Raw genomic sequence first — 56,188 nt, 5'->3', positions numbered from 1 at the left:
GACCAGGGAGGCAAATATATCAGTATTAAAACAATACTATTAAAATTTCTAAAAACAGCCTTTTCAAAACAATTAAAAACTGTTATGGAAATATGCAGAGATCCTCAGCGTTTGAGCTGCGTGTGTGCCAGTATGTGTATTTACCTAAGTAGCAGGCTTTTACCCTGCATTTAGATCACTGAGACTTAAGACTTAGTAAAATAAGAAAAGCTACTTTATTTATAGAAATACATAGTAGATAGGAAAGGCATACTTAGTTCTAACTAACTATCTAAGTTGGAGGCACAATGCCCAGACGTGGGTATTGCCCTCGTGGCTCAGGAGAGAGAACAAAGACAAAGGAGGGAGGGGCAGGTCAGCTTCCCTGGGCATATCAGTTTACAACAGAAGGAAGTTAGGTAGAGAAGAGCACAGGTAAAGGTAGGCAAGCCTAGCCAGCTGGAGGACCCTAACTCTATCTTCCTTCTGGAATACAAACAAAAGAACCCAAAGAGGACTTGCTCTTGCCCCATTTTCAACAAAAAACAACCTTCTAAAAACAGTAAAAAAAAAACCTCATAAAACTATGCAGCATTAAAGCTTTTTTTGCACAGTATCAGTGGTGCAGTGGATTGTGTAAGCAAGTAATGAGTAGGGTTGCCCACTTTTGTTACAGCAGGGCTCCTGTGCCACTGAAAACTGCAAGCAGGTGCAACTTTCACTATCCTTGAGTCCCCAGGTAACTGTCTGAGGTGGCATGCAGGCAAACAGATTTGCCCTTAGCTATAACAGACTGTTTTACCCTAGTCAGACAAAGAGTTAAAGTCAACCTGATTAATAATATAACAATCTTAACCTATATCATAGCTAATATAGTACATTGTGTCTGTTATCAGAATCACCTCTGTCATTTCTCTTCCCTCCAGGCATCCTCTACAATTTTCTTTCTCACTGCAGATGCTGACTGTGTACGTGCGTGCATGTGCGCGCGTGCATGTATAAAAGTAATGAAAATGATTAAAATGATGGAGCTGATTGTCAAGAAGCTTAAGGATGGCAGTGCAACAGCATATAAAGTTAAGATACTATTAATAGATCTCCAGTCCACATCACTATGCAGAAACTGTCATGGTGTCTGTAATATTTGTGCGATAATCACTGAACAATTTGTGTTTTCTAACAGCCAAATCCATAATCCAGTTAAGCCAAAACACTTGGACTGAAATGGCTTTTAGTCACCAGATGAAATTAATGCCAGCAGGCTGGGCTGAGGAGGCCTATGAGATGGGAAGCCAGATCCACACCTCAAATCATATCAGTGCAGGTTCATGTTGCTAATACCTTTTCAATGATGTCACATGGTCTTACATCTCTAATTTAGCATTTTACAATAATTCTGAGCATCAAATCCTGTATTGTGTTTACAATCTGACAGGGCCATTTGTTATCTTATGTCAGCCCAAGCTTCTTGTCTCATCTATCACATTTCCTCCCCATTGACATGATCTGTTAGAGGATGTAATATATATTCAGAAAGGTTGGAGTAAGTCATAGGCAAGTGCATCACAATTACACTTTGTGGTGCTGGATTTGTTCCCGTTTCCTATGGATCCAATGGTGCACAACTCCCATAATTCCTTGCTTCTCCCACAAACAATTCTGCAATGGATAGATACACACAGGCCAGCAACTGAGGGGAGCAACTAACAGGAGTGATGGGTCTCAGATTTAGTGGTATAGTGGCAAATTCAGAAGTAATGATAGCAATGCCACACCTCTCCTCAGCCATGCCTCCACACAGCCATGCATCCTTCTAAGATCAGACAACCTTCTAAGATTATGCAATAAAATGAGCTTTCCATCTCTTACTTTGTTTGGAGAACTTTTCCTTACTGCTGCATTGCAACAACTAATGCAGATCTTCATGTGTTACCTTTCAGCTAGATCTGCTATTTTCTGTGCACATACATGGGCAAATGTACTAAGATGTTGTAAAGTAAGGAACTTCCTTTGCTGAGTTTTCCTTCTGGGTGGTTGTCATACCAAGACTCAGAGTAACTGCATTTGGGCAGAGCTTATGAGTTTTGGGGGGAAATTTCATCATGGAAATTCCTGATCCTAACCCCTGGGGTTGGCTGCACCACTCTATCTCACTCTCTCTCTTAGGCATAATCATTTGCATTTCACTGTACCTTACATGGCGCAAACACACACACACACAGACGTTTATGCATGCACACATACATACGCACACACTTTCTCCCCCCAAACATATTTTTCTCTCTTTCCCTCCCCCTCCCCCACTACTCCTGGCTTTGGACTGGAACAGAACCACACATCTTTCCTCTCCCCCCCCCTTTTTTTTGCTGCTGGGTTGAGAATAAGAACTTCGTTACTAAACAAACAAACTGGAGGCTGTATAGAAGACAGAGAGAGAGAGCTCCCCTTCAGTCCAAGTCCTCCCATCCCCTCCCACCTTCTCCACTTTCCTGCTTGCTTCCTCTCCATCATCATCTCCACACTCCTCAGTCCTTCCCGGGTGTGCCCTTTCCCACAACAACAGATGTCCCTAGGAGCCAATCAGCATGAAAGGGGTGTGTGTGTGCTACAGAGAAGAGTCTTCTCAGTGGCTGACTCGCCTCCTTTCACTTTGATTGGCTTCAGTCAGCAGGAAGGATGCTGGGACCTTGCTCCCAAAAGATTAAGGCGTCTAAGACCCCTCAAGACCTTGGATGACTACACCCCTGCTCAGACAAGTCCCACCCCTCCCTTATTCTGTGGTCCAAAAAACTCTGAGGCAAAATGACCTCAGACCCTGCCAACCCCACCTAACATTTTCTATCTTCTTCATTGTAGAATCCACATCACCAAGGCATGCTTTGGACTGCAGAATATTTTTCCCCAGTGGATGGCACTGAACACCGCAGCATTAACTCTGAAGACCCTTGGAGAAAGGGATTAAAAAGACAGGAGCTAGAGCCCCCTAAAGTCCAGCACATCCTCCTGGCTAAGTTAGTAGGACTACACATGATTCCTTTGAGGCACCAGTCTGTGCTTTATTATTATGTTTTTCAACTAATGCCAAGTTACTGCAAGCAACACCATGTGTTATTTTATACAAACACACTTGGATGAACTACTGAATTGTGCTCCTTACCTTGCTATAGATGCAAACCACTGGTGGATATGGAGCTGCTCTGTTAGCCTGGTTGCCTACATACATAGGTAGCTGCATTATGCTCGGTCAGACTATTTGTTTGTCTACCTTAGATGCCAAGGACTTAGTAACTTCTAAATGAAAAGAATGTGCTCTATCATTGAAGGAGCTCTTTGTTAGCCTTACATAAAGCAAAAACTCAAGGAAGGCAGTTCTCTGATTCATGCTGCCAAGAGTCAGGGAAAGTCCTGTCTTTCTGGTAGACAGAACAGGGTGGTGCTTTGGTAGAAGTTGATGGAAAATAGGAAAATAAAGTACATATGGGAGATAGAAAAAATAAGATAATGGAAAATAAGGCAACAGCTTTCATTGAAGCAAAACTAGAGTATCCATTTCGCAGAGTCAAACACCCTTGACCTTTGTGACAACTCATTTGTGTGATCTTCAGACAGATGGAGGAGAATCATAAGGTGGATTTGCATTATCAAACATCATTTAATATTTCATCACTCACTGATATTACTTCATGGTTCACAGCTAAATGTGTGAACTGCTTTCCTTAAAAAATATTGGAGTGATGTTAGGTGGATTGAATGCTCTGTCTCTTGTGGCTGATCTGTGATGACTATTACATTCATTCAAATCATCACTTGGTATGTTCATCAAGGGATGAGCATGCCCATGTGAACTCATTAACAGAAGCACTTCAGGGTTCTTAATTCTAAGGAACACAACACATAATAGTTATCCATTCATACCTTTATGAACACAAACACACCCTGTCATAGTTTATAATTTTATATTATTTTACTGCATTTTCTCATTGGTTAATCCCAGTGTTGGTTGCTGTGTTGGTCCTACAGAAACCGAGGCATAGAATCAATAAGTGCATTTTATTGGGCCAGTGTCATGATGAATCACTGACTGGACAATAAAGGATATTGCCTTACCATATTCTATTCTGCCTTCTATTTGTTTGTATAAACATGGTTCAGCGTGGTGGAAAACAGCTTCATCTGTCAATTCATCATTCAAAAGTAGAAATCTATGGTTCAACATCATCATCATCATTAAAATAAATAAATAATAATAATGTGAAGTTTTCCATGAAGACAATCCATGGCTACTGCAAAGACTTAAATAAATAAATTTTAGTGCCAAAAATACTGAATACTGTAACCTATATCAATTGTGCAAATGTGTACCCTTCTCAGATTTTGCATAATTAATTCATCAATTATTTATATTTTGCATAATTTATTCTTCTTTTGACAGACATGGGAAGGGTAAAGAACACTGAAACCCTGCTCCCCTGCCACTGGGAATCTTATTCAGCTACCTCTCTGGCTACTGAGATTTTAGCAGATAAACATACCTTCACATACATGAGGGCTAGGGACTTGATTTTTCAAAATCCACAAAGGCTGGATTATCAGGAAGCCTTATCCTGGGTTCACTACAGCATTCTGTGTTTTACAGAATTGCAGCATACCCACGCCCTTGTTATGCTTCTTTCACCACCACTTGAGGGTGTTGTTATCCAAACATGAACCTCAGAATTATAAGGATTTACAAACTCATTGTTGGTAATATTTTATAAATAAATATGTATTTCAATTCACACATAGGTTGTGTCTGTATTGGTGCAATCTGTGTCATAACACTGGCCACATTCTCCATATCTCTGCAACCTACAGTTGGCTATGAATGAGCATTCCCATGTGCACATTCTCCATTGTCAATGCGAATAGTCATATTTTTGGGGTGGAGGCATAGGGAAAGGAAATTTTGAATTCAGTACTCCTACTCCCAAACAAGTAATCACTGGTGTCAAATCCCCTGCCCATGCTGACCATCTGTCAGGGGAAGTCTTGCACAGACCTTATCAGGCCAGGACCACCATGGAGCAGAGATGTTCATGAAGGTCTCCTGAGCCATACCAGGCTCAGAAATGAACTTCAGGGGCTCTTAAACCCACTTTAAAGGAGAGGTGAGCTTTAAAAGCCCCAAATTTCTTCTCTGGCTTAGTTCAAAATTAATGTATGTTCTTTTCTGATACTGTGCTGCTGTACATTCTGAATAATAAAGCTCTTGCTGTAGACACAGTGGCTGTGGCCTAGCACAGCAGAAGATCTACATCATTTCCCCCCAACCTGGGTGCCCTCCAGATGTTGTTGAACTACAGCTGCCATCATCCCTGACTATTGACTATGCTGGCTGGGGCTGATGGGCTTGATTCCAACAACAACTAATGGGGAAGGCTGGTCTGCACAAGTCTTGACACCAACAAATCCATGGGAAGCAACAAGCGAGGACAATATCAGGCCCATCTGCAGGTGAACTGCTGCTCCCAGACTACCTAATGCCAGCTACCATATGGGAAAGAATATAGGAAAGCAGAAGGCAGGTGGATGTTTCAGCTGCACAAGTTTTGTTTTCAAGTATATAAGGTTTAAGTATATAGGATTATATCCATTGCTGTCGGTGTCCATGCATGAGCAGAATGGACCTCCACTCAAGCCATGGGACTTCCTCTTTCTTTCCCCCTGCAGCTTCTACAAATCCTCAAAATCTGCCCTGGAGGGGTGCACAGGGGCTGCATGGGGGAGGAGAGGAAGGGGAAGTCCTGTTGCATTGGTAGAAGTCTACTTGTGCATCATTAGATTCCACCCACAGCTTTTAATGTGCCATTTGAATTTTATAAGGTTGTGGGCACACACACACACACACACACACAAAACGGTGGAGGGAAGCCTCCTTCTCATCTCCTCATGTGCCTCTCCTGCTGCTCCCACAGCCATCAGAACTTCAAGGAAACACAGGAACATTGGAAGATGTCTTATACAGAGTCAGACCATTGGTCCATCTAGCTCAGTACTGCCAGTACTGACTGGAAGCAGCTTTCCAGGTTTCAGATGGGGCCTACATTCCCAGTCCTACCTGAAGATGCTGGGGAATGAACCTGGGAGCTTCTACGTGCAAAGCTACTACTGAACCATGGTCCTTCCCTATCAAAGGAAAGGTAAGGGAGCTGAAGGGGGAGTGGATTTAGGGGGGTGGCAGATGATAAAGGGTAGTTTCTAGAGAGGGGCAGTGGAGATGAACAAATGATATTTTCTTACCCACTGCCAGGGGTGTAGTGGTCCAGGGTCTCCAGGGGCCTTAGACCCTTTACTTTTTTGGGAGCAGGGTCCCAATGTCCCAATCAGCATAAAGGAGATTATGTTGGCCACTGAGAAGAGTCTTCTGCTTCCTTGTCCTTTCCTGCTGATTGGAACCAATTAGAGTGAAAGGACGTGAGTCGGCCACTGAGAAGACACTCCCCTTTTATGCTGATTGGCTCCTAGGGACATCTGTTGTTGTGGAAGAAGTTGCACGTGGGAAGAACTGAAGGGTGTGGAGATGACAACAGAGAGCAAGCGAGGGGGCGTGGCTGTGAGGGGAGGTTGTGTGACTATCATGAAGGGAGCCTGCACTTCTGAATTTGTCACTACATTACTGCCCACTGTGTGAGGAAAAATTGCCCAAGGTCTTTTGATTGTTTACTTTTCATTTTATTTATTTATTTGCAGAAGATACCACATTCATTCAAACTGAACTGCAATTGACTGGCACATCTCTGCCATGGTTAAAGCTCTGGGTTAAAACTGGAGTGATGTATGGCTTTTTACCCACCCATTTATTTTTTCAGGTTGCTTAAGAAGACAATATGCATGTGAAAACCTATGCCTGCAGAAGAACCACCTTTGCTACCTTGGGGCAATTGCCTGCTTACCTACCTATGTATGAGCACCACCAACCTAGGCAGCAGGCAGTTGAACATCAGCTCCATTAAACTCAAATAACTGAATCTGCATACCATACCAGCACAAACTCTAGTGCAATCATAATTAAGGCATCTGTATCACTTGTTTCAAGAGCAGTGTTAGCACCAGGTAAATGTAAAAATGTATGTCTCAACCACACACCCAACTACTAATGGGTCTGAAAGTTAGATATGAATAAGGGTCCTATTAAAACAAAGCTGTATTCTAAAATTGTAGGCCCACTTACAAACCTACTGCATGATCATCCATGGAGTGCATGCTGTGCTTTTCTGGTACAATTCATGGGACCCATTACTTTTAATGGCTTATGCAGCCTTAAGACAACAAAACACATGATGCAGTGACTGTGAATTAAATGCATCTGTGGGAGCCAGATCTATTATCTTTGAAGAGAACAGACCAGAAGAAACCAACTTTGGTGGATTCTCACTTGCCATTTATTGTCGGAGGTTTCCATGTAGAGACAGAGGGATACAACCATGACCAGTCCCATGTGGCAGAAGTAATGTCAAGTATATGGCATAGGAAGCAGCTTCTCAAAGCATCTGAGCACAGGGGAAAACCCTCCCAGGTCCACACTGGCTTGATCTCTATGCATTTGTTATGCCCTCTGCTGCTCTCTCATCCCCCTGAAACACAAACAGGGTCTGGTCACTCTACCAACACATTCCTGCCATCAAAAGCAGGGAAACCCCATTCTGAAACCATGATATTTGGAGCACTAATGAAGTAGATGAGTAACAGCTGAGTTTGTCCAGACCAAGCATTCAGTTAACATTCCTTTTTTAATAATAGCATGGTGTCTACCATCCACAAGTCTTACCCTCCCCAGTTGAACACAAACAATTATCTTATTGAGGAACCTCCAGGAGGAAATCTACCTGTGTACAGGATGTGTGATGTGAGAGAAGTTGGAAGCATTTTCAGAGCTGCTGTCCTTTGCTGGAAATGGTGGCAGGGTTCACCTGTGAGTTAGACACCTGTTCACTGGGCAGCCTGGTATAAGTCTTTTCCCCTTGCCTTCCCACCTTGTTTGAGAGTGGCACTGGGGGACTCAGAGAAGCGGTACTGAAGCACCAGCATCGAGAGGATCTCAGACATACATATGTGGGGCCCAGGAAGCTATTTACAGGGGGAGAGAACATGCAGCAAGAAAACAACCTGTGCATGCAAGTGGTAAGATGCTGCTGCAGAACACCTGTGCACTGGGGAGGTGAGTCAAATATTGCAGAGTACAATGCCCACCTTGGAGTTTTCTCCTCCTTTCTCTTCCTGTTTGCTGAAAACAGTAGGGGAGGTGCAGCTTTAGTAGCTAGGACTATATTAAATATTTACACACATACTCCCAAAGATGCTTATTGGACCGTGCTGTGCTCTGCTGTAGAACTTAGGAACCAGAAGCCTCTCCTCCAAAAACTCCCATATTCTGATACTCTCCATGCTCCCAGATTGCTCTGGAAAACCTGTTGGAGTTGGTCAAAGATGGTGTGGGCCAATCTTTCAAGCATCGGAAGAATTTGCAGTCCCCAACAGGATCTGTGCTACTATCTCACAGGAGGGAGCAACTTCACCTCCCATTCTCCTCTAGCCCCATACGCTATCCCTGTCCTTCTATCGCCCTGAAAGGATCCAGAGCATGGGGCATGTTCCATGGTGCTCAAGTACAGAGACTATCCTGGTATCTGTAAGAGGGCACATCTTTGCCAATACAGGCACCCCACATCAGGAGAGGGTGTGCAAGCACCTGCAATGACACAGCACCACTATAGCACCGTGGACACTGTATGCTTTCAGCATATAACATGCCTAAAGTGCCAGGAGGAAAGTGACATGCAGCTAGAATGGTGTGTCAGTGAAAATGCAGGAAGGGACAGAACAGTGGTGCTCAAGGAAAGGACTGTAACAGAATCCCAAACCCACCAGTTCCCTCATCCCACCCCATCCTATCCCAGCTCACTATGCTGGATTGATCTTTGTTGGCCATTGGACCTTCAGCAAGAGGTTGCAGTCAGTCGGGATTATCATGTGCCTTCAGCTGGGAGGACAGAACTTAGGCAATGACATATGTGGGCATCTGGGGAGGAGGCAGCAGTGTCCCCAGAAGCCCATAGGAAGTATCAGTAGCTCATGGTATCAAGGTGTTGAGCCACAGAGACTGGGCTCCTCTGGGGGTAAGGTCCACTTGGGCCGAGGTCAAGCATCCCCTAAGAATGACTTTGCCCTCGCTGGTTGTCTCTCCCAAGGGTGTCACAACTTTCCTTGCTGGCAACCCATCCCCCCCCAGGGGGAGCTCAGAAGCGGGTGCTCTGATAGCGCAGTCTGCGGATCTCGGAGACACCATTGTCCCGGCAGTACAAATCTCTGCCGGGACTCTGTGCCAGTCACCGGCCCCCTGCTCCCCCACCTCCACCCCCAGTGCTGCCACTGCTGCTGCTGCTGGAACTGCCGGAGCTGGAGCTGCTGCAACGATCCTCATAGATGGAGATCTCAATCTGCAGGAAAAGGATAAGGAGAACAAAGAGAACAAGCAAGCGGGAGTAATCTCAACCTCGTCCCTATGCACCCACAAATGCACCTACTCCAACATAACTCAGCTATGCTGTAAGGCAGAGGTGGGGGACCTCAGACACAGGCCTCTCTGTCCGGCCTTCAGAAATCTCCCTAGACCATGCCCCACCCCAGGCCAATCCCCCCCCCATGCCCTCCTTGAGTGCTCTTGCCTAGCTGGCCTCTTGCTTGCTTGGATGAAGAGTTACATGTGTATAAACCTCTGACTTACACTGTACAAAGGTAAGACTCACACCCACTCCTTCACACACGTTCGCCCCCAGCCCCATCCACCACTGGCATGTGGCTCCCAGAGGGTTCCCCACAAGGGCATATGGCCCTCAGACTGAAAAAGGTTTGCCCACCCCTGCTGTAGGACATCAGCATCTCTGGTAAGAGCAAGTCCCTGACTGTGCTGGCCTTAGACATTTTGTTATGCACAGCTGAAATTTATTTATTTGATTTATATCTCGCCCTTCCTCCCAGCAGGAGGATTCCAAAATCTGAAATGACAGAGCACCTCTCAGGCAGCTGTTCTGTCTCAAACAAATAATGCCACCACATCTCTTCAGTGGAGCACACCCTGGAGCCACAACAGTTGGACATAATCCCAGATGAAGGAGCCTGCCTCCACAGAGACTGAAAACATCTGACTGCTGAGCAAATGCCTACTTCAGAGTTGGGGTAGTTTCCTGTGGTGCTGCTGTGAACATGGTGAGGCAGCAACTCCAGCCAAAGACTTGGGAGATGACTTTATGCATCACTGCATGCGCACACACCACATGTCCCCAACAGCCAAAGCCCCTGAGCATTCTGGAATCCATTGATCCCATCTACTAAGAGCAGCAGTAGCAGCAGCTGTGGGAAAAGGACTTTGAAAATTTTTTGCCACCTTATACCGTCCCCTTTTTGCCACCATCTTTCAAGGGAGCAGAGTCACATGATCCCATGGTTTGATATCATTGATAGCACCTGGTGCTCCAGATCGTTGTGTGGAGTAATACCATCTGCTTGTAACCCTGATTTTATTTTTGTGAACCACTTTGAGAACCACTAGGGTTCAAAAGTGGTATACAAATATTGTAAAATAAATAAGTAGACTATCCACCATGATTCCATAGCTTCTTCCTTAAGCATGAGTAGCTAATTTGGAACAGAGAATCTCAGCTGGGACACAAGAAGGGTCATGTATGTGATGAAGAACGTAAGAGCTACCTATGTGGAGCTGTGACTTTCCCTTTCACCTTTGATCTCAACCAGGAAGGATACAACCCGCATGCCCCGCTCCACTGGGTCTGTCAGCAGTAGCCCACGAGGAGCAAAGATTTTCTCATTCTGCTCCTGGATGTACTTGGAGATCTTCTTCAGAACCTGGGGAGATAATTGGACAACCATTCATCAACTACTGTAACCCCAGAAAATGAGAAATAAATGGTAGGAATATGATCCATTTACTGGGATCCTCTTAAGTTCTCTTGGATTCACCTGCTTCCAGAAGGAAAGAGTGCTTCATGAAACCTCAGCAATGCAACACCTCAATAACAAAGGCTTATGTTGATTTAGATATGCCATTCTCTGTTTCAGGTCAGCAATCTCTAACTGATAACCATCAAGCCAAGCCCTAAATGTTTCCCAGGACAAATCATCCTGTTGCCTAACTGCTCCTACACTGAGCATGTTGCCCTAATATCTGCCTGAGAACATTTTTAAAAGTGATACTTAAAGAACCCTTTTGGCCGCTCCCATATGCTATTTATGTGCGCATGTGAATGATTGCATTACATTTTGAATACACAGGAACCCAGTCTTTAAATCAATTGAAGGCTCTGCAGGAAGGATATAAAACCTGGAGGCAGGGATGTTAAGTGCACCAGAATTTTCTGTTATTTTGAATATTTTTCCAACCTTGGAAAATAGCAAGTTGTTACGTGAAACACTTCGAGCATAACCTGTGACAGAGAGAGCATTCCCTAAAGCTTGAAACAGATTGTCAGTTTATATCATATGCCTTTCCTTTTGAATCTTGTTCATTATTCCCATTGGGAATTGATATCTCCAGTCAGCACAAGGATTTCTTTACCCCCTCTTCTCTCCCCTTGTGCATCCCAGGCCCTCTCCAAATCTGATTCAGTGGTTTGGGGAAACCCCTAGAACAGATTTAGGGGGTGCATGGGGGAGAGGGGGAAGTCCCATTGTGCAAGAGGAAATCCTTGCACTGATGAGACAATACCTTAGCATGACTTGGCATACAACCCTCTATTTCTTATATTTAGGCATGAGTGTCAGTGCTTATGTAAACAAAATTCAAGATACTGCCAACCTGCTTTTGGATGGGGGTCATATCTCAAGAGAACAAAACCAAAGCATTAGCATGTGTTTGCACTAGGCTTCTTCCCCTACTTTGAAAGACACTTGAAGTGTTCTTTCAGTGCATCTAATCCCTTTGTCTACATGCATCATACAGCACATCAGACAAAGCTAAAAACTGCACCACTGCTGACCTTGTCTACATAACCCTGTGTTGTGTTATATTGGTGCAGGATTCACACAGTATATTGGTTATCAGAATTAAGGAAGGATCAATAGTGTACCTATTACAAGTGCAAAGACCTAGGTTTACCATTCAAATTTTAAGATACTTCAACATCATAATTCATTATACTGATGCCCCACCAGTTTTCTCAAGTTTGCTATAATAGTTAGGCTTTTCTCACCTCTGAGTGACAATACTTCATCTCTTGGGAGATATTGTATTCTATCTTGTTCAGTCTTAACCCAAACAATTATCAAATTGAGATTACTGACATGAGAAGAGGTTGGACAGATTATTATTAAATATGGGAGAGGCAAGGAATCCACATCTCACACTACATTAGTCAACACGCTACATCACACTACATCAGTCAATATGATGTAACAACAATACCATTGTTATATAGCAATATAACATCCATTGTTTTCCTTGTGCCCACAAACCTTCTCATAGCGGGTCTCCATGCAGAGGAAGATGAAGTAGGCTGTAGCACAGGCCAAACATCCCTCCAGATACGAGCTACCCCCAATTTTCTCAGCCTCAGCATAGAAGTTGTTGAGGGTCTTCACAGTTTCCTCAAAAAGTTGCCGCTCAATCTTTTGCAGGGACAGAAAAGAGAAAGTAAACCATAAGAGGTGTGCGCAGGAGACCTTTCTATGGTTCTTGGCATCCCCCTTTCACACATGGCAAAAAATAGATATTAGCATGGAGAATGAAGTCTTAAAACAAAAGCAGGTATGCTGTAGAATAGCACTGATGTGAGTGTGTGTGCATTCATGTATTTGAGAGGAGTGGTCTATCTGCTGTGTATTTTATAAGTGATTACAACAGCTAATAAATTAAAAGAAATCCCAAAAGGAAATGATGTATACCCAGGATCTCTAAGAAGATAACAAACTACTCTGTAAAATTTAAGATTTCCAGAACATCTGAAACATTAGTGCTGTGTACTAACACCCTTAGCCCATTGGCATCCAGACTATATTGCCCTAATCTGACATAAGGACTTATTATATAATTTGCCAGTCAGAGTGTGAGTTGTGACAATCCTGTGAGGTAACCAGGGGTATAGTTGTATAGGGTTTCAGGAGGTCTTAGACCCCTTATTTTGTAGGGAGACAGGTCCCAGCATGGTACCTATGTGTCCAGAATCCTATGAGCCAATCAGCAAGAAAGGGGAGTGGTTAGACAGTGAGAAGTGTCTTCTAACTTGCTCCCTTATCTTTTCCTGCTGATTGGAAAAAAACAGAGCGAAAGGAGTTCCTGTTAGTTCATATTTCAAAAAGGCAAGTAGTGGAGAGTGAGAATTCTGTAATTGCAGTAGAAGAGACAGTGAATCCTGATGACAGCATCCCATCTACATCATCAAGGGATCTGGTAGCATCAGGAGAAACATGTAGACAATGTAGTCAGCAATTCAAGCAATATATCCAACAGTGAGAAAGGAGAGTCAAATGGTGACAGTGACAGAGAAACAGAAAGCAGTATCAGGGGCGTCACTACCGGGGTGCGGAGGGTGCGGACTGCACCCGGGTGACACCATGAGGGGGGTGACACTCAGAGCTGCCCTGCCCCGTGCCGCCCCACTCCGCCCCGTGCCGTTGCCCGGCAAAGGAGCCGAGAACCGCTCCGGGTTGGTGTCAGAGCAGCCAACTCCTCCTCGGAGGCGGGCGGGCAGGCAAGACCGAAAGCAGGCACCTGCTCGCTGGCGGTGAAGCCTGGAGCATGTGGTGAGTGCACGCGCTCATGCACACAAGGTCAGCCACCCCCATCCATGTACCTGGGAGGGCGCGCGCTGGAGGTCCGCACCCTCCCGCACTCCCGCTAGTGACGCTGCTGAGCAATATTTAAGCCTGGCCAGATTGTTCTATAATTTTAGAAGGTTGTATAATCTTAGAAGGGGGCATGGCTGTGACTATTATGAAGAGACCTTGCAATTCTGAATTTGTCACTACACTATTGGAGATAAGTGACTGTACCCGGCTGTCCAGCTCAGGTGGAAATTTGGTCTGGAACTGGCAGATGGTCCCGTCACTGTAGTCCCGCTGAACAAAGACTTTGGTGGCCAATGAAGCACTCCGCCGTAGTTCTTGTAGATTGTGGACCTGGAAAATAAAGAGGCAGGTGGTTACAACAGGCAAAACACCTTCTACAACAGTGAAGAAAGCTCACACCATGTCCTGGCACTTCCTGATCAGATAGAAATGCATCTGCAAAGTATATCCTATGTGCTTCTCTGTGACCTCCAATTTTCATTGAGATAAAATTGTTGATTCTCCACATAATAATTTCATCTACTTACATTCTCCCTAGGACATTTTCCCCAGAGATATCTTTTTCATAAGAGGTAAAAAATATATCAGAGCAAGTGGACATGTCCAAGAAAGATGATCTGCTAAATAACATACAGTAGAAGGGGAGTGCTGTCCTGAGGAGAGCATCACTGAAGAGTAAGGCTCTCATCCAATGAAAAAAATCTTACTCCACGAGTTGGCCATCTTTTCAGGCCTGTGGGCACATTTGCAAACTAGAAAAACTGATGTGGGCACCACACATAGCAACCATGCCCACACTGCAACCTATTATACTGGCTACAACAGAATGCTTCTTTCAAGGCCATTTCAGTGGGGGGAGGATTCCCTGTGGGCACCAGGGAAGGCTCTGTGAGCACATGGGCACCATTTGGTGACCTCAGTCTCAGTCAATTAACCCTTTATATTTTAACCAATTTAATAATTTAAGGTGCCTTTTAGGTATTCTCAAAGCTACGTGGGAGACAGTTATCTGTCAGCAGTACCTGGAAGAATGTTTTAACAGCACAAGCCTATACATGTCTACTCAGAAGTAAGTCCTATTGAATTCAATGGGACTTGCTCCCAAGTAAATGTGTATAAGCTTTCAGCCTTACTTAATTAGGTGAGCAGGTGGTGATGACACGGGTGTTCCCCATAGAACTGGCATTGCTTAGGGGATGTTGATTCTGGGGAAAAGGTTCACATAATCAGCCCCCACCAAAGTGGTTTGGTGAGTCATTAAATGTTGTCCCAGCTGTACAGGCACTGGTCATATATAAGCAGCTCCCCATGCTACTGGGACAGTCTCTAAAGCAGGTGTAGGAAACCTGGATTACAACTTCCATCATCCATTGGCCGTGATGGAAGCTGGAGTCCAACAACACCAGGAAGGTGGAGAAAGAGAAAAGGAAGACAACATCCCATTGCACAAGTGGAACACTACTTGCTCAATGCTGGATACAGTCCATTTTTAGATGCTGTGTCACATGCCATAGCATAGACTATCTTAAAAGAGGCATTCCCTCCATTGTGTGAGCAGGGATGCCTCTTCTAAGATGACATCTGTCTCTTGAAGATTTTGTAAATATTCACACCAGTTCAGGTCAGTTTGTAAGGACATGTATTTAAAGAAAAGTTTTTTTTATCTACTCAATTAATTGGGGGTACCTCTTTAGTTGACCAAAAGGGCACTCTACGAGTAATTAATTCAACATTGCAGCCCTACCCAAAAGGAATTAAAAAGTTCTTCTATGAGACTGTCGTTCAGAACATTGGTATGCTCTGCTGCAATGGATTATAATACACAGTTTCTTCAGCACTCCCTTAGAACACTGGTAAGGATTGTAGATTTGGAAGCATAATTTGAAGTTAGGCGTGGAGTAAATTCACACATCCATATTCATTAGCTAACAACTTACGTGTGTAAAACAGTCATCATATATCAAACGTAATGGAGCTTTTATATCTCATCAGATAATAATTTCCAATGGAGGCAGTGCACATTATCAGATAAGAAGTGTGTAACATGCATGAGAAGTGTGTGTGAATCAGCCCTCTCATTACATTTTATGAATTATCCCTATGTGCAAGCAATATGTGTTTGCTGCTCTTGGGGCAGGAGAGCAACCAATGGAATGGAGGCTAAAATCAGAACATTGCAATAGGCTCTGTAGCAAGAAATGCAGCAGCTTCACCAAGAACATCAATGAATGGAAAACCTGAATTTCAGAAGAAAATCACCCTGTGCTTTATAGATTACAGCAAAGCCTTTGATTGTGTAGATCATGAAAAACTATGGAGTGCTTTAAAAGAAATGGGGGTGCCACAGCATCTGATTGTCCTGATGCACAACCTATACTTTGGACTTTGGCTACTGTAAGGACAGAATATGGAGAAAACGACTGGTTCCCCATCGGAAAGGGTGTGAGACAGGTGTATTTTATCACCCTATTTATTTAATCTATACGCAGAACATATCAAACGTAAAGCAGGATTGGACCAAGATGAAGGAGGTGTGAAAATTGGAGGAAGAAATATCAATAATTTAAGATATGCAGATGATACCATACTCTTAGCAGAAACCAGTAATGATTTGAAAAGAATGCTGAAGAAAGTTAAAGAGGAAAACACAAAAGCAGGACTACAGCTGAACATCAAAAAGACTAAAGTAATGACAACAGAAGATTTATGTAACTTTACAGTTGACAATGAGGGCATTGAACTTGTCAAGGATTATCAATATCTCGGCACAGTCATTAACCAAAATGGAGAAAATAGTCAAGAAATCAGAAGAAGGCTAGGACTGGGAAGAGCAGCTGTGAGAGAACTAGAAAAGGTCCTCAAATGCAAAGATGTATCACTGAACACTAAAGTCAGGATCATTCAGACCATGGTATTTCCAATCTCTATGTATGGATGTGAAAGTTGGACAGTGAAAAAAGCGGATAAGAGAAAAATCAACTAATTTGAAATGTGATGTTGGAGGAGCTCTTTGCGCATACCATGGACTGAGAAAAAGACAAATAATTGGGTGTTAGACCCAATTAAACCAGAACTAGCACTAGAAGCCAAAATGATGAAACTGAGGTTATCATACTTTGGACACATCATGAGAAGACATAATTCACTAGAAAAGACAATAATGCTGGGAAAAACAGAAGGGAGTAGGAAAAGAGGAAGGCCAAACAAGAGATGGATTGATTCCATCAAGGAAGCCACAGACCTGAACTTACAAGATCTGAACAGGGTGGTTCATGACAGATGCTCTTGGAGGTCGCTGATTCATAGGGTCGCCATAAGTCGTAGTCGACTTGGAGGCACATAACAACAACAACATGAAACAACCTCCACTAAAATGTCACACCTAGCAAAGCAAGAGCAATTGAAAACACACAGCAAATAATTTAGGAGTTCAAATCCCCACTCGTGTCTCCTACGTATCAAGGGCCAGCTAAAGATCACCCTCACAGGGAGTGGCTCAGGGGTTACGTGCCCTGCCATCTGTGCAGCCATGGGCAAGCTGCATAGTCCCAAGGAGCCCAGTTGCCCCCCAGCTGGCAGTTGCAGACAAGGAAGGGGCTTGACTAGCCTCAGAGGGAGGCAATGGTAAACCCCCTCTGCATACCGCTTACCATGAACACCCTATTCATAGGGTCACCATAAATTGGGATCGACTTGAAGGCAGTCCATTTCCATTTTTCCATGGCAAAGTGAATTAAGGGTAGATGGAATATGTTTTACTTGACAAAATTAACACATTTGATTCCGTTTAGGGAAGGAATTAACAAATTTTGAAGCTATATGAAGAACTGAAACCATTAATAATCTTCTGAAACAATCAACTTAACAAAAATATTTTGATGGAAACACCTCTTTTTCAGGGTTTGCTAGTGTAATAATAAAATATATAATTGTATTTTGAACACCACATTGTTATTGAGATGTACTTTTGTGTCTTGAATATCTATATTGTATGACTCATTAGTTTGCCAATTATTTATAATGTAGTTTGTTGAATGAGGATGTGGCTAGGGAAAATAAGCTATTACTGGATAACGCACTTATGACAAAAACTAATTTTTAAAAAATCTCTGTCTAGCTGTTTATGCAACCATCCAAATTTGCTCTCAAAAATCAGTTCAACGCTGAAATTTATTCAACTAAAGTTAAAGCACAGCAGGCCCAAAACATTTAAAATAATGCTGAAACATGGTGGCAGAAGTAGACTGACATTACAGAAAGAAAGAAAAAATAAATTAACTGTAGCAGGCTATATCAGTCAGTTTGCAAACTCCTGAATTGGATTGCTCTGAGTGAGAGCTGTGTGATGGATAATCTAAGAGGTGGCAACAGATGTGTCTCAAGCTATTCTTTTCATCATTGTGATGAATTCCACAGTAATTAATAATCAGTCTGGAACTTGACTCCTCTATTGCAGAACCCAGTAAGAGAGAGAGAGAGAGAGAGAGAGAGAGAGAGAGAGAGTCCAATAATCCTTTTAACCCAGTTCCAAAGCTTCAAAGGGACATATCAGGACCAGTGGGAAGCAATCTGTCATCCTGATTATTCACAGTCTGTTGCTGGCTTTATTCACTGGCAGGATGAAACCTTATATTCCTTCCCAAACTGCAAGGAGTCCCCCCCCCACCCTCTGCAGGGCCAGCCCTCATTTCCTTCCCCTTAACTATCACCTTACAAGACTCCAGACAAGTTTTGACCTCGCTAAATTTCCCACTTGCTTTGTTATACTGCATGGCAGGCTCTACAGTTCAATAAATCATCCTAGATGTTGAGAAAGTTAGCAGTTGTTTTATACCTGGATTTCAGAACATCCCTAGTTCTTCTCAAGAGGGGTTGGGCTCAAGGTTTATTTAATTCGATCATGTGCAAACTTAGCTTAGATGAGAGCCAACCGAAGTCCTAACCTCAACAACAAGGGCTGCGATTCTGAAGATCTGCTGTTGGGGAAAATATAGAAATTATTCTCTTTCGTAGCAGGAAGGGGAATTAAGTTGCACGATCTCCGACCAGAGGGCTGCACGAGGAATGCGCAAATTGGGAAGGGAGTATATGAATACAGCTTGTTCGGATGCTTTGACCCTTTCTCAGTTACACGGGGATGTCTTGCTGTGACGTTGGGAGTAGGCTACTCCCCCGCACGCACCTCCCGCGTTCAGAAACTGCCTCCTTTCCCCTAGTAACAACCTTTCTGCAGTTTCCGCTCTGGCTCAGCCGGAGGGCTCGTCTGCTCGGGGCTGCATCTTGCCTTGGCACCACCAGCATGACAAGGATGGCAAACAAGATCTTATTTTGTGGGAGGGGGGAGGTGAAGAGGCCTCCCCAGCGGTCACATAATTGGCACCGATTGTGACAAACAGCACTAATGGATGAGAGTGAGGTGTGAGATGAAGGAGCTGAGTTGAGAGAGCTCCTGGTTTTGGAGGCAGTTGGCACCTTTGGAGAAAGTGCTGCTGCACCCCTCCTCCCCGCTGCTTTCAGCCCCCGGTAGGAACACAGGAAGCTGCCTTATACTGAGTCACGCCATTGGGCCATCTAGCTCAGTAGTGTCAACACTGACTGGCAGCGGCTGTCCAGGATTTCAGACAGGGGTCTCTCCTATTCCTACCTGGAGATGCCAAGGACTGAAGCTGAGACCTTCTGCAAGCGAAGCAGATGTTCTGCCACTGAGCTACGGTCCTTCCCAACGGAGCAATGAGTGGCGGGGCTGCCGACGATTCAGCAGCCTCGATAAGGAAGCCCACACTTAAACCAGAGAGTGATGCCACAGGTGTCTCCTTTCTTATGGGCCCTGTCCTCCATCGGCAGAGCCACAGGCAAAGGGCAACCTGGGGAGGCATAAGGGGCGGTGCTGTCCTAGCCCTGTGACTTCCTCGTGTTGTCCTCCTGTACCTGCTCCTTGCCTATCCCTGCCAAGGGCTGCCAAAGGCGCCTTGTGCGCTACCCAGAGAAACACACTGATTCGCCGCCGAGCACAGCGAAGCCCCCTTCCCTCTTGGCAATACCCTGCCTTGGTTAGTGACCCAGGATTGCGGAGCAGTGCCACACTGGGGGAAGAAGACATCGCGGTGGCTTCGGAGGGAGCGATGGCGTTCCATCCTAGCCCCAGACACCCGCTGGAGGTCCTCAGCGCTGCCTTCCTTGAACGCCTGCTGAAGTCGGAGGCACCGGCGACTCGTGGGGCCTGCAGAGCAAACCAGGGGATGTGGCGCTAGAGCAGCCGGCGCTGGCTGGCGTTGAGGGGCGCCTGGTCTGGCTCCTGCCGCATCAGGCAGAAAAGAAGGCAGGCAAACCAGGCAGCCGCCTGCGTTGAGGAGAGTCTGCTGGGCGGCTGCCATGACTCGAGAGAGCCCTAACCTCCTGTGCCTGTGGGTTCTGCTTTCCTCGCGCTGCTCACCTCGGTTGCCATGTTGTGCTGCCAGCGTGGTTAATCCACGCTGTTCGGGAGCCCAGGAGCCCGAAGCTGAGACTAGCGCGGGTTGGTGATGAAGACTCCGCCTTTCCCAGGAAGCCGACCTAAGGGCGCTGTCCCCGGTGCCGTAGACGGAGAAAGCGCTCAAATCCCGGAGCTGTCGCCGCCGGCAGGGATAGAAACTAGTTTGGCTGCGCTGGGGCCGCGTCCTCAGCGGGGAATGGGCGCAGGGAGTGTGTCGCTGTCCTTGGTCCTGAAAGCTTGTGTTTGAGGAACTCGAACTGGGGGCAAAGCGCCCCACCTAGCGTTGTCCGCGGTGCTGACGACCCGTTTCCCAAGCAGGTCCCCTCAACGAGTAACCGCTTCGTTCGCCCCCACCCCAACGCTCAGGCTTCCTCAGCGAATGGCATCGCCGCCACAAGAGGAGGGGGCGGGCTGCCTTTGTGGGAGCCGCATCCCCCTAGGGCGTCCCCACGCTGGAGCGCCGGGCTCCGGCACTGACTCGGAGGAGGGACAAGAAGAGGCGGAGCTGCACAGAGCAAGAAAAAGACTGGGCTACAGCTCATTTCCTGCTCGCCCTACGGGAGCCAACATGCGGGCTACCTGGGGCACTTTTCATCCTGGCTTCTAAGCAGGATATACACAAAGCTTCAGTCCGCCACGTTCTTTCTGGCAGGTGTTTGTGCTTCCACCTGCAGCGCAGTTCTCTTTGATTAGCGAATGCTTGGCCCCAGCAGTCACATATATGACCAAAGCCAAGGAAGACCTGGCATATGGTGTGGGACTGACTAATTCGCCAACCTAATGGGCGCTTAGGGTACAGTGACAGAAGGGCCTCTAACAGAATAGCTCTCAACACCTTGTGGCCTACCCACCTTGAGGCAATTAATCCTCAGCTGCCCGTTTATTGGAGCCTATAAAGAAACTTTATTATACTGAGGGTTATCGTTTAGTAGAACCAACGTTAAAAGTTTTTGTGGCCAAGATTGTGTCTCATCTTTTCTACACAGCAGTAATTTGGGGTGAGCCTTGCAGAGACGAACTGGATATAATCCAAAACAAGTTCCTGTGACTGCTTTGGGCTATAGCACATAGTACACCTGGCTCATTGTTAAGCAGTGAAGTAGGTCTCCCTTCTTTAAAAGCTCATATACACAAATCCATTATATTGTATTGGAAAAAGTTATCAGCCATGCCAGAACACTATTTACCAAAATCCTGCTTTTTGGAACTACAGAACTGAGAAGGTTGGGTACAGTCCTGCAGATGCCTGACGCTGAGTTACTTGGATCTCCTCAGCTATGACAATGCAGGATGCATCCGAACATAAGATCCAGGACTTAGTTTTTGACAAAGATGCTCAAAAAGATTTTGAATATATAAAGAATTGTAATTCTGCTATTTGGTATGCCAAAATCAAATCAGACCACAAAAGGGCCACTTATTTGTGGGTGTTAACTTTTTCCCCTGTAAGGCATGCTTTCACTCAGCTCAGATTTCAGCTGATGCCCACTGAATATCTGGCTGGTACATACACAAAAAAACCATCAAAAGCTCACCTGTGTATATGTGGATCACGGCAAATTAAAGGTATGGAGCATTATATCTTATACTGCCCTTTATATAATTCACCAAGGGCCAAGTTCATCCTTCCTTTTCAGACTTCTTTAGAAGGCCAACCAGATGAGCTTTAGATCAGATGGCTGCTGGCAGATTCAGATACATTTGTCACTTATAGGGTAGCCTTGTTTGCATTAGCCACAACAAAGATCAGAATGGCCTTCCTGAGTTACACCAGTGTTAAAAGCTGAGGGGAGCTCAACTGAGTGTGCTCCTAATCTCTCAGAACCACTGTCTATTATCATGGAGGACTGGTGAAGTGTAGGATGACTGGAGGAGAGCTAATGTTATCCCTATCTTCAAAAAGGGCAAAAAGGAGGAACCAGGGAACTACAGACCAGTCAGCCTAACATCAATCCCTGGAAAAACTCTGGAGCAGATTATAAAGCAGTCAATCTGTACGCACCTTGAAAACAATGCAGTGATTACTAGGAGCCAACATGGATTTATGAAGAACAAATTCTGCCAAACTAATCATATCTCATTTTTTCATCGGGTAACCTCCCTTGGTAGACTGTGGGAATGCTGTGGACATAATATATCTCTACTTCAGCAAAGCTTTTTACGAACTGCCCCATGATATTCTGATTAGCAAGCTAGCTAAATGTGGGCTGGATGGAACTATCAGGTGGATCCACAGTTGGCTCCAGAATCATACTCAAAGAGTGCTTATCAATGGTTCCTTCTCAAACTGGGCGGAAGTAACAAGTGGGGTACCACAGGGCTCAGTCCTGGGCCCAGTGCTCTTCAACATTTTTATTAACGACTTGGATGAGGAGGTACAGAGCATGCTTATCAAATTTGCAGGTGATACAAAATTGGGGGGCACAGCTAATACCGTGGAAGACAGAAACAAAATTCAAAAGGATCTGGATAGGCTGGAGCATTAGGCTGAAAACAACAGAATGAAATTCAACAGGGATAAATGAAAAGTTCTACACGTAGGAAAAAGAAACCAAATGCACAGTTATAAGATGGGGGATACTTGGCTCAGCAATATGGCATGTGAGAAGGATCTTGGAATTGTCATTGATCACAAGCTGAATATGAGCCAATAGCGTGATGTGGCTGCAAAAAAGGCAAATACTATATTAGGCTGCATTAACAGAAGTGTAGTTTCCAAATCACGTGAAGTATTAGTTCCCCTCTATTCAGCACTGGTTAGGCCTCATCTTGAGTACTGCATCCAGTTCTGGTCTCCGCACTTCAAGAAGGATGCAGACAAACTGGAACAGGTTCAGAGGAGGGCAACAAGGATTATCGGGGACTGGAAACAAAACCCTATGAGGGCATGTTTAGCCTGGAGAAGAGAAGACTGAGGGGAGATATGATAGCACTCTTCAAGTACATGAAAGATTGTCACATAGAGGAGGGTCGGGATCTCTTCTCGATCGTCCCAGGGTGCAGGACACGGAATAATGAGCTCAAGTTGCAGGAAGCCAGATTTCGAATGGACATCAGGAAAAACGTCCTAACTATTAGAGCCATACGACAATGGAATGAATTACCTATAGAGAGGTAGTGGGCTCTCTAACACTGGAGACATTCCAGAGGCAGCTGGACAGCCATCTGTTGGGAATGCTTTGATTTGGATTCATGCATTGAGCAGGGGGTTGGACTTGATGGCCTTGTAGGCCCCTTCCAACTCTACTATTCTATGATTCTATAAACAAATGTAGTAAATTCTTATCACTCCCATTTGTCATTTTAGGGTTTTATCCATGTTTTATTGGATTGAAATTTAATGTTTTATAAATGTTTTATAAATATGTTATTTGGTATGTCTTTCCATATTGTAATGGCCATTGGCTAAAAACAATAACAATAAAGTCTCTCTACTGGGATCCTATAGAGTAAATCTAGTGAGGTGGCAGCTGCAGATTTTAATTCATTTCTGTTTTATTGCTGTTATTTGGTTATTATGTCTTCTATTTTAAACCTTTGTGATCTGCCCTGAGCATGTCTTGATATAGAAGGGTGGGATATAAATGATATAAATTAATATTATTAGAATATTGTAAATAATGCTTCACACAAATCATATTTGAGAATCCTAACTATGTATTGTTCAAGGTTTCAGATGTACAACACGGAAACCAAGATAAAGACTTGCTTGTCTGCTTTCATGTTCCATCCACTCAGCACTCCTCTCTTGTCTCAGTGGCCTCCTAAGGCAGAGCAAGAGCCATAACTCTGGCTTGCAAATTAATTCCACTTTTTAAAATTATGCTCACTGAAAATTCAGGAGCAAGAAAACAAGGAAAATATAAAAGAGAATGTAGAATGCCAAAAAAATGTGGAACTATTGAACATCATTCCATAAAACCAGAAAATTCTGTCTTAGTGGTAAATCTGCATTCATTAAGCAAGCTTTTGCTGCCAGATCTACCTCAGCATACAAAGTCCCAAGAATACGAGGGACCATGATCTCAAGGTCATCCTAGAATCAAGCATATCCTAGAATCACCAGAAATGTGAAAGCGCCCTCTGGATGAGCCAGAGCTCCCTGAGCAGAATACATAAAATAGCTCTCCCTGGAGTGAAAGGGGGAGGTCTGCACTGTACATTGTCCTCCATACATCCTGTCCAGAACTGTCCACAAAGTATTCATGTTTGGAAGGAAGCAGACATTCATGGATAATGGTCTTTTGCTGTCTCAGAATATTTCATTTGGATTTCAAGATAAAGAAGGTTTTTTCATGTTCTAGGCAATGATGTTCCAAGGACAGCGTTGAAAAATATTAATAAACCATGGATTATAGGGGCTCTGAAATTAAATTTATTTGTATCTCCTTTCCACAGTTCAAAGTTGGGACAACCTTAGATGCAGTGACCTTAGTCACCTATGAAGTTCAACCAAATGACTGAATAGTTCAAATTCACCTCAAACTCTTCACCCCTGCTGCCTCCTTAGACTTTCAATGGTTACACCCTGAGATGCATTCTGTACCTTTAAGAGTCTGATTGAAAGAAGAGTGGGATATACATTTAATAAATAAATAAATTTCAGGTCCAGGTGTGGCTTTTTCCACCCTGGTTGGAATTTCCCCTTTTACTTGTAAAGACACAGGAGGCTGCCTAGCACCTGGAAGTAACAGCCTTATTCACAGGCCAACCCCCTGGCCCACACACCCCATCTCCAAAGCATCTTTGCCAGTTCACTCCCTTTCTGCAAACAGCACAAGGTCCCTATATAGTGAGGGAGGGGGTTTACCAGCTCTACGTTCTCCTTAGTCCCCTTTTTCAATTTCCATATGTCCATCAATTATGGTTGCTTCACTTTCCATCTAGGGCAGGCTGGTGAACCTGTGGACCTCCAAATGTTGTTGGACTCCATCTTCTCTGGTGATTGAATATGCTGGCTGGAGCTCATAGGCAGCTGGAGTTCAATAACAGCTGGAAGGCCACCACTGATTTGTTATGGGTTAGCAGAGAATTTAAGATGCCGCAAAGTTAAGCTTTGTGTGCTGTATGAGATTTACTTGAAAAGATCAGGCTTTTACCCTGCATTCAAATCACCGACTCTGTAAAATAAGAAAAGTACTTCATTTCTAGAAATAAATAATGGATAGGAAAGGCATAACTAGTTCTAACTAACTAAGTTGGAGGTGCAATGGCCAGGCTTGGTCATTCGCCCCATACTACAGGAGAGAAACAAAGACAAAATGTCTCCTCTCCCTCTGCTGGATGGAGAAGAAGGAAGGAGAGGATGGAAGTGAGGTCAGCTTCCTGAGGATATCAGTTTACAATGGAAGGAAAATAGGTAGAGGAGCACAGGTAAGGTTAGGAAGACTAGCCAGCTGGAGGACCCTCTCTCTATCTCCCCTTAGGTATGCAAAGAGAACCAAATAGGAATTGTTCTTGTCACACTTCCAACATGATTGAGGGATGTCCAGATGCAAAAGACGACAGGGCCCCTACTAGGGTTGTCAGGTTCATGGCCTGAGACTGATCCTGTATCTTTAGGAGAAGAGAAAGTCAGCCAAGTGCAGGTGTTTTTGCAACTCTGTAATGGGAAAAACCACAAGGTGGAATTCTCCCTTCCCCCTGCACAACTTTTAAAGATACAGAAGACCTCTTGGTTGCCAGGCAACCCTAGCTCCTACACCTTTAATAGTTGTGTAGTAAAGGGAATTTCAGCAGCTGTAGCTTTCCTTGTGCCACCCATAATGCTCACCCAGTCTCCCTGCCTGCCCAGCCCTCCTTTCTCCCCAGTACACCCTCCTCCTGACAATATCATACAGCCTTTCCTGTCTTTAGGCTAGGTGTGGGGAAACGTAGGCCTCCAGATGTTGCTGAACTACAACTCCCATCAAGCATGGCCAGTGGCTAAGGATGATGGAAGTTGTAGTTCAGCAACATTTGAAGGCCAAAGATTTTCCACACCTGCTTTATGCCATATGGCAGTTTTTTTCATATCATCTTTCTCACTGGTGAATCTTTTCCTCAATTCACTATCTCCTCTGCTATTTCTTTCTTAAGACCAATGATGGCAGACCTATGCCCATTCCTATATTGTTCAACTCAAAGTGCCATGAACACTAGCCCACAAGGCCAATGATCAGGATTCATGGGAACTGCAATCTAATACTATTTGGAGGGCCACAGGTCCCTCATCCTTGTCTTAGGCTTTTGCCTTCTTTACCTCCCCTTTCCTTAGTTTTCTCAGTCCATTGCCTACTTTATTCTGCCTCTGGACTTTCTTTGACTTCTGTTATTTCTGGGGCCTCCTGCCATTCAGCTGCTACATACAAAACCTGAGATTTTTGGGACACTGATGTCTGTCCTCAGCACCATATGGGTCTTCCAGTTGTCTAGTTTCATGGAGTATACACTACCTTCTTCTGCCCTATGTGAATTCTCTCCCAACCAAACTGACCTTTCTACTCCCTCCCAGAAATTGAACGGTTTATGAACGTTTTTAAAGTTGTGAGTTCTGTCCTGGAAATGTTCCAAGACCTCACAGCAGCACTTCTAGTGTAAGGAAGGGAGCTGAGAAACATGCAGGTGACAGGAATTGTTCGTGTGAGATATTTGTGCTAAATTTAAGAAAAACGACAGAGAAAGAAACCGATCTAAAAATATTTGCTTATTATGTGGTTCCAAGAGTCTTCAGACATGCATGCATACTTATATACACACACACATATATAAATAGTATCAGCTGCAAGCCTAATTCCACCCAATATACATCTGCAGAATGACCACATCCAACCCTCAAGCCAGAAACATGCTTCTCCTGCCTCACCCTGAAAACAAGCCTGTCATTCTGGCCCTATCCTTATGTTCACAGTCCCGTCTCTTTCCAGTTACTACAACCCAGGCCCTCAGCAGGCATGCTGTGCAAAGGGACACGACAAATTTCTCCAAGGATCTTGTCATTCAGGCAAATAAAAGGAGCAATATAGATTACTGTGAAGCCTGTCACTCCTAGATGAGCTCTTCATCTCTCCATCAGCAGAGTGGAGGTTTTAGAGCCAACGGTAATCCAGCTGTTGGCTGGCATGAACAGAACTGCTGCATCTACCTGAGCAGATGCTGGGCATGCCTGGCCCAAAGCCAATGAAAACACCTAGTGCTTGAAACCTGCAATTATCTGCAGAGGAGTTCAGCTCTGGAAATATTTTAGTATCTCTCATTGTTATTTTGTGCAGTGATCCCCAAAGTGCAGCCTAACATTTCATTTATAGAGCTTCATATCTGGTGCACTTTAAAAAAAGATTTGGAAATGAAATGCAGGCTGCACATTGGAGATCACCGCACAGACCACTATCAACAAGAATGGCTGAAAGATTTGCTACAATTAATCTCCAGCTCAATGTGAGCAACAACACTTTCAGAAGATTGAACAAAGTCTGGACTCAGATCTATGCAGGCAATTGGCAGAGTCTACAGTCTGGGGGAAAAGGGAGAGGGAGGATGGCTGAAGAGTGATATACAGCTTGGGTGCTTTGAATCCAGTATGCCTAGGTAAAGACAGTGATTATAAGCCAGTAATTGAAGGCCCTACCAGGATGGGTCATGCACATCAGTGCTGACTCCAGAAGAATGCTGATGAGGCCTCTGGCAGGATTATGTATCTAGTATTATTTATTATGAATAAGTAGCATGGCTTTGAAAGAGTTCAGATCTTTAGCTCGTGGAGACTCAGAACCATATTTTTAATGTAATATAGGCAACAGTATACAAGAGAAAAAGTCTCAGGTGGGTTATGGCAAAGTGGGAGCACAATGACAAACAGCATACATGTTACGATTGTACACATATTACTGTGTGATATGTACTGTGTACATTTTGTGACAGATCTCACAATTGATGTGTGCTGGCACTTCACAGGGCAGCATAAGCAAAAATGATGTAAGTCTCTTCTCTAGGGAGCTTACAATCTGCATTGCCTACTCTATGTCTGCATGCATGCATGTGTAATAATTATAGAATGTTTCTAGGAAGAGGTGAGGAAGACCTGCATAACTCAGGGCAGCCATTTATGTCCTGGGTTGGGATTAAATCTCCTTGGCACCTCAGATCACTAAGAGGATCCAAGACAAGCTGATGAGACTTTTCCATAGCTGCTGTCATTTCCCTAAAGATTTTGTTGACTTCTAAAAACACATTTTCCTGCAGGATATGAGCTGCCCTTGGGAAGGAAACATGCCTCACAAATCACTCGTGGTATTCATTGGAGAGAGGAATCTGCCAACATCAGTGTTTTATGGCAGGTAATTATGCTTGCTGCCTAATGGGCTCAAGCCATCCCTTTTAGGTGATGATTGCTGCAGTCAGGCATGCTGTGTCTTGCATGGAAGGGGCCTGATTGTCAGCAACTTTGGTAGAAATTAGAGGAGGAATCTTCCATAGCCTTCAGTTAAAGGGGTACAAAGACAGAGCCATCACTGAAATGACAATGAAGGAGAAAATAAGGGAAATTAACAACAAAAAACATCGTCATCCCGGAGTTTCTCTATGTAGGCACACATGCAGAACATGTTGGTATTAGGGTGATCAAAATCTGATCAGTCTTATCCATGAAAGACCTAAACGATATCATTTTGACTCTGGTTTCATTTGAGCGCTGTCCACATCAATTGCCTGAAATGCAAAGTGCTTACTTTGGCTCTAAACCTGAAGGAAAAGTACCTATACATTTCTATTTTGTAAATGGAAGGAGGAGCTGACATGTGTCTGCAGTCTGCACTTTGGCTCTTGTTCACTATTAACTCTACTGATAGACTGCAAACTGCAACTCACAACTCTGGCTGCTACTGATACAACCACTGTCAGCCCTGTTTAGTTTGCACATGGCATGAGTAGCCTGGCTTTTATGTCAGTTGAAAGAGTAATGGGAGCCAATGCTGACCCAGTTACTTCTCTGCAATGAATTAAAAAATTGCGCTTATGGCAATAATACAGCAGGGAGGGAAATCACAAAAGAGATTGTAGGCCTGAAGATGCCTGCAGCTAGCCTGGGACTGCCTCTCCTGTAAGTTAGGGGAACGGAGCAGCACAAAGGCTGGCTTTAGAACCTGCAGTCAGCAGAATAAAAAGGGTTTGGTCAGACCAGAAAGAATGAGTGGCAACGATGCTGCTATGTGGTGCAAGTATCCTGAGGAGCATTATCAGCTAAGGTTGCTTCCAGATGACCTGTTTATTGAACATACAGCCTGATTTGTTTGCACAAGTTACCAGGAAGGTTAGACAGTGTTGGTTATTTATTGAACATTCATTCTGAGCTATTTGTGGGGAAGTTATATGATGTTGCATCAAGCGTTATCCCACCCACACTTTTCAAGTGCATTCTTCCTTATCACAAAAAATATCATTTTGGAGAAAGTGGTATGTTATGAAAGAGCTTAATTTGAATCCTGCCCCAAATAGTGGCAATCTTGACGTGCCCTAAGACAAATGGCAAACGAAAAGAGATATTTTTCTGCTCCTTACAAGCTAGAAGCTAGGAGCCACCTGGTATTATGTCTGGTTCTATCATGATATTATATGCATTGCCAAGTAAGTCCAGTATAAAAATTCTGTATCAGCTCAGGCAATGCCATCTTCTCAACAGCACATACATGTATGTGGCATCAGTTTGTAGGGAATCAGTCACCTCTAATAGAAAGAAGCCAGTAAAAGAAGAAATGATTTTTTAAAAACTGAATGCCTAGAAATATAGGAGAACGAGTCTGATATGAAAGAATTGTTCAGAATCTGAAAATAAACCATCTGCAAGATATTCCAATGCTACCCCAGTAGTTTTGGATTATTAAAAAATTTTAAACTGTGTCACCCTCTACTGGGTAGGTGGAGAATCTGCCTGCACACCACAGAGATCCCAGCCAATGATATTCAGCTATGGGATGTGATTAGCTTTTATTTTCTCTACAGTAATTTGATTTCTTTTACTTTACTGACCTTCCATTTTTTGACTGATATTATTGTATAAATGTTTTATATTAAGATATTTACTTTGTTTTGGAGAGTATCATGCTTCTCAGTTTCAGCATCACCCACTACAATCATATACCAGCTGCCTTACACAGAACCTGGTCGTAGCCTTCAAAATTAGTCAAGTCTGGTGGTACAGCAAAGATGTGGTCCAGTGGGATTGCATGCCATGAATCAGGTGCTTACCTTTGTCAAGGGAGAGAATATCCGTATGGAACTGCAGCTGTGAGACATGCCTCTGGCAGTTGCATCCAAATATCATATTTAGGAGGTGAGAGGAGCAGCTGTTGGTCAGTCCCAATTCCCTAACAAGTAGAAAGAGGAGGGCACATGTACCATCTCAGCCACTTGCCCTGATCCTATGATTCATTGAGCCAAAGACAGTGGCTCATACGATTCTGCATAACAATCCATTGCTTACTATATTTACTTGAAAATAAGGTGCAGGATTACAGTAAGCCTGACCCTGTGCATATTTTCTTGGAAGTAAATCCAATTCAGTGCAGTGGGGCCTACTTTCATGTAATTGTTCTTAGGATCATAGCCTAAGATTGCACTTCTAATTATGATTATTTTGGAGCAATTCCTACTCAGCTCAAGGTAACTTACTTCTGAAAAAGCATGCTTAGGATTGGGCTGCACCAGTGCTCCCCTCATCCCACACTCCTTAGCTGCAGAACTGTGCAATGCAAGGTTCATTGAGCCACTCTGATCTGGCTGGAGAAGCAAGAGGGAGAGGCCACATTGCCTCTTTGCATGGCATTCAGTCGCACATAAAGGCTTATAGGAGTCAAGGAGGCCAGCAAAATATGCATTGGACAAAATATGACATCAAAAAAAAAGAGTGAGAGTTGCCTCATCTGCCAAGAAAAGGGTTATAAATCTGTTACAATGACACATGTTACCACTTGCACTACTGCAGCTTAAGCCAGTCCACAAACAGAATATATGCTGGAAATGGGAGATGGTCTAAAGTTCTTTCTTTCTTTCTTTCTTTCTTTCTTTCTTTCTTTCTTTCTTTCTTTCTTTCTTTCTTTCTTTCTTTCTTTCTTAGTTCACCATGGTCCACAGCTTCCTTATGCTACAGAGTCCAGGTTTCTAGTGACAGACCAGCCCTCAGGATCATATGTCATAGGCTTACCCAAAATGAGCCAAGTGAATGCAAAGCACGTACACAGAAGTCATTTGAGACTGCTAAAGCATGAAGTTACTTACCTCTGGGTCCTTCACAGAGATGAAAAGTTCATCAGAATAAGCCTGTGTGGCTTGTGTTTTGCAATAAGACCCTCAAATCAAGAACACTGTGATGCATTGGAAAGAACTTTGCTTTAAGAAGCCAGGAACCTGTTATGGGTTATGAATCTAAGGGTCTTTGAGGACAGTCCATTTATTTCATAAGTATACAACTCTTACTTGATTGTTCAGGGAACTGAAAAGTCATTTCACCAGCTAATGCATTTGCTTCAGGGAAACCAAATTATCCCAGCAATAAGCTTCAATTTCCCCATTACAGCCCCTTTGAGTGCATCTATTGCTCTTTCAGTGTTGTGTGTGGTTGTACAAGAATCAGATTCCTATTGGTTAGTGCCTGTGACATCACACACGGCCTACAATATGCTTTTCCTGGGCTACTACAAGGCCTTTAAAAAAAACAATTTCATTCATTTTTATTTAGTTAGAGTTTTTAGAGATATGACTCCTGCAGGAACGCTTTTTAACATTTATTCTGGGGTGTGGGGGAACACCAGTGAACAAGGTTTTTCTATTTTTGCAGCAATGCTCTGCCATTTTGGGAACTGTTTCCCCCCCCCTCTCTTTGCTCCTTTAATTCTAGGCTGTATGCTCTCCATCCCCAACACCAGAGTATTCACCTATGTTTTCTAACGAAAGGGGGTGGGAACTGAAAATGCACAGTCCATACCATGGCTATTTCCCCATCAGCAGGACTGCCCTCTCTTCCTACCCCATCCATTGCATGGTGATAGTACTGTTAAAGGACTGGGGGGGTGATACAGATGTCTTTGGGTCCCCCCCAAGCCTGTGATTCTCTTATCTGGAATGAACCTGCTGAAGTGGACAGGTTAGTTTCTTTGTCAAGTGCTCCCATTAATATGTCTAAAGACTTGGTCAAGAGATGTGTTGCCAGAGAAATAAATGGCAAGTGATGCTTCTTCAGGAGGGTAAACCTCCCCATTCACCTGGCTAGGACCAGGAAGCAGCCTGTGTGTTTTTAGCTGGAAAAAGATGGAGAGGCTTGCTCTCTGTACTGAATCCAAGGCCATGGCTTTGGGGTGCCTCCCTAGAAGCTTAATGGGGAAGCGAGATCTGTTGGAGTGCTAATGCTGGGAATCCTTTCATCTTATGCCCAGACTGTATATATGTGTAAATAAAACCATATATCATAAAGACACCACAGTCTTTACTAAATTTCATTCCAAGGAAACCGAACCCTGTGTAAGTACTGGAACCCCTAGAAGTCTCTCACTGCTTGGAGACTGGGATGTGTGCGACAGTATAATACTTGGAACTAGGCTAATGCTACTTTTTGGTCAATTGGAAAGGCTCTGGTTACTTGATTCTAGACAGTCAAGAAATCGTAACATTTTTCTGACACATACCTGCTCAGAGGATGTCGAAGGCTCAGAACCTGCTCACTGCTTCACATACACACACACACAACCTGGCAGGATTGGGACTAACCACATATCTTCTTGTAGCCTTGGCAATGAGGTCTGGAGCCAAATGTTTGTGGGCAGCAGAGGGTATAGGAACCTATCACACCTTGTTACCAACATGTTAAATGGCACACTTTCCTTGCTCCAGCTACTGAACTTTCCATTCTTCTGCAGAGAGAACTCTGGGTGGCAGCGAACTATTGTAGATGGAGTTTGTTGCCGATGAGTTATAAGATCCACTGAAGAGGGATGCATGAGGAGGATTTTCATTGATAGCTAGAGAGCCAGGTAATCACAGACCAAACGGGCTTACTGGCAGGAAGGGGATTTATGGCAGCCACCCTAAGGCAAAGGCTGCCTCAAAAAGCTCTACCACCAGGGTGGGGGCCTTCTGGCCCTCCAGATGTTGAACTGCAATTCCCATTATCCCCAATCCCAGCATGGCCAGTAATAAGGCATTATAGGACTTGTAGTCCAACAACATCTAGAGGGCCATAGTGCCCCTGTCCCTGCTCTAGCAGTATTATTATTATTTATCTTTAATTATTAATTATCTTTAATTAGTGGCTGCCCCTAGGCTTTGGAACTCCCTTCCTAAGGAGAAACGGATGGCCTCCTCTTTATTGTCCTTCCGTCGGCAGGCAAATACTTTTTTATTCCAACAGGCTTTTAGAATAAAAGGTGGTTAGGACAGTTTGTTGAGAGGTTGCTGCACTGTCTACTGCTTAATTGCACTATTTTAATTTGTTTTATTTATTTTAAGTGGATGTTAAATGTTTTAATCTTGCTAATGGTTTAATCTTATTTTAATGTAGAATTTTGAATGTTTTAATCATATGTATCTATGTTTGTTGTAAGCCGCCCTGAGTTCCACTTGGAAAAAAGGCGGGTTATAAATAAAGACCCTCAGCGGCGCAGAGTGGTAAGCGGCGGTAATGCAGCCGAAGCTCTGCTCACGGCCAGAGTTCAATTCCAACAGAAGGAGGAAGTCGAATCTCCGGTAAAAGGGGTCGAGGTCCACTCAGCCTTCCATCCATCCGTGGTCGGTAAAATGAGTACCCTGCATATGCTGGGGGGTAAAGAAGGCCGGGGATGGAACTGGCAATCCCACCCCATATATACGATCTGCCTAGTAAACGTCGCAAGACGTCACCCTAAGAGTCGGAAATGACTCACACTATAAGTGCGGGGACACCTTTACCTTTATAAATAATGATGATGATGATGATGATGATGATGATGATGATGATGATGATAGCATAAGTGGGCTGTGAAGGTGGAAACCTGATGCCTGGGATCTATACAGACACACACACACACACACACAGTGGAGGCATACCCATTAGGGCAAATGGCGCACTGCCCCACTAACCTCAGTCTGCCTTCAGCCAACTCCCACCTGCCTGCCTTCTTACTTATAGCCAGTCAGGGAGTGGGCCTGCCTTTCATTGGCTCTGGCTCATCTCCTGTTGGGTCTCCCTGTCGTCCACCCTACCTGTCCCAATGGGCACCAACGACCACTGTACACACACACACACACACACACACACACACAGGCACAGAGAGAGAGAGAGAGAGAGAGAGAGAGAGAGAGAGTTTACATACTAAATTTGGGTTCCCATTCAGAAACAGCCTGAATACAGACACATATAGAAACTCCTGATGCTCCCCTTTCCTGTTTCTCTTACAAGCTCCCACTGCCATATTCCATGGTCCACACCTTTCTGTGCCACGTGTATGTCATCCCCTCTATGACGTCAACCAGGAGCAGTCTCCCTCAGCTGGCAAAAGGGATGTGCTGTGTTTCTATGGCAACACTTCTGTCTTTGGATGTATGAATAAAAAAATCACACTCTCTCACTCACAATGGCCTGCCATTCTTTCCTGGAGCAGAAGTTAAGGGTTTAATAGCTTTGCCATCCAGTCCCTCAATTCTTTTTCGGCAGAGGGGGAAACAACACCCACAAAAGCATGGTGCTTCTGTATCCATGTCTCAGCAGCTCATTTCTTTGTGCACAATGGCGATAACACTGTGGGGAAACAAACCTCTGCTACATTTAAAAGCTATGTGAGTTTGTCCTTTAACGTATGCAGTGCTGTCTGTATGAATAGGGCATGGTTGTACTTTAAGCCTGCACCCCACTCTGGGATCCCAAAAACTAAAGAACTATGTAAATAACATAAAACAACTGGGGGGGGGGACTCTGATTCCAAGCAGAATTTATGCTGCCTCCTTAAGGCATAGTTTGGGGGAGGAGGGTTTTCCAGCAGAGCTTGCAAGTTCATGAATATCCAGTATGTGGCTAGATTCTGCATTGGATTTATAGGAAGCAGGGAAGTACAAATGAGGACATCAAGCTACTTTATATGTCAGATCATTGGCCATTTAGGTCAATATAGCCTATTCAGTTTGACAGAAGCAGAGGTCTTAATGACATGAGGTTTATTTGTACATTGAGATTCCAGTGGCCTAGGATCTTCAGCATACATTTGAGGTGTTTTTAGATTTTTGGATCTCCCAAAACCTGAGACCACACCCTACACACAAATCCCCAACCCCAACCTGTTCTAACCACTTGCATTCAACCTGTTTGATTTTGAAGTGGGTGAGTTTATACTTTATATAAAGTATATTTATAATTTGTTCTGCTTATACAGGTGGGCCCTGCTTATACAGCAGGTTCCATTCCGGACCCCCGCCGTAAAGCGGAAATCGCCGTAAAGCAGAACCCCATTCACTATAATGGGCCGCATCACACGAAATGATGCGAAAACAGCGCAAAACATTGCAAAAGAGCAAAAAATACCTTTAAAATTGAAAATGAAAGCCACCGCATCAGCGGAAAGCCTTTAAGCGGAACGCCATAAAGCGGGGCCCTACTATATATTGTTTTAGAACAGAGATGGGAAATCTCTGGCCCTCCAGATGTTTTTGAACCCAACAGCTCCCTTTAGTCTCAGTCAACATGGCCAATCAGGGCCGGCTCCAGGAATGCCGGGGCCCTTGGGCATCAGCCTGCCCCAGGCCCCTCCGTTCCCCTTCCACAATCCGTGGCAGGAGCCGTGCTACAGATCGCAAGACAGTCCAGAGCTTTCGAGCCACCCACCGAGCCGCCGGCCATGCCGGCCATGCCCGCCATCACCTACCTTGCTTTGCTGTTCTTTGCGGCTGCGCGAGCTGTGCGCACAGGGTTGCCATCAAACAAGATGGCAGCCGAGGTTTTCGTAAGGGACTGAGGCCTCTACCGCCATCTTGGTTGATGGCACGCAACGCGCGCATTGCTGCCATCAACCAAGATTGCGGCAGAGGCTTCAGTCCTTTACTGAAACCTCAGCCGCCATCTTAATTGATGGCAACCCTGTGCGTGCAACACGCGCAGCCGCATGGAACAGCAGAGCAAGGTAGGTGAAGCGGGGGGATGGCGGGCATGGCAGGCGGCTCGGCGGGCGGCTCCTATCCTGTGATCCATGGCTCCTGCCGCGGATCATGGAAGGGAAACAGAGGGCCCCTTGGGAGCTCCTGTACCTCCGGGGCCCTCGGGCCAGTGCCCAACCTGGCCGCCCTTTAGAACCGGCCCTGTGGGCAATGGTCAGGGATGATGAGAGTGGCAGTCTAACAACATCTGGAGGGCCACAGGTTCCCCTACCTGCTTCAAAATCTGAATTAGATCAATTGAAAGCATCTATTCTATTGTTCCCTAGCACTCCCAACCTGATGTTTTCCAAAAATGGACTGCAGGACTGGTTGGAGCACTTGTTCACTCATAGCTAGTCATTAGCTTCCCTACCTTTAGTCACTAAGATACAATATAAGCAGTAAGAAAAGCAATTAAAATACAATTAAAAATCATGTGAATATTTAATGCTATGGATGTGCTGTATGCTGTCTTCAACCACCAATCCACAGACATGCTGCGGACCACTTGAATAAAACTCCACAGACCAGAGTTAGGAACCTCTGAACAGCTTCCCCCAAGGAATCCAGGGAAGTGCAGTTTGTGAAGGGACGTGCAGTTTGTGAAGGGAAGTGCAGTTTGTGAAGGGTTTGTGAAGAGAGTTGTTAGGAGACCCCTGTTCTCACAGAGCTATAATTCCAGAGCTCCCTGGGAAGAGGAATTGACAGTTAAACAACTCTGATAATTGTAGCTCTATGAGGAGAATAGGAGACTCTTAACAACTCTCAGCACCCTTTACAAACTACCCTTCCCAGGATGCTTTGGGGGAAGCCATGACTGTTTAAAGTGGAATCATAGCGGAATAAGTGTACGTTGTGAGCATGGCCACAGTCAGAGCTTGAAACAGTTACATTTTTGAACTACAACTCCCATCAGCCTAATCCAGTGGCCATGCTGGCTGGGGCTGATGGGAGTTGTAGTTTAAAAAAGTAACTTTTCCAAGCTCTGGCCACAGTAAGATCTCTGAGTCTTTGAAACATGATTGCACTACTACGTGAAAACAGCAGAATAGTTAGTAGTGAATCTTCCCTGAGAAAAAGTCCTATGTGTACCCTTGCCTTTTTCCCAGCACTATCGCTGCACTGCATTACTCCATCCATCACTTATACCAGTGGCAGAGGAGCAAGGATAAGCCAGATCTTGCATAGGGCTCCGATGGAGCCAGAGAAGCTGCTTTGTGCATTATTGATTGCACTATTGCACTGTGGGCCCATCACTTATCAAAATACACAGAGCAACACAGTGATGTGAAAATGAGCCCCAAACAGATGAGACCCCCATACTCCTAACACATCAATCCACTGCGAAAACCATTAATCAGGGTTCATAGGAGTGGTGGTCAAATCTCCAGGCACTCTGAGCAACTGGTCTCAGCACATACTCCCAATCCATAGACCGGACAGATACTGAGCCCCAAGACAAATACTGACACTGTACCAGTGTCAGGCACCATCCTGAGAGAATGCTCCTGACTTACACATTGCACTAGCAATGCCTAGTGACCTCCTTCAGTTCAGGGCTGTCAAGTTACCCAGGGAGTAGGAATGAACCTGAGCAAAAAGAAATACCAATAGCCCCGCTGTATTCTGAAATCAGCAAATTGGATTCCATCTGACAAAATCTAGTTTTGTTCCTGCTACCTTCAAGAGAGCAATTCCTTCTACATACCTGTCCAAAAAAACTAGAGAGAGGACATGATTGTCAAAAAAAATGAAATGGACTGCCTTCAAGTCGATTCCGACTTATGGCGACCCTATGAATAAGGTTTTTATGGTAGGTGGTATTCAGAGGTGGTTTCCCATTGCCTTTGTCTGAGGCTGAGAGGCAGTGACTGGCCCAAGGTCACCCAGTGAGCTTCATGGCTATGTGGGGATTCGAACCCTGGTCTCCCAGGTTGTACTCCAACAGTCTAATCCTACGCCACGCTAAGATAGGTGTAAATGTCCTGAAGAGTTAGGGGGGGAAGCAGCGATGCAATTATTTGATGTGAGATGATCTTCTGAGTGTCAGGTTATAGAGTTCAGAATACAGGTAAGCACCACAGCCACAGAAGATAACTTGTGAAAACAGTCTCATCCGTGCTTTAGCAATGCTAGCAGGAGAGATTTGGTTGACAGATAAGAGTTTTTGATAGGGCTGAAAGTGTATTGAGAGAAAAATCACTACTTATGGTTTATACACTTATCTCCTTTGTTTCACTTTTACCACTAGTCAAATATTTTTGCAAATTTTTGAGTTGTGTCAAAAACCTGCAAAACCTGTTTGAACAAAAGCACTAATAGGGAAAAACCCAATACAAATTACAAAAACTTGCTAAACTGTAGAACAGAGGTGAAAGAGTTGTAAGTATAAACTACTTAAACAATGCCTCTCTCTTTTAAGCTGCCTTCAGCTGGCGGGGGGGGGGATGACCATTTGTTACCAGCCTCTCAAACTGATTTCAATACTTTAATTGGAAGTGATTTCAAAGTTTGGGATCTGGATGTAAGTTAATGCTTATGTTTGAGGGTTAGTGGGTTAGGCATTTTGGATTTTTTTTAAAAAAAATTAAGTAATTATGTATTCTGTTTCTCTTCTATCTCTTTCTTAATTCCTTTATAAACTTCTGGTTTTTAATTTTACTAAAATAGGTTACCATACTCTGTCCATCTGAGGATATGGCCTTTCAGACAATTTAGGAAATCTGCTTGCTTGCTTTTCTGCTTTGTTTTCTAATGTGTCCTTCAACATATCCCTAGGGTTGCTGACAAGGAATCAACAATCAATCACTTAAAAATTAAAATAACAAGTAACTAGTGTTAGAGAATAGCAAAGCTAAGCTTCAGATGTGGCCCTTCAGGCCTCTCTATCAGGCCTTCGGGAGTCTTCCCAGGTAGCCTCCTTCACTGACCCCTTTCTGTGCTCCCCTTGAGTGCTTGTGCCTGGTTAGAATGTGTCCGTGAACTATATGTGTCTTGCTTGCCTGGATTGAGGATGGAGAGAGGTGTGTCTATTATTGTGAGTGTGTGTAGAAACCTCTTTAGCATGACTGTACAAAGGTAAAGAGCAGAGCTTGGAAGATTACTTTTAAAAATAAATTACAATTACTGTTACATGGCCCCAAAAAGGAATAAATTACCATTACAATTACAATTGTTCTGAAAGGAATTGATTACTTTACCGTTACTCAAAAGCAATCACTACTATTACTTGAAAAAAAGTAAGTTACATTACTTTAAAAAAAAACCTAGAGTGCCTACAAGGGGCTGGCCTTGGCTGTTGCACACCTAAGTAGCCTAGAACAACATTAAAAATAAACACATACAAACACAGATACATACATACAGTAGGGCCTCGCTTTACGGCACTTCGCTTTACAGTGATTCGCTAATACAGCGGTCTCAATTAGACGCAATTAGACTAAAGCCCCACTCATAATGCACTTGTTCCACTTTTATGGCGGTTTTTGGGCAGCGCGCACCATTCTATTCAATGAGTTCCTCTTTACAGCAGTTTTCGCTTTACAGCGGGGATCCGGAATGTAACCCGCCATATGGGTGGGGCTCTACTGTAGAATAATTCTTTTTATCCATAAGATAGCAGTGGTGGTCTCTCAGCTGGTAAAGAAGGTGGGGAGGGAGGCAGAGGCCACCACTCAAATCTTTGCATGTCAAACCAAGTGCAACCCCCCCCCACACACACACACTCAGCCAGCAAGCATAATCTCTCTCACTCAACCCCTTCTCATCATCATCATCATCATCATCACTAACACCAAAGTCAGGATCATTCAGACCATGGTATTCCCAATCTCTATGTATGGATGTGAAAGTTGGACAGTGAAAAAGGCAGATAAGAGAAAAATCAACTCATTTGAAATAAGGTCCTGGAGGAGAGCTTTGTGCATACCATGGACTGCAAAAAAGACAAATAATTGGGTGTTAGAACAAATTAAATCAGAACTGTCATTAGAAGCTCAAATGATCAAACTGACACATCATGAGAAGACATGATTCACTAGAAAAGACAATAATGCTGGGAAAAACAGCAGGGAGTAGAAAAAGAGGAAGGCCAAACAAGAGATGGCTTGATTCCATAAAGGAAGCCACAGACCTGAAGTTACAAGATCTGAGCAGGGTGGTTCATGACAGATGCTCTTGGAGGTCACTGATTCATAGGGTCGCCATAAGTCGTAATCGACTTGAAGGCACATAACAACAACAAACCTTTCCACAGCTGAGCCATGCTCGGCTTACAACATCAAAAAATTACATGATTCATTCTAACAGTTACAAAAATAAAACAAAATATAGTCAAACCACAGTCATAAGCAATAAACTAATGAAAACATCTCTATAAATATACAATAAAATTAAGCAGTCTCCACATATGTCATAATAATGTCTAACAATAAAAATACAAAGCTATACTCCCTAAAACAGCAAAAGTGCACCTCTAAAATTAAATCTTGACCCCCAAAAGAACTCCGTAAAAATATCCCCAGTAGCCTATAGACATCCTGAGCAGCAGGTCTTTCAGGTCTAGTAGCAAGATGGCTCCTTGCCTTTTCAGCAGTTGCTACTTTTGTAGCTGGAGTAAGATGGGTAGATGGGAATTAGCCAGCAATGCAGGAAGCAGGTCTTGCAGAACTCACACAGGTGAGATAGTCTCTGGCCCCTTCAGCATTTGTTGCTTTTTGTAGCAGGGATAAGTCAGAGCCTGGCCCTCCCAGGTCAGGTGGAAGTTAGCTAGCAATGCTACCCTTCAACATCAAATGGCCCCAGAGCACCTCACGAACCTTGCTTCTCAGGCTCAGCCCTTGTTGTTGTTGTTACTGTTGTTGTTATACCTCAGAAGGTGGCAGACTCAGAGACGGACCTCCTCTGTGCTCTTTTCTCTGTAATAATTTGTCCTGCACTGTTTTTCCTATTAATTAATTATTTTATTTATTTAAAACATTTCTAACCCGCTTTATCTTTCAAGAAACTCAAAGCGGCGAACAATTTCAATATAAAAACATAAATATAATATACATAATAAACTATAATCACTTACAAAAAATAAATATACTAAAACTACATAATAACATATACATGTTATCATAATCTATTAAAATTAGAACATTACCATTCCTCATTTAAGTTAAACACCATTTCTCCTTAAAAATTTTCCTATTCTTATTCCTACTCCTTATTTAAGTTGAACGCCACCCGGAATAGGAATGTCTTAACCTGGCGACAGAATGCCAAAAGTGAAGAAGTCAATCGCACCTCAACTGGTAATGAGTTCCAAAGTGTAGGGGCGATGACAGAGAACGCTCTATCTCTAGTTCCCGAAAGATGGACTTGTGAAACAGGGAATCACAAGAAGGGACTCATCAGAAGATCTCAGGGGATGGGAGGGTTCATAAAATGACATCCGATCGGACAAATAAACAGGGCCCAAACCGTATAGGGCTTTAAAGGTTAAGACCAGCACCTTGAATTGAGATCGGAAGCTAACTGGCAGCCAGTGGAGCTGTTGTAACAAGGGGGTTGTGTGGGTTCGAGGACCAGCATTAAGGCATCATGTACGCTGAGGAGGATGAAGATAAAAAGGAGGAGGAGGAGGAGGCTTGCTGTATGGTTGTGATCAGTCTCTGTCCCTAAGAGCTGTTGCAGAAAAGCATGTACTCAAGGCTGTTGGAGCAGTTGCACCCTGTAGCTGGCCATAGTGCCTGCTCCAACTGGCTGCCTGAGAGACCGCGAGACAGCAGAGACAGCAAGTGAAAAAGAACAGACCATGCACTCGGACCCTGCCCTGCTACCAACTAAGGGACACCCACCGAAGCAAACATTTTCCCCTGAGATGCAAAAAAGTTAAAACACTGCAAATGCAGCAAAGTAGCTAGGGAGGGCGGAGGAGGCCACTTTGTGTGCTGCAAACACAGTATTCATGAAAAGTATCATGAAGGAAAAGGCCACACAGATTATCTAAACAAGAAGAAGAACTTTACTATAACTAATTATATACAGCGAACAAGGCCCACAGCATGGTGCTGCTTGTACGGCAAGCCTGGAACTAACACTGCCACATCCAGGGGCTGACTCAGCGGTTCCTGGTATGGCAAGCCTGGAGGGCCAACACACACACACACAAACACATACACACGTGATATTTCACCTCCATAGTTCTTTATCTCCATTCTGCTGCTGCCTCCTTCTCCTCCTTTATCCATGTTCTTGCCCTCCAGCTCCTTTCTCCCTCCACTCCATTCTTCCCCACCACTGTCCATTTTTTTCTCTCCACCCCCCCTTCTCGCTCTCCACCTCCTCCCTCGTTGCCTCCTACCCACCCACAGAGCACGACAAGCAATGCTGCACAGAAGCCCAGTTTAAGGCAGGTGATTTTCATTCACAAATCAAAGGAGCAGAAGACTTCCCCTGCTCCCCCCCAACTAATGCCCAAAAGTAATGCTGGAAACATTACAATTACTCCTCAAAAGTAATAAAATCACTCCTCATTCTATTACAATCAAAATGTAAAGGATTACCCACTTGTTCCTCAAAAAAGTAATGAATTGCAAGTAATTCGTTGTTTGTAAAGAATTACTTCCAAGCTCTGGAAGAGTCATATTCATTACTCCTCCCATTCTTGCCCCTAACCATACCCACGTTTGCCTCTGGCCAACAGCCATGCCCACCACTGGCATGCACCCCCCCTGGAAGGTTGCCCACAAGGGAATGCAGTTCTTGGGCTGAGAAAGGTTTCCTCTTCTGCTTAGAGATGCTGGAATCAGGCATCCCACTATGAATAAATTTTGTCTTTGACTATGCACAGCCCAACCAAGAACATTGAAGCTACCCATGTTAAACATACTGGGAAATATCACCAGAAAAGCATAGCTGAGGTGCAGCAACCGTGTTTTGACAAGGCTTGGGGGACGAAGGGCAGAAGACGGTTTAATCCAAAGAGGCAATCTCTCCCATCCCCCTTCACACACTGGCTAATACAACATTTGGAATCTGGGATCTGGCTACCCCTCATTTTTCCTGTAGCCCCAGCAGCGCAGTATGAAGCACTCCTTGTGAACAAAATATGTTGTTGCATGCTCATTTTGTCAAGGAGTTCCTGAGTTTTTGTCTGGCATAAGTAGCGGTTTTTAGTATATGCATTTTTCATAAACATTGTGTGAGAGCAGGTGAATTGCTGGTGTCTAGCAGCGGCAGCAGCAGTCCTGTGGGTTGCAGGTAAAGAGGTCAGCTGAGACATCTCCTCCATGCTCATAAGATATGATCAATGTCATGAGGAGTTTATGATAAAACTAAGAAGCTCAGTTGCCTTTTGTCTCTGTGCTTCAGCTTTCTCCTGAATGGCTGGATATTCCTCAAGCCAAGAAGTTGGAATTTGTCACCCCATATGTACTGGGGGAGGTGGGAGAGGGTGTTCACAGGTTGTTGGGTTAGACAGTGCTGAGTTATTTTTGGATGTGGTGCAGTTCTGACTCAGTGGAGTGTTTATGTAGGATTTGTTCCATAATCCCAGGCAATATATAAGAGAATCTAGCAGAATCCATCCCACGTCTTCTATTGCTCTGAGAAATAAGGGGGTACTTAGGGAAATAGTTAGCAGTTAGTCAAAATATATTGGACTGTATAGTGTATAATTAAATGTGTCTGACTGTTCAGCAAAAAAAGTGTATTGTAGCTTCTTCTGTTTCCTTTCAAAGAGCTCCTCACCTTTTGGGAAACAGCAGCACATGGATGCTCTTCAAAGGAGGTGACTAGGGAGGGAGGGAAGGAGGAATGTGCTGATGCTAGAAAAATCCCAGAGCTTACTAAATTGCTCCCAGGGACCTTAGCAGGTCCTAAAGGAACACAGATTGTGAATGCCAGGGATGAGGAACCTGTGGCTCTCTGGATGTTGCTGGACTATACCTCTGAACTATGCTGGCTGGGGCTGATGGGAGTTGGAATCCAACAACATCTGGAAGGCTACACGTTCCCCAACCCTGTAGATGGACTTAGAGTTCTCCCAAAATCGTTAGTGGTAAATCTGGGTCTACGTTGTACCATTTCAGACAGCAGGTGGAAGCTCACATGACTGAATGCTCCTCCATACAAAACAAAAGTCCACACTCATAAAAAACAGATTTTTTAGGAAGAATGGTTCTTGTAACCTAGTCTTCTCACAGATATGCTAGTTTTCTATGGGTTGGTATAATTTCTCGTGGGGGAACATTCTGCTGTGGGAGCAAACTGTCCATGCAGAATAGACATCAAATCTATAAACCCTAAAATGGAAGGGATGAAGAAAACTTGAAATTTCATTCCATGCATTGAAGCAGGATTCTGTGCACCTAAACACCTCTGCACCAAGAGATTACTCAATGTCCACCATGAGACAGGGCACCACGCATAGCTTTTCAGATTACTGTAAATCAATGTTCATTTAAGGCATGTTTTATTTGTCCAGTCTTAGTAAAACCAAAAGTATGAGCATATTAAAGAAAGACTGGGGAAGTCAAAGATGACCAGGGGTGTAGCTGTCCAGGGTTGCAGGAGTCAGAGACCCCTTACTTATTTTGGGAGCAGGGTCCCAGCAGGGTCCCTCTGTATGGACCAATCAGCAAGATAGGAGAGCATGTCATCCGGTAAGAAGAGTCTTCTTACTTGGCTAACAACATGCTTTCTTGTTTTTTCATGCTGATTGGAGCCAATCAGAATGAAAGGAGATGAGTCAGTCACTGAGAACACTCTTCTCAGTAACTAACACATCTCCCCTTTCATGCTGAGTGGCACCTAGGGTAAGTGAGAAGTGACCTTCATGGCAAAGTATGTCTTTGGTCTCCCAAATCCCAGTCCCATACTTGGCTTCATTTCAGAATTCTTAAAATCAAAACATTTCTTGCAGTGTTTAGCCCCCAGTGAGACTGAGCGAGGGCAAGCCTATGCCCATAGCAGTTTTATTCTGGTTCTATAATTCTGCAATTGCAGAAGAGATGGTGAATCCTGGGGGCATGGCTGTGGGGGGGCATGGTGTAACTATCATGAAGGGACCCTGCACTTTTGAATTTGCCACTACACTATTGAGGATGACACATAAGATTGTTGGCTTTAAAGATTTACAGGATCTCCCATTTCATGGTGCTGTCCAGGCCTGGTTCTGCCATCCAGGCACATCACATTCAGTTTTCTGCTGATTCTTGTGCATAATGAAAACCAAAAAGGAAGACGTAAGATAGCCCCCATGCTGCTCACCCCCCCTCCCCTTTAGCTTTCATCACAATCTGCAGGTGCTGTCCCAGTTCATTAAACCTATTACGGGTGGGCTGCCATCATCTGCCTGCTCGAGCCCTCTTCAAAGTAACAGAAAGAACAAGCGGTTTGGCTACAAGCCTGCCAGCTGCACTCCAAAGCAAAGATGGGGAGAAGCTAATTCTGATTGGACCATTAGAATAGAGAGTGACATAACAACCAAGGCAGGTGACTGCAGAAGCTCCTGGAGATATGCATTGACCTTTTGAGAAAGGCACCAGGTGTATGTGGAAGCCAAAACTCCAGAGAACTGTGTTAAGGGTACCTTTGTGTGTGAGAGATACTTTCATCAAATACATGACCTTTTGGGGAGAGTCTAAAGCAGGTTTCATCTCCTCCTCCTCCCCTCCATTACATACACTTGAGGTCCTCCAGGCACACAACAGGACTCAAGGCAAAAATCATAGTTCACTGAAAAGGGCAGAGGAGGAAGGGACAGCTGCTATTTCTGGGTAAGGATGGACATTGGGGCAGACATTATGAGCACTGTAGGCACCAGGCCCTTGGTACAGAACTCCTCTTTTACCTTCAAGATCATGAATGAACCTAATGGAAACAGGACCGGGAAGCATCACTGGGGAATAGTGGTTCCAACCTCAAGTCCTGGTAGGGATGCAAATACATATCTGGCAGGTAGGATCAGAACCATCAACAAACTCTCCTGAGAGGATTATCTGTTCAGGAAGACAGCAGGCAGGCATGGTAGAGCTTTGCAGGCCTTGCTGAGATAAGCAGAGACCAGCTTTTGCCTACATTTCTCACCTAGCCCTACATAATGGTGCCATGGCACATCACAGCTTGGTTGTATGGAGGCATAGCCATATTCCATTGACTATGACAGAGGTGGCTTCATCTCTTATAATAGGCACATATGTACAGGCATCCTTATGACAGACCATAGTAGATCACAGTTGTCTTGTTGATCATCATTATATCTGGTACAAAGAGGCTTCATACATTTCATCTGAGAAACCCTCTGTCACCAGATATGGTGATGGCTAAAAGGGTTGGCATAATTTAAAATACAAGATATATTAATGGAAAGGATAATAGCCTGCTGTGGGCTTCCTAAAAGTATCTGGCTGGCTGATGTTGGTAACAGGATGGGGAACTAGATGGACCATTGGTCTGATTGAGTAGAGCAGAGATGGGGAACCTGTAGCCCTCCAGATGTTGCTGGACTACAACTCCCATTATCCCTGACCATTGGCTATGCTGACTGGGTCTGGTATATATTATGACTCCCATTGAATCCCATTGAATCCCCCATTCTCAAACAGGGTGCCTTTACATTCAATGCACTGCTGTCATGCCAGACACAATACATCTTGTCCCAACAGCTGATTTCTTTTCCTGAACCCTGGCATACAACTGCTCTCAGGAGAAGCAGGAGCAGAGCCACACAGAGAGGTCTGGGGTAAGAATCAACTGTTGGCTGCCAGGCAGAAGAGCAAATGACACAAAGTCAAGGTGCATGGCATCCACAAGACTGGTCAAGTTATTTTGGCACAAAAACACAAAGACAATAGGACCCAAAAGCAATACAAGAAATAATTTGTGTTATTGATAAATATAACAATATATTACAACAATAATACATTAAAACATGCGAAATAAACTTTGGCTGTGTGCATACCATACATTTAAAGCGCTTTGCCACCCTCCAAGAACCCTGGGGACTGTAGTTTGTAGCTCTTTGTGGGGTAAACTACAGTTCCCAGGATTCTTGGGAGAGGGGAGGTTAGATGTATGGTGTGTATGCAGCCTTTGATTCTTCTGCTTTTAATGTATAGTGTGCTTGGAGCCTTTGTGGGTTTTGTAGTCTTTGGAGACCCCCTCTTTTGTGTTTGTGCAAGTTATTTTGGCCCTTGAGACAGAAAACCCTGTTGGGGTTGTTGACTCAGATGATTCAGCAAAGAATTCTGGGATATTAAGCCAGTCTTTTAGAGGAACCTGACATGATGGTGTAAAGAAAGAAAATGGGAAACTAACAAGAGTCTACTAGCCATGATGGCTACGTACTACCTCCAGTGTTGGAGGCGGCATGCCTCTGAGTACCAATTGCTGGGAGCCACAAGTTGGGGAGAGTGCTGTTGCTCTCATGTCCTGCTTGCAGACTTCCCATAGGCATTGTAGATGCTAGAGTAGATAGGCCTTTGAATTGATTCAGCAGGGCTCTTCTTATGCAAGAGAGGAGTTTGAGAAATCAGGTCTCTGCCTATATATTTCTGCCAACCCTCACTAGCCCTCATGCTCAGTATCCTAGTCTTCTGTGACCCCTATGACCCAGGCAATTCTTCATGCCCTATGTTGTTTGATTTGTGCCAACCCCTGAGCTGTACCCAGTACATCCCCTGCTGAACTGGAAGAAAACTATATTGGAAGCATCCCAATATTTGTGGGTGATAAAGGAGAAACCCCCTGCATTCCCACAAGAGGGCAGTAAAGGTGACTTCATCTCCACAGTTCCCAAAAAGGCTGCTTGCAGGGGGTTGCTGGCCTGCGGCATTCATTCACCCAGCACACCTTCTGGGATGCCCTCCTGCACAAAGAGCTTTTCTGTTCATATCTCATACTCTTCCTGGCAACCAGTCAGCTAGACCTGCCAACATCATCATCATCATTTATTTGTATGCTGCCTTTCCACAGCTGAGCCATGGATGCAGCTGGAGCATGGAAGGTGTCAGAGCAGCCTAGACCCCAAAGGGTTAGGAAAGATCCTTGCCACCCAAAGCCATGTCAGCACAGCATTCCTTGACACTGTTCCAGGGAAAGGGACTCAGGTCCTGGGTGGGGAGAAGGAAATGCGGTAGGCAGCATCTCTGCAGTCCCTCCATCAGCCAGGAAGGATTTATTAGTATGGGAAGGATGAGCTACAGCAGCATGGCGCAGCCCGAGCTGGGCAGGCTCCAGATGCATTTCACTCTCATCACACAGCCTGGCTGAACCTCGGCCAAGGACACGTTCTAGAGCTTCAGGGACAAGAGCATGAGTGTGTGTCGTAGCGGTGAGGAGAGTCTATGAGCCAAAAGGAGTGGGAGGCCACTGGGACTAGCACAAGTGCACAAGTCAAAGGTCTCTGCGAGAAGCACTAAAAAGTGCCTAGCCTCAATCGGCCTGGCCACTGACTCATGCCAGGACTCTTGAGTTTATTACTGTCCTTCTGCCGGCCCCACAGACTTTGCCTCCTGTTTGCAATCCCACATTCATGATCAGTTACCTGCCACTCAGCACCCTGTCATCACAGAATTTCATTCACTTTAATGGCAGTTCTATCCCAGGCACATTACTCCACTGCACAGCCTAACCCCACTCGATCACCTGTTCCTTTCTTTCCAAGAGTTGTCAGTAGGCCCGCAACATTGTTTCTCCTATCTGCATAGCTCCCCTGCCTTGCCAAAAGGATTTTGCCCTCATTCTGCTTGAACTCTCCCTCACTCCCCTTGCAGCCCCGTTGCCTACAGATCTGAGCAGTCAGTTGTAACCAACAGCCTCAATAAATCTTAAGCAGCGAAGAGCAAATGACAAGGACACAGAGGCACCAGAGCCTGCAGAAGCAAACAGACCAGAATGGGGGATGGAGGAAGAGTCCTCTGGTGTTAGTGACCCAAGAGGAGGGGGCATTCACCCAGACTAAAAACACAGCCAAGACCATATCCTGGAGTGATGGCAAAACAGCAGCTGCTTGCTGGTAGAGCTCAGCACCCAGCCTTTTACCCTGAAGCACTGGGCTTACAAAAAAGGGCATCTATTAAGGTTGCATCGGGGCAGAGAGAGGCCTTACTGCTGTCATGGAAAGGGGTTGTTATTGCAGTACCTGTGGTGCAAGGGTTGTCTCTGTCTCAACGGCAGGTCTCACAGCATTCTCCGATGAGCTTCCCGCCCCCATTGACCTGCAGCAAGCACACTCCCTGCTCCTGTCTCCCACACTGCCCTGCTGAGATAGTCGGCTGACCCCCGAATGTCACTGACAGGCACAGGTGCTCAACAGCCCAGCCAACTAGGCTGACACAGTCACTCATCCATCCCGCAGTGACAGCGCTCAAAATACTATTGGCGCTCAGATGCTACAGAGAAGGAGAGAAGGTGGAGGAGTGCAGAAGCCTGTGGCTGGTTTGGATCAGAGCCCCGTCCCCAAGAGGTTGTCACTGAAATATGTGGAGGGGGAAAGAGCTGAAAAACTGAGAGCTTGAAAGGGGAAGTAAAGGCCAATGTCAGCTCCTGTGCTCTGCAGCCTACAGGTAGCAAACAGGAAGGATCCTAGAACCAACACCGATCAGATCTGGCCACCATCACTCAAGCCTAACATCCAGATTAGGCTACCATAATGCAACTCTACATGGCGCTGTCTGTCAGAAGTTTTTGTAAACTACGACCGGTCCAGAACACAGCAGCAAGATTGGTCGCCTCCAGACTATCTGTATTTTGCAGGAGGGATTCAAGTTCACTCTGGATATTTAGGTTTGCACAAGTAAAGTGAATTAAAGCATTCTGTCACCCTGGTACAACAAATCCATTTTTATTTTAAAAAAATGACATTGTGGTTAGGAAAGTGACAGGGAAGTGCACTGAAAAGTGTGGGATGGACAATTGATTAACAGGAAGACTATAAACACCATGAAAGCATATCAAGATGGATGCTCATTGTTGTATAATTGTCCCGTAAACAAATCAGAATGAATGCTCAACAAAGACTGTATATAAGGGTAGAAACATATTCACTGTTCTGCTGGTTCCAGTGCGTCTCCACCTGAAAATGGGGGCACATGACCCTAGTCAAACCTGTGCCTTTTTATTGTAAAACCTGCTGGGATCAGCTCAATTTTTTTAAATTCAGCTTCAAAGAGATTTCACAACTGATCAGCAGATCAAACCGTTCCCTTCCAGATGCAGCTAATGGAAATGCTTTGCTGTAGGTGACTAGTGTGTTCACAGCCCAACATTTGTGCAAGCTTTGTGCAAGGAAATCAGGATGAATGCTTAACTAATAGGTCAACCGGAGGACTCCAGTACCAACTGGTGCCTGATGCACAGTGCACCCCACTCCCATTTTGCATAAACTTCATTGGTTCCTGCTTCTTGGCCTAATTCAAAGTGCTGGTTCTGACTTTTAAAGCCTTAAATAGTTTGGCCTTTAGGTCTTTATTCAACTCCGTTTTGTTTTGCTGATTTTGTAATTACATTGTTGTTTCGTTTTGCTTTTTATTTGTTTCGTTTTTACATATTAAGCTGCCTTTAATGAAAAGTAGGATATAAGTATTTTTAACAAATAAAGCCAATATTTGTCTCCAGTTAGTGGAAGCTATTTTAAGGTGATGGGATGACTGCACATTTTCACAAGTGAGAGAAGACCCAGGAAACAGTACAATAGGATGATTGTAGGAAGTAACTCTCTGATCTAATGTCTTTGAAAAAGCAACACAGCAGGTAGCAGGAAGAGAACCCAGGCATGGGCACAGGATTGCTAGATCAAAGTTACACCAGGTCAAAAGACACTGTGAAATTATTGTCTTGCAAGACATAACCATGAGGGACAATGTGGGATACAGGTAGGTGGGAAGACAGGGATACAGTGAATAGTAGAGATTACATGTGGCAAGATTGTGCCGAGTCAGTGTGTCTTTCTTCCTAAAGGTCAATGTCTTTTAGAATTCTGGGTGATCAGAGGGTGTGCACTGTGCAGTAATGAAGGTGGCTTGACAGACACATGCAGGCCTTTCATAATCCCCGATCCCCAGATAGATGGTTCTGTACTCTTCTGAGTTCACTCCTGTCAGTTTCGGGGCACATCCAGGTGACCTGTTTATTGAGCCTTCATCCTAATTTGCTTGCAAAAAATGTACACAGAGGTTAGATTATAACTGGTCTTTATTTAGCATTCTTTATGATTTGTTTATGGGGCAGTTATGTAACAACAAGGAATTGTCTTGCATTAATTCTGATTTGCTCGCAGGTTGTTTACACGCCCTCCTGTTAGCCATTTGTTCATCTACACTTTTCAATGCATTTCCCGATCACTTTCCAAACCACAAAAAGTCAGTGGTGTTTTTTTAAGTGATTTGTTGCACTAGGGTGACAGAGCACTCTAATACACTTTAATGGCACAAACTTAAATTTCCCAGTATGTGCTTGAATCCCTCCTGCCATATACTGACAGTCTGGAGGCATCCTCTGTTGTGATTTCTGGGATCTCAGGAAGATGGATAGTGGAGCTCAGGGGCAGAACGTATGCATTCATTTGGTCAGGACTGAAGCTCAGAGCAGCCTGAGGTCAGTGACTCTCAGGAGAGGAGTCCTATTTGCCTTTTTGGAATAGGAATAGATGCTCCCCCAAGAGAAGGGGATTTGTGTATGTCTCTTAGCCTTCTCTTACTCCAGAATCTTTGCAAAATCCAAGATCTGGCCTTCATCCCCACTTTGGCCTATGAGTCTGGCAGGGCTTCCATAGAATAACAACAAAACCAGATCAAGACTTGGGAGAGGGTTGCTGTGCCACCAGAAAGATTAGAACGCTCAGGACAGGGACATTCTCCCCTTGGATTCATGGATGCCCCATATTGGCAGTATGACACTAGAGGGCACTCTATTACTTTCTTGCAAAAAGCAGAATCCTCATAAAAGAGCTCTCAAGGAAAGGCAACATTGGGGAATCTAATCATAGCAACCCAGATTCTAATTTGGAAGCTTTCTTGTAGCACTCTAAATCATCCCCATCATTCAACCCACCCTTTAGCACTGTGTATAAGTATCCTGAACGTTCTATGGAACTCTCTCATCATCATATCTTCTTTTCACTGGAGCACCCCATTCAAAAGTAGGCAATGTCATACTCTGAATACACGGAGACAGTAGTATTCTGCTGCAGCAGGAACCACATTCAGAACACCTTGGAGATCATCACAGTGCCATCCAGACATCATAGCCTCACCTCATTTCACAAAGGAAAAAATATTCTCCCCTAGGAATATAAGAATACAAGAAAGGCCCTGCTGGATCAGTCCATAAACCGATCTAGTCCAGTATCCTGTTATCTACAGTGCCCAACCAGATGCCTCTGGGGGGCAGCCCACAAGGAGGACATGAGCCCAATAGCACTTGCCTGCTCATGATTCCCAGCAACTGGTCTCTAAGAGGCGTGGTATCTCTGATCATGGAGGTAAAATATAACCATCGTGACAAGTAAATATGAATGGCCCTATCCTCTGTTAATTTGTCTAATCCCCTTTTCAAGCTAAGTTAACCTTCATCCTAGAGGCTGGATTCCTGCATCCCACAACACGGGCCATCCCTCAGCCACAAATGTGGGAAAAATAAGAGCACTTTTTGCGTGGGTGCATGCAGGAAGGAAAGTCAGAACGGGGGGGGGGAGGAGGGAAGTACAGGGGGTCCCCTCCCCAATCCAAGCTAAGGCTACAGCGGAAGGGGGGAGGGCTGGCAGGAAGCAGTGCCCAAGGGGAGCAGTTGAATTTGGCCATGCTGTTCACAGCCAGTAACATTAATTGGTATCTTGTGGCTGGTTGAGCTGCAGGCGCATGCAATGTCTTTGCTGGAGCTCTCTGAGGAGACAATAATTGCATCAGCAACTCTAGGCCTTGCTGAGTTTTGACAGACAGAGAGCAGATCAGCACTAATGAGGCTGGGGAAGAGCACCTCGGGCACAGCACCTTGTGAAGGAGGGAGAGAGAAAAAGAAAACACACACCTGGTGTCAGGACATACCCCTAATAAATATAGTGGGTAGGGGAGGGCAGGCATCAAGAAGGGCTAATGCTTGATTACTCGACAGGATGACCCCCCCCATACAATTAGCTGCATATCAGACAGAAATTCAACAAGTGCTGCATTTCTCCCCATGGAAATGCAGATAAGGCTTCATCTGTTGCCTTTTTGTGCAGCGGATAAAAACCACAGGCGCTCTGCTGGAAAAGCAAATGACAACCCTAGCAGTGAGAGGCTCTGCACAATGATATATGAAAACCCAGCTCCTGTCCCCTTCCACACATCAGCTTCATGTTGTTTTGATGATGATGTAAGTCGTTTTTAATAATGATGATGTAAGCAGTTCCCATGTCCCTTCTTTGTTGCGAGATTCTGAGGGTGAGCTGTGTTTGGGTCCTGGGTGAGAGCCAGGATGGATGCATGGAATCCTGGGTGAGAGCCAGGAACCTGAGAGGGTGTGTATGTTAGCAGTAGAAGGAACTGATACAGGTTTTATTGGTTTGTGATTTGTATTGGTGCAACACTTGTATATGTAATATTATGTACTTTTGTAAATTCATTTAAGTTTTTTTATATTATTTTGTATTTTGTAGCATTATAGGATGATAGTATGATTATTTCTGTATATTTATGCCGTTTCTATGGTTGTAAACTGCCTTCCGTGCAGTGATGTAGAAAGGCAGTATACAAATTAAAAATGAAATGAAATGAAATCAGTTGACACAGTGCAGGAAAGGACTTGAAAATGCCCTAAGGTTCACATGCCCCACTCCTTAAAAGGACTAACCTGACCCAGTCCTTTGCTAAACCAAATTTGTGTAACAGATTTTTAAAAAACTAGCAATGCTAGAGTCTCTCAATTGCCCTAATGCTTACAGACTTCTTTCAAGTAGGCTCACACACACACACACTTTCTCCCAAACTCGTTTCCTTTAATCCCAGGTTCTGTGTCCTTCAAATTATCATCCAGCTCAAAGCAGCCTCTGATTTATTTGAACACAGTGTTTGTGTTATCCACTTCCCATTGCTTTCTCTTTAGTGATTTGGCCCAGTTCTTTTGGCTTACCTCATAGGTGTTCTGTTCCAAGCCAATCATCTTCCCCACTCAATTTCCTCTGAAATCTCTCCAGATTGTCAGTGTCCTTATTAAAGGGAGGATCACAATTCCCTGGCTCAGAGCCTGAGGGCTGCCAAGTGGGGTAGAATAATCAGATCTTATGTTTCAGTACAGAACTAAAGCTAGGGCTGCAGTTGTCCAGGGTCTCTGGGGGGCCTTAGATCCTTTACTTTTTTTGGAGCAGGGTCCCAGCAAGGTCCCCATGTCTCCAGCATCCTATGAGCCAATCAGCATGAAAGGGGAGTGTGTTAGCCACTGAGCAGAGTCTTCTAACATGCTTCCTTGTCCTTTCCTACTGATTGGAGCCAATCAGAGTGAAATGAGGTGAGTAGGCCACTAAGACTCTTCTCAGTAGCTAGCACTCTCCCCTTTCATGCTTATTGGCTTATGGTGGCATCTGTTGTTGTGTGAGATGGTGTTAAAGATCTCATTCTCAACCCAGCAGCAAAAAAAAAGAAAAAGGATGGGAGGGAGTGGGGCTGTAACTATCATGAAGGGACCTAGCACTTCTGAATTTGCCACAACACTACTGACTAAAGCAACACAGGTCTTTTGCTCTTTTGTAGAACTATCTCTGTTTCCTGGATGTGTGTGTCTGTGTGCATACACAAATAACTTGAGCATTAGCTACACTCTCTGCCTCACAATGTTACATGAGTGGGTCCTTCAACATGCTCACTCAGAACTTATAGTGCTCAGGTTATTGCCATTATTGATTGACAAATCATATCTCCACACTGGTTAGACCCATGCAAAGTTTGGGAAATAAAGGGCTTGCTTTATCACACACCCATGTAAACCATCCAGTGGACGGGGAAAGTGATGTATCTTGAACCAGGCCACTCAGAAACCAGACAAGCCTAGCACCTTACCTCCTGCACCACCAGCACTCTGTTACCAACCTTAACCCATTGCAAACAGCTCTGTGTTTCCTGTCACCAGCTAAGTAACCAATGGCCCATCCTTGTTCACTGGGCCCTATAATAACCCTCACCAATGTGGTGTCCTCCAGATGTTTTCAACTATAATTCCCATCATCCCTGAACATTGACTGTAGTAGCTAAAGCTGATGGGACCTGTAGTCCAAAACATCTGTAAGGTACCAGGTTTGCAAAGGCTGCCCTATAAAGATGGAGGTATAGTTGGGTGGATGTGTCCTCTGAGTGGGGAGGTGCTATTCAACATGTCCTGGATTGGACTGTATTTTCCTTAAGGCAGCAGGTTCTTATTTGAGGAATGCTCAGTCTGGATCTAGTGTTGTCACTAGAGGCCCAAGTAGCAGGACCAACACCAGGCTTGAGGAAACCATGCGCAAGGTGATTTCTCTCTCTCTCTCACACACACACACTCACCCCAACTGTAGTCAGCTACGACTCATCTTTGTAAGGGCAGTTTGGCTACAATTATCCATACTCGGGTAATATCCAGATTTAGACTACTGTTATATGTTATACATGGGATTGCCTTTGAAAACTGCAGGTTGTTCGGAACAGAACTGCTAGGCAGCTGCTAACTTGGACCAGGTGATGGGAGAACATCTCACCAGAGCTGAAACAGCTCCCCATCCTTCCCAATCCCTTTGCGTGCACAATTCAGAGTGCTGGTGCTTACCTCAATATCCCC

The 56,188-nt window shown here is 44.5% G+C and overlaps 1 protein-coding gene across 3 annotated transcripts; it reads right to left on the bottom strand.

The window, feature by feature from the left end:
• Positions 1-6,668: 6,668 nt before the first annotated feature.
• On the bottom strand, positions 6,669-49,679 carry GOLGA7B (golgin A7 family member B). Of its 3 annotated transcripts, XM_061636303.1 has the most exons (6): positions 49,548-49,636; positions 30,512-30,630; positions 14,023-14,148; positions 12,487-12,639; positions 10,780-10,881; positions 6,669-9,455 (listed from the first exon to the last, which is right to left on the bottom strand). In XM_061636303.1, the coding sequence occupies exons 2-6, from the start codon at positions 30,557-30,559 to the stop codon at positions 9,345-9,347; spliced, it is 540 nt and encodes a 179-aa protein (XP_061492287.1). In that variant the 5' UTR covers positions 30,560-30,630; positions 49,548-49,636; the 3' UTR covers positions 6,669-9,344. The 3 variants fall into 3 exon arrangements, with proteins under 3 accessions (XP_061492287.1, XP_061492286.1, XP_061492288.1); XM_061636302.1 differs by lacking the exon at positions 30,512-30,630 and having other exon boundaries at positions 49,548-49,679; XM_061636304.1 differs by lacking the exons at positions 30,512-30,630; positions 49,548-49,636 and adding an exon at positions 20,252-20,625.
• Positions 49,680-56,188: the final 6,509 nt, after the last annotated feature.

Source organism: Rhineura floridana, chromosome 7, assembly GCF_030035675.1.
Source record: "Rhineura floridana isolate rRhiFlo1 chromosome 7, rRhiFlo1.hap2, whole genome shotgun sequence".
NCBI classification, from domain to species: Eukaryota; Metazoa; Chordata; class Lepidosauria; order Squamata; family Rhineuridae; genus Rhineura; species Rhineura floridana.
The sequence above is the reverse complement of the archived record's forward strand: the minus strand, read 5'-3'. Positions and strand labels throughout refer to the sequence as shown.

Bases quoted from the DNA above. Each gene is read 5' to 3' on its own strand.
- GOLGA7B (XM_061636302.1), bottom strand. From the start codon at position 49,619: ATGGGGGCGGGAAGCTCATCGGAGAATGCTGTGAGACCTGCCGTTGAG. The intron at 12,640-14,022 runs GTACAGTCACTT...TCCCTGCAAAAG, and splicing joins CACCTGAGCTGGACAGCCGG to ATTGAGCGGCAACTTTTTGA. The intron at 9,456-10,779 runs GTATCCTTCCTG...CTTTTCCTGCAG, and splicing joins TGGAGCGGGGCATGCGGGTT to ATTGAGATCTCCATCTATGA.